Below are 72,089 nucleotides of genomic sequence, written 5' to 3' on the forward strand. Positions count from 1 at the left end.
TGCAAATCAACAACAAATAAAAAAATAAAACCACTATTTCACGAGTCCACAACAATAAAGAATCTTAATATTATTCTTTTCCTCTTTTAAGCAAACTCTTGAATATTGTTGTGAGGAATAATATTCCATTCTATAGCATTATGAATTCTAACATGGCCACATCATTTTAAAAACAGATAAATTGGTCAAGGAAATGGCCATGAAACAGCTGCAAGCTTTCTTCAGTGTTCTGAATGTGAGGCCCACCAGTGTTTGGGGAAGGCGACAGTTGGGCCCCCAAGCACTGTTGATCCAGTTGGCGGGATCTGCTATTGGAGGTTGAGCAGGGAAGGGGATTTTCGCAGGGAGGGGGATTTCCTTACCTTCTGCAGTGCCTCACCCCCCCCAAAACAATCTGAAATATGTTCTGGAGAACTGGATAAGCATCTAGAATTGATTTTGTACCCATGTGCTGGGGATTAGAGAGGGGGAGAGAAATGTCCATAATTGCCTTTGCTGCTTTGGCTCAAAAAAATTGAATCTAGCCTGCAAGGAACATGGTGCAGCTGCTGCTGCCACCTTGGCAGCAATAGCAGGTGTTGCATTCCTTGGAGCAGAGCTTTCCAAACTGTGTGTTGCAACACATTAATGTGTTGGCTGCAGCATGTAGGTATGCCATATGAACGTTCCTTGTGCTCCTCCCTGATCAGGAGTGTTCAGATCAAGAGATATGTTGTGTCCCCATACATTTCACTTTTACAATTTATGTACGTGTCCCTATCTCTTATAAGGGGTTAGTTAAACCTCCGGTTTGCTAGTAAAACTGAATTACTGTGTCGCGAAATGATGCATGTCTAAAAAGTGTGTCACCAGCATTAAAGTTTGGAAAGCTCTGCCTTGGAGGCTAAATCTGTTGCTCCTGTGGATCCTGATGCCTGAGGCAATCTCCTCACCTAACCTCATGGGTGTGAGGCCTTGCCTCTTAGCAGCTGTGCTCTCCTTATGTTGTCTCTTAGGTCAATCATATCTGAAGGGGTGGGGGTAGAGCTAATCCTTCTGTTCTTAAAAAATGATTCAATCTCTGGACTCTTCTGCTCAAAATATTCATCAACTGTGGCTTTTCCTTTATCACCTTACTAACTTTTTACACCATATACAGTGTGGGGAACCTGTTACGCTCCAGAAACAATTGAAGTCCCACTCTCTTCACTGTCTGCCAGTATGGGCAATGGTTAAGGATAATGGAGTATAATATCTGAAAGGCTGCAATTTCCCTCATCTCTAGTATATACTTTCAGTCAGTGCTTTTTTTTATTAAAAAAAATGTTTAGGGGTACTCTCATTTTCTTACTCATATTGAAATACTGCCCCTCAATGAGGCCAAACTTAGATCCACAAAACATTTAGGGGTATGTGTCCCCCTGCATTTCCCCAGAAAAAGCACTGCTTTCAGTGCCGACTTTAGGTGGAGCTCAACACAGAGATTTGTTCCATAAACTTGCTGGAGTCGGCTGAGTCTGGAGCCAAATCAGGCCTATTCAGAGGGGTCTGTGCATCTGACATCCCTGCAGGAAAGCCACTTGTGAAGCAGCAGCCCCTGGGATCAATGCCTCAATGCAACAGCAATGAGATTTATCATGCATGATGGAGGGTGTTCTTTTACAAGAGGCTTCCCTGCAGAAAAGTCACTTTGGAAGAAGCACCCCACAAAATTGATCCCACTCTGCTCACAGAGTGAGGGTAGCAGATGCAACATGTGCTTCTTTCTGCTCATCTTCCAGCCATACTGGTATGATGGTGATGATGAAAGCATGGGCCAAACTGACTGAGTCCTCTGGATTGAGCTAATGGCAAATATGGGACATGGGCTGTGTCCACCCATAGTATATACATCATTGTAATTTTGCTGATTCTTGTAGTGCATCCTCCTGCAAACTCTGGGTCGAAAATAGTGAGCACTTATCTACCACTCTTCAGTTTCCAAGATCAAATTGCAACCTTTTCTAAACTTTTTTCTTGTCCTTTTCAATCTAGCTCCATCTCTTTCTACGTGGTGTCACATTTAACAACAGTGCTGGAGACAATATTTTTTTTGACAAGAATGGGGAGTTAACAGCTGGGTTTGATGTTATCAACTGGGTCAAGTCCTCCAACCATTCTTATCATAGAGTAAGAGTTGGAATGATGGATCCCATGGCTCCCCAGGGTCAAAGGTTTACCATCAGTGAGAAGGTCATAACCTGGCCCAGATCATTTAACCAGGTAGGCACTGGCTGTTTGGATGGTCTACCACTATTTTATTAAGGGCTCTTACCTGGTATGCAAAGCTGATTTCATCTGACAGTGGTCGACCCTTGAAAAATACTGAATTTCATCTGTAAAAACAGTTATTAAGGCAAAAAACAACAACAACCCCAAAGACTTCTGTACTGTTTATGTATTGATCAATATATTCATTAGCAAGAGAATGGAGGAGGATTACCTGCATAGGCACCTCTTTTCCCTTCTTCTTGTAATTTGTGGAACTGCAGTCATTGGATGTTATTCAACTCAGTCATACTCGAAGCCAATTCATTGATATCAATAGTCTGGTTAGTCTGGATTATGTTCAGTGATTTCAGTGGATCTGCTCTTATTAGGAAGTGGAAAAGCAATATCTATAAATGAAAACACAGCTCTAAGTGAGGTCTTCTTTGGCGGGGTGGGATAGATGAACTATTTAAAACTGTCTTTTTCATCTTTGACAGAAGTCTTTGTTATTTGCAGGCATATCATTCCATTCTGAGGGGATGGACCATGCTTAATTTCAGAAGCATATCTACAGTTTATTTCCCCCTAAAGGGGCATCCTTTACCGTTTGAGAGAACGGAGCTTGATTGATTGGTTTTCCTTTCTGATATTCCTAAACTTATATAATTAGGATTCAAATGCATAGTGCACAGCAGCTGCAGTGTGCTACGCATTTCCTGGAGGTCAAATCTGCTGCCCCTTTGGATCCTGCCATCTGAAGCAGTGACCTTGTTTTGCCTCATGTATGCGATGACACTGCCCTTTTCCAAAGCACAGTGATTGAAAAAGCCATGATAAATGCATTACCACTCATTAGGAATTAGACCTGTCAGTCACAAAGAGTCTCCCCACCCTGAACCTGTCAGGTGTTCTTCAGAATCCCCCCTCACCACAATTGCTCGTTTTTTGGGAGAAGGGGGGTAGAAATTGTAGCAGGTTTGAGAACAAATGTTTCAGTTTTTGCAGACACAAGGTCTATGCAGAATCATTTTAGAGGCCTCTGCTTCACTTTGGGGTGCTTTGAAAAGATCCTACTTCAGTTCACAAACCCTTTATCTGTCCAAGGGGTTCCCTCAGTTCAGCATTGAGGTTACATGCAAAGTCAGGGCACAGCACTATTATAACAACATTCCCAACATGTCCAATATTAGCATGGTTGTAGAACACATTGAGTAACAGCCCCAAACTTCTTCACAAACAGTGTAAAGGCCCAGTACTTTCAAGTGTCTAAGATCATTATTCTCAAAATAGTCATTGTCCTCTTTCATTTATGGTTTAGGTTCAGCCTCGCTCTGTATGTAGTGAGAGCTGCTATCCTAGTTTTAGCAAGAAAGTGAAGGAAGGGGAACCGTTCTGCTGCTATGAATGCATCCCCTGTCCTGAAGGGAAGATTTCAGATAAGAAAGGTAAGAAATATACTCCAACATTCAATGAGTGCATCAGCTGTAAAACATACATATAAAGCAGTGATGAGGAATCTTTCTAGCCATGTGGACCAGTATTTAATCTCCTTCCACACTAGGGGGAGTTCTTATTAAGATCATAGCAGGGTATTAAAGGGATAATACAGTCAAACCTCAGTTCCCAAATGCCTCCGTTATCATACGTTTCAACTTGCAAATGCTGAAAAGTCCCCCCTGTCAGTATCTCAGCTCACAGTCAGAGGTAACTGGCCTCCCCCGGGCAAACCGAGTGAGATACTTGTTGACCTTTCCGTCTGCGTCTCCCGGCAGGCAAGGTCGTAAATCGGCGATTCTCCTCGTCAGACGTGAGAAGAACACACCCTCTGCTTCTCCCTCGGAGCATTCCCCCCCAGGGAGGGGAAATGAGACAGACAGGAGTCCTATTTACATGTCTTTTTTATTCCTGTCATTCAGCAGTACATAGAAACGTGACTGCACCCTCCAGACTCCAGCAGAAGAGTCTCAGCTCCACCCCTGCACTTCCAGCACAGGTCAGATGACACACTGAGCTAACATCCGGTGCTCAGTACAGAAAATAGACTCCCCCTTTTTCCCAACAGTACAGTTTGAGACAACAACATCCTGTTTTGCTTTCCAGCCACTTGCAGCTGGCTTTTGCATTGCTGCTTTTATCCAACACCCCCCTTTTTTTCTCCATTGACTTTCGACCGCCCTTGGATCCTCGGATGTCAAATATTTCAGAAGTCGAAGGGTCTTCCAGAACAGATTATGTTTGACAACCGAGGTTTGACTGTACTCACCTTGCACATTATGATCCTGACCATTCACATGAATGAAAGAAATCTTGCAATTTCAAATGACATGTGCAGCATCACATCTAGCTGAGGTCTTGGCTGTGGGAGGGTGTGAATTCTTCTTTGAAGCAAGTAACCTTGAGGCCATTCTCCCCAAATGACATTAACCTGCTCAATACCTGATACAGCAGGTGATGTCAGATAAGGGGCAGAATAAACTGTGTTGCCAGTGTACAATTGGGAACCTTAAAGTGGGGCTCACTGTTGCCAAAAAGCAGCTGGTTGGTGGTGAGAGTGAACTATCTGGGATCAGCTTGTGCTATGGAACGCCACATGGTGAAACCTGTAGCACAGCTGGTCCAAGCAAAAAGAGAAAGCTTATGTCAGGTCCTGTCAGCTGGTCGGCACTCACTTCAAGCTCTATGAGTCTGGCTGCAGTATAGGGGCTTGCATAAAGCTGAGCAGGGCTCTTTGCAAGCTTCTTCTTGTAAACAGCCCGAGCAAAGAGCCCTTTTCATTTTTCAAAGTTAAGATTAGCCTGCAAAAAAAGTTGACAATTTTGGGTATGAAAATTAATCACCATCTCTTCATCATAGTTATTTGATTGAATCAAAATATATTTAGGGAGTGGTGTTAACATAACTGTCCTGAACAAACCTAGACTGATGAAGACAAGTTAATGACATTTTAGTTCTTTATTAGGAAAGCACTCAGCTCCTAACGTGCAAAGGATTTACACACTACTTCCTGCTAACTAGCTGTCTAGGCAATCTACCTCTGCATACCTGTGCTCTGTCTCAGACAGTTAATACAACTGTGTGACCCCATCCCCTATGCTTCCTTCTTCTTCTTCATTAAATTTCTATACTGCCCTTCATTCCAGGATCACAGCACAGTTTACAATATAAAAACACAATAATATATTCCATAGTAACAAATGAAAACAAAACCCCACAGTTTAAAAGGTCATATATTGTTCAATTAGCAAACGCATGGGAGAGGAGGAATGTTTTTGCCTGGTGCTTAAAGATATGTAACAAAGGTGGCAGGGGAGCCTTCCTAGGGAGAGCATTTGACAAGCAGGGAACTGGCCTCCAGACCTATCACGGAGAAGGGCAGAAGGAATGCTGAACACATGACTTCACGATTTCCTACAGCCCTTCCTCTGTCTCCTTTTTTCCTGTGTCTGCCTGCCTGGTCTCTTCCTTATGACTCCCCTCTTCCTCCACCCCGGCAGCTGCCTTACAGGTGGAAGAGGACCCGACAAAACACTGTCTCCTTCCTCGGATGATCCTCTTCCTCACCAGCCTCCTCTGCCCCCTCAGACTCCTGTTTGTCGCTGACAATAACTCTATTCTTAATTCAGTCTGTAATTTGAAGAGAATATGTGGTATTTTACCCTATAATTATGGACCCTGTTACTTCTGTAGTACAGTTTCACCTGTTTCTTTTTCATTCACCTGTTTCTTTTCATTTTTCTTTTTTTCAGAATGGTTTCATATTTGTTTTTCTATTTATGTATGTATAGTGTTTCTTCTAAAATATTAAGTAGTTTAAGAATGCAATTGAATAAAATTAATATGTATATTCTAATATGTAGAAAAGTTCTGGCATGTTAAAAAGATATTCTCCCACAGATATGAATGACTGTCATGAATGCACAGATGAAAACCACCCAAACAAATATAAGGATTCTTGTGTTCCCAAGGATATAAGCTTCTTGTCTTATGAAGAACCTTTGGGAATCAGTTTAGCATCTTTGGCTCTTTCCTTTTCTTTGATTACGGCTATGGTGCTAGGATTGGTTTTGAGGCATCACAACACTCCCATTGTCAAAGCCAACAACCGGCAGCTCACCTACACTCTTCTCCTCTCCCTCCTCCTCTGCTTCCTTTCTGCATTGCTATTCATTGGACAGCCTCAGAAGGTGACATGTCTCCTCCGACAAGCAGCTTTTGGCATGATCTTCTCAGTGGCTGTTTCCTGTGTCCTAGCAAAAACCATCACAGTGGTTCTAGCTTTCATGGCCACCAAGCCAGGATCCCAGATGAGGAAGTGGGCGGGGAGAAAGCTGGACACTTTCATTGTTTTCCCCTGTTCCCTTATCCAAACAGTTATTTGTTCTATATGGTGGGCAACCACTCCACCATTCCCTGATGTTGACAATAATTCCACGCCTGAAGAAATTGTACTGGAATGCAATGAGGGGTCTGTGGCTATGTTCTACTGTGTCTTGGGCTATTTGGGCTTTCAGGCTATTATCAGTTTCATCGTTGCTTTCCTTGCTCGGAAGTTGCCAGACAGTTTCAACGAAGCCAAGTTTATCACATTCAGTTTGCTAGTGTTTTGTAGTGTTTGGTTGTCCTTTGTTCCAAGCTATGTGAGCTCCAAGGGAAAATACATGGTGGCTGTAGAGATATTTGCCATCTTAGCTTCCAGTGCTGGGTTGCTGGTTTGCATATTTTCTCCAAAGTGTTACATAATTATGTTGAAGCCTGAGCTGAACAGCAGGGAACAGTTGATGAAAAGAAAGACTTGAATGTTGTGCCCAAATAATGCACACTGCTAGGTATCATAGTCTGCAATCCATACGTGTGTGTCCATGACCCCTAAGGTTTGCGAACATTTCTCTCTCAATATAGAATATTTTCGTAGTTGTTGAAACACCATGTAATATAAAAACGGCTAACTTCCATCCCAGAAGTATACAGCAACACAGAAATGAGGGTCAGAGTAGGTTTAAATGGTAGAATGATGACTGCTTTTAAAACATTATGAGGAGTGAAGCAATGTTGCATTCTTGCTCCCATGGTTTTTACTGATATAGTATACACCCCCTCTTTAGTAATTAGGATCAGAATTTTCCCAGCCTTGATTAGATGATTTAGTGGTTTTCTTTATTCTCTGATTCTGTCTCAAAAATCTTTTGGAGATCTCATCCCAAGATCTCAGGGCAGTTCATAAGATGGTTCCTGGATCAGCAGGTTATAGAAGAAACTCTTTCATTTAGATACCTGGGTGTTCTCTTTGATGAAACCCTCCCTTGGAAGTGTCATATGGATGCAGTTAAAGTAAAGACACAGAAAACCATTGGGGCATTAATGAAGTTATGCTACAATAATGGAGGGCAGCTAATTGAACCTGCCTTAAAGATATTTGGCAGCATAATGTGTACCCAAATGTTCTATGGCATTGAAATCTGGGGCTCTGAGTAGAACTTCATTATGTATTGTTTTGGAAACAATGCAGAATAATTACTCTCTACCATCAGGAATAGCAGCAGGTAATCTGAGTGGCCAACAATCAAAGCAAGAGAGGGCTATGCTCTGTTAAAAGTATGTTAAAAATGCTACTATGCCTCTTGAGCTTTTTCCTGCTCTGTGCTATTATAAATAGATATATGTGATGGGGAGCAAAGGAATGGGAGGATTGCTATAAACCTTGAACAGTAGAGGAGGTGACAAAATTATTTGGTCTACTTCTCACAGTTGGCCAACATGCTCAAGCTTTCTAGTGAATTGAAATTCAACTCTCAGTTCAATTATTTATTTACTTTATTTCTTAATTTTCTATACCACCCTTCATTCGATGATCACAGGACAGTTTTCAGTATAATTATGCAATTCTCCAGATTTTTTGATACAGCTTCTATACAAAAAATGGGCTTCTCTAGTTGCACACCTCACCTCTGCCCACAGTGCACAGCAGCTAGGGCCCACATTGTCTTGCCAGCCCTTAGGGGAATTCCCCAGCTGGCAGAATCTAGGAATCTCCACCCAAATACTGTCTTCAGATGGGCCGGTAGGAGGCCCTGCTGAAGGGCAGAGCCTTGCCAGCCGGATGGGCATTAGCTGTTGGCCATGTCTGGTCAGTCAGCAATGCATAAAAGTTGGCTGCTCCTACCTTCTGCAGTACAGATATTTGACATATAAGATGCAGACAAAATGTGCATTTTATGGATGAATGTATTGAAAAATATTTTATAATTAAATGGTTCAGATTTTACATAAAACTGTGTATTAAAGACATTCAATTTAAATTGGATTTTTTTATGAAGCTGCTAAAAATATGTAAATACATAACAATGAGTTGGAATGGAACAATAACTGAGCAAGAGTGATTATTATTCAATTTCTAACCCATGCTTCATCAGCAACAAGTATGTTCCTGTTCTCTGTCGCATACCACAGTACTGTAATTTGTGATGACATTCTCTTTCTGTGGATAATTCTAAATAGAAATATTCCTGTCTTGGGTGGGAGAAAATGTTCACCTGTGAAAAACAAATTTTCTTCTGCAATTCCACAGGGAATCTTCAAACCTGGATCTGGTGATTGTCTTTCCTTTAATTATCAAAAGAGCTGTAATTATTTTGCTGCTTGTAAAAAACAAAACAAAACTGAGGTGTTTTAGTGACCACTTGCTAAATGAGTAGCAAATACTGTGAAATATAAATATACCTAATACCATTTAGAAATAAGAAAAGGAACAAAGAAGATTTATACTCCTGTCTTTAAGCCTATCAGTACACTGAATGAATGCTCAAATCAAATTGTGACCATAGAGACTCTTATACTGCAATCCTATACATGCCTACTCAGAGGTAAGCCGTATTGAGTTCAATGAGACCTACTCCCAAGAAAGTATGTATAGGATTGCAGCCTTAATATTCAGCTACAGATGCGGGGGGGGGGGGGGAGAGAATAAAAAAGTTTATCAAATGAAGATTTGTATTTGGATTCTAGGATGGTCCTATTAGTGCTGGTGGTGCTGGTTCTGCTTCCTCACATGGCATGCAAGGCTCATAATATTCAATGCAGGGTTCATTTTCCTCACCCTCCATTTGACAAGTATCATCAGTCAGGAGACCTCATCATTGGTGTTATTGCTTCCCAGAGCTTCATTGTCTCCAGTTCACTAACCTTCAGTACAGAACCTCCACCAGTATTATCTGATGAGCTTACGTAAGGATTTCTAAAAAAAAATTATTTAATTTTTTTATTTAAAAAACTAACACCCTGCTATTTTTTTTAATTCCACAAAACAGTATAGTAAAGGCAGTAAAACTGCATTATAAAACCAGTAAGAGGTAAAAACAGGAATTCTGAACTAACAGGATCCAATCTCATGGGTTGGGAAGAGCCTAGGCAGAATGATAACAAGACATCCGAAGCAACTAATAGATGGTGCCTTTTGTATGACAGATGATTTTTTTTGTATGATTGTTGTTGTTGTTGTTGTTTAGTCATTTAGTTGTGTCCGACTCTTCGTGACCCCATGGACCAGAGCACGACAGGCACTCCTGTCTTCCACTGCCTCCCACAGTTTGGTCAAACTCATGCTGGTAGCTTTGAGAACACTGTCCAACCATCTCATCCTCTGTCGTCCCCTTCTCCTTGTGCCCTCCATTTTTCCCAACATTAGGGTCTTTTCCAGGGAGTCTTCTCTTCTCATGAGGTGGCCAAAGTATTGGAGCCTCAGCTTCACAATCTGTCCTTCCAGTGAGCACTCAGGGCTGATTTTGTATAATACAGTGCCACAAGTAACCTATGGGACCTATGTGGTCTGAAAGGTCTGTTCGGGGGCACGCACTCCTTCAGGTAACCTGGTCCCCAGTTGGTCTGGGCTTATATGGTGGTTAAGTAGCTGATTGACAAGCTGTAGTAGTACCCTTGCTATTTTCCTTCCTTCATTCCCTTGTGTTACCCAAGTAATCACTTTGAGAGTTCCTGATCCGGAGACGTGACTTATTGGATTGGACAGAAGAAAATGTTGGTGCAATTGAGGGTGCTGCTGAAAAAGAGGTGTACTTTCTCCTGCTGTTTCTTGTTCATTTGTCCACCGCTTTCTGTGTCACATGAAGGGTATTCTGACATTACCTGGTACCTGGATACAAGTAATCCATGCAGGTATTAAAAATTACCATCCACAACTGTCTGCTGAAAAAGAGAGTGTTCTGCTCACATGTCCTCCTGCATTCTTTCCAACTGGCTTTGATCACAGTTTTCATTCTATTTTTACCTGTGGTTATTCTATGTCAGCATACATCTTCATCCCTGTCTTCACTCATGAATTTCTTTTCTTTTTTTCTTGACACAGTAGCACAGCAAATATTAAAACACAAAATACGCCTCCAAAACATTGGGTTGTGGCCAACTTGGTTATACTCAGAGTACGCTCATTGAAATCACTGGACTTAATTAACCGTGCCCATTCATTTTAATGGGTCTGTCCTAAGTATAATGTAACTCGATGCAACTCATACATTCTTAAGCATATCTGGGAATAATCAGGGCTTTTTTCCAGCCGAAACTCACCAGAACTCAGTTCTGACATCTCTCAAGTGGGCATCATTGCCAGTATAAGAGAACAAGGGAGGTGTTCATGGTGAGTTCCGGCAGCTCTTTTTCTAGAAAAATAGCACTGGGCATAATCAAACTCATTCTTCTTGGAACTTCCAAAGAGTATTTAGCGTTACAAAAAATACCAAAATAAAAAAATTCCTTCCAGTAGCACCTTAAAGACCAACTAAGTTAGTTCTTGGTATGAGCTTTCGTGTGCATGCACACTTCTTCAGATACACTGAAACAGAAGTTGCCAGATCCTTCTATATAGTGAGAAGGTGGGGAGGGGTGTTACTCAGAAGGGTGGTGGGAATGGGAGATAGGCAGATAGCTGAGAGAGCCTCTTGACGACTCTTAACGACTGTAATAGGTCTTACAGGAAAAGGCAAGGGGTGGGAAGGTGAGAAATGGTTTAGTTATGTATAGTGAGATAAGAATCCAATGTCTTTGTTCAGTCCAGGTCTTTTCATGGTTTTAAGTTTGGTAATGAGTTGTAATTCAGCAGCTTCTCTTTCCAGTCTATTTCTGAAATTCCTTTGTAGTAAAACAGCTACTTTGAGATCTTGTATAGAATGTCCTGGGAGATTGAAGTGTTCTCCTACTGGTTTCTCTGTTCTGTGATTCTTGATGTCAGATTTATGTCCGTTTATTCTTTGGCGTAAGGTTTGGCCTGTTTGTCCAATATAGAGAGCTGAAGGACACTGTTGGCATTTGATGGCATACACAATGTTAGACGATGAGCAATTAAATAGTCCCGAGATGGTATGTGTGATGTTGTTGGGGCCAGTAATGGTGTTGTCCGGGTGTATGTGGCAGCAAAGTTGGCATCTGGGTTTATTGCAGGCTCTGGTGCCAGTGTCTGTGTTAAGTCTGGTTGTAGTATTATTGTGGGTTAGGAGTTGTTTAAGATTGGGTGGCTGTCTGTAGGCAATGAAAGGTCTTCCTCCCAGAGCTTGAGAAAGAGAACTGTCATTGTCCAGGAGAGGTTGTAGATCTCTGATGATGCGTTGTACTGTTTTAACTTGGGAACTGTATGTGATGACTAGAGGTGTTCTGTTATTTTCTTTTTTGGGTCTGTCTTGCAGCAAGTTCTCTCTGGGTATCAGTCTGGCTCTGTTGATCTGTTGTCTAACTTCATCTGCTGGGTATTTTAGTTCTGAGAAGGTTTGCTGTAGATCCCTTAGGTGAGAGTCTCTGTCTGTAGAATTGGAACAGATGCGGCTGTAACGTAGTGCCTGGCTATATACAATGGACTGTTTGGTATGTTTGGGATGGTAGCTAGAGGCATGTAGATATGTTTGTCGGTCAGTTGGTTTGCGGTATAAGGTGGTGTCTATGCGCCCATCCTGTATTTTTATAGTAGTGTCCAAAAAATGTATTTCTTGCATAGATTGATTCATTGTAAGGTTGATTACAAAAAATACCAAGTGCATTCAGTTCCCACCCTGTGAAGAATTAGAAATTCACAACACAACTCTGTTTGTAGTGTAACCCTACCCATGTCTACTGAGAATCTCAAGTGTGTCTCACTGACAAGTACATGTGAATTCTATTTCAGCCTAAATACTGTATTTTGGATCATAACAACATCCTTTTAATATTTCTTCGATTTACTAAAGGTGTTTCTCATCAGCAGGACTCTCACACAAATGTACAGATGAAATGGATACTCACAATAGGTCCCTACAGGCCAGTACAATTTACTCCTAGCAGCAATAAATCTCCAAGCACTGAGGTGCAGGTTTCTGTAACCTTGATACCCACAACCTGTCTTTTAAGGGGGCCATCTGACAGCAAAAGACGTGCTCAATTTGTAGTTCATTTTGTTTCACATTTCACATTTCCTGTGAACTATGTTTTGTAGATACAGCAATGAGTTTCAATATCATCATTTCCATCTTTCCATCTATATCAGGGGTAGGCAAACTAAGGTGCATGGGCTGGATGTGGCCCAATCACCTTCTCAATCCAGCCCGCAGACGGTCTGGGAATCAGCATGTTTTTACATGAGTAGAATGTGTGCTTTTATTTAAAATGCATCTCTGGGTTATTTGTGGGGATTCATTTTTTTAAAAAAAATATAGTCTGGCCCACCACATGGTCTGAGGGACGGTGGACCGACCCCCAGGTGAAAAAGGTTGCTGACCCCTGGTCTATATGCATTGTTTTTAAGACATCCCCTTTTAACAGGTATAGTGATTTTTGTGACACTTCCTAATGTTATCTAGACTTTTTTCATTCTCAGTCACATTTCTGGGATTTTTTAAAAAATAGATACAGTGTATGTTACTTTATTCATTTGATAACAGAGTTAGTTCTGATTCATTTATCATTTTTGGTACCCTAGTAGCCATCCCTCAAAATATCAAGCAACACTTACTTATCTTCAAATGTAACTAAGAAATTATTGTGTAGAAATTGTTCAGCAGATGAGAGCCGCTGCCACCTTTCTTCATATTTTATTCTTGCTGTTTGGAAAGGAAATAACAAACCAAGAAAGGGTGGGCTGTTATGTTTTATTATTTAAATATTTATATATAAAAATTCATAGAATCATAGAATTTTAGAGTTGGAAGGGACCCCAAGGCTCATGTAGTCCAACCCCAGCAACGCAAGAATCTCAGAATATATACCACTATGTCATTGAAAAAATATATATCAAGTGATTCACAGCCATAAACATAAAACCATACAGTAAGAGCAAGATAAAATGTTCTTATGATGATCACTGATGTTGTTTAGTACTATCACCTCACTTCTTGAAGATGATGGCTAATTCTGTTTGGTAGTTTCACCTTTGTGTAGACCATGTTATGCTAAGGAATGCCTCCAGAAGTTGTGTAAATCCTATAATGAATAATAATACTGAAAGGAGATTATGCATAACACAGTTGTGATATTTGTGCAAAGCTTAGCAGAATATACCTCTTGTTCTAGTGTAGTGCCGAAGCATTACCAGCATATCCTAGCCTTGGCATTTGCAGTAAAGGAGATAAATGAAAACCTCCACCTCTTATCCAATGTTACCTTGGGCTTCCACATCTATGACAGCCATTTCACTGCAAAGTGGTCCTATCATGCCACAATGCTACATTTATCTGGACTGAATACATTTTCCCCCAACTACAAATGTGGCAATCAGGATAACTTGATATCAGTTATTGGTGGACTGGACTGTCAAATCTCTCTTCATGTGGCAACAATCTTGGATCTATATAAAGTTCCACAGGTAAGGTTTGTGTGTAGCATGAAATTTTGAACTTATTTCATACCTTCTTTATCGTCCCAGATTCCATTTCATTGTTGAGTGACATAATTGTGTAAAATGAAGGTAATGAGGTAGCTATGATATTTTCTGTGCCTGTCATGTCCAGACGAAGAGAAACAGCCATTATGGTTTGTTTATTTTGTGTTGGTTTGTTCATAAATGAGAAAAAGAAAAAGCTGAGCTGAGATTCATGAAAAAAATCTTCTGGGTACTCATGTAGTTCAAACAGAAGAATAGATCTACAGCATCTGGCCAATTTGGATAAGAGTGCAATTTAAGGTTTTTAATTCAAACTCTATTTTATTTGGTCATCTGTTATAAACACTCCTGTGGTGAGATAAGAAGGCCGGATTTAGGCTTGATGAGGCCCTAATCTTCTGAAGGTAATGGGGCCCTTTATATGCCCAGCTGTCCTTTGTCAACAACAAATTGTTGCTGGTTTTTGTGTTGAATATATGCTGTGTGGTAACTTATGGACCTAATAGGTATCTAAAGCCATTTGCACATAACAAAACACTGTTATTTTATTTGTTTTTTATCTTATATTTTAGAAATGTATATCCAGTTTTTTCCCCTTAAATTTTTTTTTGGGCCCCAAGAAAGTAGGGCCCTAAGCTATAGCTTGATTAGCTTATACATAAATCTGGCAGTGGAGCTACATGAGTCCTGAATCTAAAATGGACCACCTGTAGGAAGGTACCCAAATTTTCAAAAGTAGATCCTGATTTTAGCTGGATTGAGCAAAAAGCTCAGAATTTGAGTAACTTGAATACAAGTAAAATGCACTTTGTCAGGCCATAAGTCCCAGAGCTGCTGAGGTTGCAGAAATAACAAGAGGGGCTCCTCTGCCAATTTTTCAGAGCCCTCTTGTCAGTCTTAACACTCAAGAGGAAACTATAGGGAAGGAGGCAGTCTTTCATGTATTAGAGATACAGTGGTACCTCGGGTTAAGTACTCAATTCGTGCCGGAGGTCCGTTCTTAACCTGAAACTGTTCTTAACCTGAAGCACCACTTTATCTAATGGGGCCTCCTGCTGCTGCCGCGCCACCACAGCACGATTTCTGTTCTCATCCTGAAGCAAAGTTCTTAACCTGAAGCCCTATTTCTGGGTTAGTGGAGTCTGTAACCTGAAGCGTATGTAACCCGAGGTACCACTGTATAACTTATTTGTGGCTTTAATGCTCAGAAATGACAACATGCAAACATGCTTACATTATATTTACATTCTTTTCTTCTGACTGCTTGTGTTGCATTGGGTTTAAAACATTGCGTGATTAAAGGGAAAAAAGTACTCCCCAATGCAGTTATTCCCTCAGCCAGTTCTCCCCAGCTTCCTGATGCAAGGTGGACATAAAATTTGATCAGTATCAGAACTGTCTTTATAGCATGGAAATAACAATATTCACTTGCTGGCAGCTTGCATTATTTTGTGCTGAATGCTGGACACTTGAAACTTCACAATAAATGTTGTTGTTACTATTATTATCATCACCTCCCCCTCCATTCCACATCTCTCCATTTAGCTAATATATGGCCCAGCTCCAGTGATGCATGACAAAGTCCCAGGCCTTTTGTTCTACCAGCTGGTCCCTGAGGAAGCCCTTCAGTATGAAGGGATTCTCTCTTTGCTTCTGCATTTCAGGTGGACGTGGATTGGGATAATTGTGATGGATAATGACAGTGGAGAAAGATTTCTGCAAAGTGTGCTTCCAGTGTTGTCCCAGAGAGGCATCTGTTTTGCCTTCATAGAGAGATGCCCCATGTTATCCTTTGTCACTGAAATGGGAAGCATGATGGAAGATGGGGCAAGAATACATGATAAAATCATGCACTCTCAAACAAATGTATTGGTGGCTTCTGGAGAATCTTACTCTGTTATGTATTTGAGATGGTTGCCATATCTGTCACACCTACAACATGACTCCAACAAACCAAAAGGCAAAGTATGGATAATGACGGCCCAGATGGAGCTTGTCTCATTGGTCTATCAAAGGACTTGGGATACACAGATACTCCATGGTGCTCTGTCCTTCACATTTCACTCCAATAATCTATCAGGATTTAAAACCTTCCTTGAGAGCAGAAGCCCTTCCAGCATAAAAGGAGACAGTTTTATCAGGCACTTCTGGGAACAGGCCTTTGACTGTGTATTCCCAAATATCTTGGTTGACAAGGTGCAAGGGAACATTTGCACAGGGGATGAAAAGCTGGAGAACCTTCCTGGAACTTATTTTGAAATGAGCATGACTGGCCACAGCTACAGTATCTATAATGCTGTCTATGTCATGGCACATGCTCTACAAACTGTATCTTTATCTAGTCTTAAAAAGAGGGCAATGGTGGATGGAGGAAGATGGACAGTTCAGACTAAAGACTTGTGGCAGGTAATGGGCTAATATTTCATCAAACATTGTATTATATCCTGTGTGTTGAGAAAGATCTCAAAGATCTTCATATTTACATTTCCCTACCTCTTACCATCAGGTGGAAAATAGTTCCATATTTTCTGCCTTTATCTGTGAACATTGATGTGTTCCTCCACTCAGAAACTACCCATGCCATCATTGAACTGATGGTGTTGAATTTAGTCTAAATGATCCCACTGTAGAATGTTCTAAACTCTTGCCTTTTCTTAAAGGCGTTTATAAAATTAATCCCAAAGCAAGATTCAGATATAACTTCTGGTCTTGGAGGTTTTATCCAGAAATATCAAGGCTGACAAAGAGGGGAGGAATCAGAATTTAAAAAAAATGAGCACAAATTGAAAGCTTTTGCTGATGATTTGGTTATTACAGCAGAGGATCCAAAGAATTCTCTCCCTAGAGTATTAGAAATGTTTTAGAAATTTGGACAGGTGGCAGGATTTGAACTCAACAAAAATAAAACTAAATTGTTAGTTAAAAATCTTAAAGAAAGAGTAAAGAAGGAGCTATCAGAATCTATAGATATAGAAATCCACAAAAAGGTAAAATACTTAGGAATATGGTTGACAACAAAGAACCTCAGTATTTACAAAGATAATTATGAAAAAGTCTGGAATGAAATAAAAAGGAATCTAGAAAAATGGAATAGGATGACTCTTTCCCTCTTAGGAAGAATTGCAACACTTAAAATGAATGTACTACCAAAAATGTTGTTCCTATTTCAGACAGTACCAATAATAAGTAATAATGTTTGCTTCAAGAAATAGCAAAAAGATATTTCAAAATTTATCTGGAGTGGGAAAAGGCCAAGGATAAAACATAAAATACTTATAGATTTAAAAGAAAGAAGAGGCTTTTCCCTTCCAGATTTTAAAATTTACAATGAAGCAGCATGTCTTACTTGGATTCGGGATTGGATAAATTTGGGGGGGGGGGAGAGAATAGAGTTGGAAGGACACGATAACAGATTTGGTTGGCAAGCATACCTGTGGTATGGGAAAGCTAAAGTACACAGAGGATTCCATAATCATATAATAAGAAAATCATTAATAAAGGTATGGGAAAAATACAAAGAATTACTGGAACCCAAAACTCTGTGGTGGTTATCACCCATTGAAGCACTATCAGTTAAAACATCAACAATGAAAGAAACATGGCTAACATACAGAGACTTATTAATAGAACAACAAGGAAAGTTAAAATTGAAAGACTATGACGAGATAAAAGAAAACCTTCAGTGTTGGTTGCAACATAGACAATTAAATGAAATTTTAAAAGAAGACAATAAGAAAGGATTTACTTATACGGTTTCTAAATTCCAAAAGGATATTATAGATGATAATTCCAAACTATTAAAGAAGGTGTATAATATATTGTTGGAATGGGAAACTAAATATGAAGAAGTCAAATCAGTAATGATTAAGTGGGCACAGGATGTAGGCCATAATATATAGTCTGAGAATTGGATAAGATTTTGGAAAGTGAATTTGAAATTTAAAGATTGCATATGGTTGAAGGAGAATTACCGGTACATGAAAATGATGTACAGATGGTATATCACACCAGTAAAATTGGCAAAAATGTATAAAACAAAACAAAAGAACTGTTGGAAGTGTAAAGATGGGGAAGGTACTTTTTATCATATGTGGTGGGATTGCAAGATTATTTTTTAAAAATGGGAAATGATATACAATGAAATGAAATAAATGTTTAAAATAACATTTGTTAAAAAACCAGAAGCTTTTCTGTTAGGTATTTTAGGACAAGAGCTGCCGAAAGAAAAAAGAACATTATGTATGCTACAACAGCAGCAAGAATTCTAATAGCACAAAATTGGAAGAGTGGAGTACCATGTAAAGAACAATGGCAAGAAAAACTGATGAACTACGCAGAGTTAGCAAAGTTAACGGACAAACTGCAAGAAAAGGACAATAGGGACTTTGAAAAAGAATGGGAACCTTTTACAATATATTTGCAGAAACAAAAAATAATGGGCTCGTTGGCAGGATTTAAATAAACATTTACAACTTTATTTAAACAAAACAAGAAATATAACAATGTGATAACATAGTATTATATACAAACAGCAGAATGTATCATCTGATGTAATAAACCAGAAATGGAAGCTGAGGAAAGTCAATAGGGAGGGGGTGAATTGAAAAAGGAATGTTTCTTATTGATATTGGAAATTTGTTTTGAAAATATGAAATCAATAAAAAATTAACAAAAAAAATCACTCTTGCCTTTTCTTTCTATTGTAGCTTCATCACTTTTTGAGAAGCATTTCGTTTAACAACAGTGCTGGGGACATGATTTCTTTTGACAAGAATGGGGTGCTTGTTGCTGGATTTGATATTATCAACTGGATTATTTTCTCCAACCAATCCTTTCAGGGGATGAAGGTTGGGACAGTGGATCCCCAGGGTTCTTCTGACCAACTATTCAACATCAATGAAGATGCTGTGACATGGCATACCTGGTTTAACCAGGTAGAATCTAATTGTATGCAATTTGGATTGACTTCCAGGTTTAATGAGCACTGACACTGTGTTCTGATATGTAAAATGATTTTTAGTGGACAATGAATGACTGCTCTAAAATAGAGTGTGTTAATTGAGAAGGTTAAAAAACCCCACAGGAATATATAAAATTGCCATATTAAATTATCTTCCAAAGGTACTTTCCTCTTGATATTATTGACTGAGGAATTTTAATCAATTCTTAGCATGCTATATAAGAACTTTTTCAAAGGAAAGAAAATATATGTTTCTTCAGAAACACACAATTTTTACACTATATTGCAGATATATGTATAATGCAGTGTCATCTCCTTAATCTGAATGCAATAGTTAGTTCTCTATATTGAACCCATTCATATAGTACTACAGTGGTGCCTCGCAAGACGAAAAGAATCCGTTCTGTGATTCTCTTCGTCTAGCGGTTTTTTCGTCTTGCGAAGCAAGCCCATTGAAGGATTAGCGGATTAGCGCTATTAGCGCTATTAGCGGATTTTAGTGTCTTATCTACTGATCGGATCAGCTGATAAGCGGCTTAGCGGCTTAGAAAAAGGGGAGGGGGAAGGGGGAAAAAACCAGCAGGAACTCGCAAGACATTGTCATCTTGCGAAGCAAGCCCATAGGAAATTCGTTTTGTGAAGCACCTCCAAAACGGAAAACTCTTTCGTCTAGCGAGTTTTCCATCTTGCGAGGCATTCATCTTGCGGGGCACCACTGTATTGCAGAATGGGTTGCAGGTGGATTTTTCTATAGCCCCACCTGATACTACCGTGGCAACATTGGAAAGACCCAGAAATAAATGGATTCAACCAATCACATGTATTCTACCCATCTAACTTGCATTTTCCTTTCCCACTTAAGTGACAATCAGGTTAGAGACACCCAGGTTACCTTCTGCCTTCCTATCAGAAAATAACAACAGTTCATAATTTACGGTAGACAGGAAACAAGGCAAATATTGCCAACATGATGATGTAGAAAAATGTGGGAAAACATAACTATAGTAACATTTTAAAAGACCCCAGTATAAGGATTCCAATCTCCCCATTCTCACTCTGTTCTTTTTGTTTTATGGATTCAGCACAAAATATTTATTATTGTACTGATTATTGCTATACTGTATCCTTCATGTCTTAGGTAAGGCCCATTTCTGTGTGCAGTGAAAGCTGCAATCCTGGCTCTAGCAAGAAAGTGAAGGAGGGGGAGTCATTTTGCTGCTATGATTGCATCCCATGTCCTCAAGGGAAGATTTCAGACCAGAAAGGTAAGAAATGAATTACCGGTATATAGAACTATCATTTATATTGCTTCAAAGAATTGTTCTTGAATATACTGTTTATATTGCTTGTGGTACAGTACCACTCCCAACCAAAATGGAGGCACCATAGCCACACCCTTAGCTCCCCTAAAAAAGAAGACTCAGTAGTATTTTCCCAGGGGAGGAGTGGGCAATGACCTACTGGTCTACATGAGCCAATACTGAGAGGGAGTTTGCCACAAAATATTAGGTAGTTGTTCCCATGGGTGCCTCACTTCACCCCCAATTCTTGCATCCTTCCTTCCTCGGCAATATGTACTGTTCAGATTTTGTGAGAGGAAGTCAATAACTTTTCATTTCAGACATGAATGATTGCTACAAATGCATGGAGCAAAGCTATCCAAACAAAGAACAGGATTTCTGTCTTCACAAGATTGTCATCTTCTTGTCTTATGAAGAACCTTTGGGGATAGGCTTGGCCTGTTGTGCTCTTTCCTTTGCTTTGACCACCGCTCTGGTGCTAGGGACATTTATGAAGCACCACAACACTCCCATTGTCAAAGCAAATAACAGGGACCTCACCTACACTCTCCTCACCTCCCTTCTACTCTGCTTCCTTTGTGTTTTGCTATTCATTGGACAGCCTAAGAAGGTGGTGTGTCTTCGACAGATTGCTTTTGGCATCATCTTCTCAGTGGCTGTTTCTTGTGTGCTGGCAAAAACCATCACTGTGGTTCTGGCTTTCATGGCCAACAAACCAGGATCAAGGATGCAGAAGTGGGTGGGGAAGAAGTTGGCCAGCACCATTGTTTTCTCCTGCTCCTTTATTCAAGCAGCCATTTGTACTGTGTGGCTGGCTACTACTCCCCCTTTCCCAGACATTGACACAAAATCACTTACTGAAGAAATTGTACTAGAATGTAATGAAGGATCTGTACCTATGTTTTATTGTGTCTTGGGCTACATGGGCTTGCTGGCCACTATCAGTTTCACTGTAGCTTTCCTGGCCAGGAAGTTACCTGACAGTTTCAATGAAGCCAAGTTCATCACTTTCAGCATGTTGGTCTTCTGCAGTGTTTGGGTGTCATTTATTCCAGCCTATCTGAGCTCCAAGGGAAAATACATGGTTGCTGTGGAGAGTTTTTCTATTTTAGCCTCCAGTGCAGGGCTGTTGGGTTGCATATTTTTCCCAAAATGTTACATTCTTTTGTTGAGGCCAGAGCTGAACAAGAGGGAACAGCTAACAAGAAGGGGTTACTGAAACATTTATCTACCTGCGTGTTTTGCTATAGTCTGTGTGCTGGATATTTGAATGTAAAAAAAACCACAGAACTGTTATGTGAGCTTCCCTTGCAGCTCCTACATAGATCTTCCTTATAGTTAGAAGAAAAGAGAATCATCTGTAGTGGAGAGGAATGACCGCTCCCCGCCTAAAATGGGGGGCGCCCTTTGCGTGGGCGCGTGCAGCCCCTAGATCTGGAGCGGCCCCAACAGCATAGGCTTGGCTTTGCCTTCCCTCAGGTGTGATACCTGGAGGTCTCCGCCTACCTCAGTCAGTTGTCCAATCCCACCTGGGGGAAGCGTTGCCAAGGAGACCAGGCCAGGTAGGGGAGGGATTACCTGCCCACACAATAGAGGGAGGATCTTACCTAGGAATCCTCACTTGGCTCCAGAGCTTCTCCCACCCTACCCACCCTCAGTTAATGTCTTATTTTGCAGGTTAACTTTTCTTCACAGGTATGCGGGCGCTGCTACGTTAAGGTCGCTGTTAAAGGGCCGGAAAGGAATTTCCCTGCATTGGCAGGTTTCGCCTTTCCCGTAGCAAAACGTCACAACTTTGGCGGTATCAGGCCTTGGGCGGAATCCTTTTGTCCATCTTCCTCTTGCAGCGGCGATACCAGGGTTCCCCGTTAAAGGGGTTTTCTGAAGGGAGGCTTTGGCCGTACACCGAAAGGTCGTCATTGCTCTCTCCTGCGGCGGCGGCGTTACGGGGGCGGCCATCTCTGCTTGAACATATGTTCTCCAGAGCCGGCCCATCCCCCCCCCCCACACACTGGATAACCCTGATGCTCCCTAGGTCCCCGGCTGGGGACCAGGGAGGGAGAACGCCCAATGCCTGAGCCAAGGTCTACCCACATTTGAAATTTAATAAAGTTGTGGCCAATTTAATCCCATAGCACGTTGTCTTGAGTCGTTATTCCACATGACGGGGGGACCGTGCAGGATCTGGGGACTCCGCCTGCCCACGCAATGGAACAAAATTTTGCTTAAAAGCAAACTGACTTGCAACGTATCTCATTTTGCCCTCTGGTTCCCCTTTAGCTACTCTTCTGTTCATATGTTTATAATTTGGTTTAGCTGCGGATATACAACTCCTCTTGGAAGTTCGTTTATACATGAATGGCAGAACATCACCCTCTGGATTATAACCATAAAACATATCATGATCACACAAGGAAATAGGCAAGGCACATGTTTGCTCAAATTGGACTACTTTTGTTTGATTGAAGTTAACAGGTCTGCAGTAGATGACAATTGTGTGGAATGTTAACTACTCATGAGCTAAATTTGTAATGCAAATGATTTTCCCAGTTTGTTTTGATGCCATTTGGATGATTGCATAAAAGAGTTATCATCTGCACATGTATTTGTCTTGGAAGATAACATTTTTTGCTTGGTAATCATTTTAATATTTTCAATAAACTTTATTTTTTTAAAAAACAACAACCCCTACTTATAACAAATTGTGAATGTACCCACTTTGACAAGGGTGTTGGGTTGTGTTTCATCTACCCATTGCCTTAAGTCTCTACCTCTCAGGTGAGGATTAAGGCCTTCCTGCTTCACCCCTTCACAGGGCCCCACAACTTCCCATGTTCCCTAATACAATGTATTTCTGTGTGCATTTTTCATGAATAAATGCATTTTAATACACACTTCTGTTTAATATATGCAAATGTTATTTTGTTGGAGAACTATATTTCATGAAAATTTCCAAGGATTGCAAAATTTTTTTGCTTTGAGAACTGCAAATTAGGAAGGCTAATATTAAAATTTTTCTTCCACCCCTACCCTCACAGTCAGGTCTCACACCATGTGTTTTTCTCTCTTTTCTCAACTAGCTCATTTTGATGTTCCCTTTATTCTTGCCCTCCCCTCCTTGCTAATATATTTGTCCATCCCTTCTTGCTGCCTGCTGGTACACATAGTATCCCACATTATCCAACTAAGTGAGATAGATGATATAGATATAGATATAGATAGATATAGATATAGATATAGATATAGATATAGATATAGATATAGATATAGATATAGATATAGATATAGATATAGATATAGATATAGATATAGATATAGATATAGATATAGATATAGATAGAAACACACACACACACACACACACACACACACACACACACTTTCTTTTGCTGCTGTAGATCATTGTTCTGTATTTCTGGGGCCCATTTCATTTTTTATGGATGACATACAGTCCATGGGTCTGTTCTCTCTTGTTTCTGCATTAAAATGATAGGAAAATAGACAAAAATAGCATTTATGTGTGTGTTTGTGTGTGTGTGTCCAAATACCCATTCTTTAAAGTATTTTGAAAGGTTTCTAAAAGGCAGATAAATTCATTAGGTCATTCAGGAAGTAAACAAAAAACAAACCCTAATGGAAAACTATCCTGTGAGCTGCTCATAAGATCACAATTCCTTGGCAGAAAAGTGAACAAAGGAAAATTTCTGCCCAGGTGTGACAAACATGATTTTCTGAAATCTTCTGTAATTCCACAGGGAAAACTTCAACGATGACTTTTTAATTATTTTCCTTTGTTCTTATAAAGTAGACTGTAATTAACTCTGACACATGTTAAACCACTTGTAATTATTAGTGCTGGAGACTGCAATGGATGTTACATATGTGTCATGTTAAAAAATATGTCTCGGGACCAGTGCTATTTTTCTAAAAAAAAGAGGTGCTGGAACTTATCCTGAACACCTCCCTTGTTCTTTTATAATGGCAACAGTGCCCACATGGTGAGTTCTGGCTGGAAAAAAATCCTGATCAGGAATAACAGTATTTATTCTTCAGGTTTCAGGTGTACTGCAGACAGACAAGTATTCAGATCAGCCATTGAAATGATGGAGTTGTCAGTGGAAACACGATAAAGTAAGTCTAGTGAAGGTTTGTTGTTACAATCAGGATGGTGACCTTTGTGATGTTGCTGCTGGCACAGCTTCCTCACATATGCAAGGCTCACATTGTGAAGTGTCATGTCCATGATCCACACCCTCCACTTCACAAGTATCACCAGTCAGGGGAGCTCATTCTTGGTGGCATAGCTTCTCACAATTTCATCGTCTCCAAAGAATTATCCTTCACTGAAGAACCCCCACCAGCATTGGTTGAAGAACTTATGTAAGGAATTTTCCTTCATTTATTCAATCTGTCTTAGATCTGCATTTCATTTTGATGACTTATGGGTTAGGACTGTGGAAAAAGCTTCAGGTCTGAGGAAGGTTGTTCCAGGGGCAGGCACCTTGTTTTCTAGAGAAAAGAAGCACACGCTCTATGGACCTAATTAGATATGCTAGGGATGTTTTGTGTCTTATTTCAACCAGGCACCTGTAACCAACGAAGCTTTTATCTCTGTCTCCTGCTATCTATGCAGGTGAGTCTGATGGTCATGCACACCTGGTATATTATTTAAAAGCTAATTACCAGTTATACAACCATTTCAATTGGAAGACCACAAGTAGGAGATGAGCACAATAGAACAGTAGGAATCAGTCTGGCCCCTGTGAGCACAGGGTACTGGAAAATATAGACCTGTGGTCTGATTCAGAAATGCTTTTCTTAACCTGCTATACTTTTGGAACATCCTGCTCATGATTCCCAGCTACTGGTTATATATTTATCATTGTAAAAAGTCATTGATCACCCTATACTTCATGAATGTTTCTGATTCCATCTCACAGATGGCAAAATCTCGGGTTAAAGCCCAATTTCTGCTCCCCTCCTTCTTTAAAAATACAGCAGGTGTTACTTTTCTCATCTTTATTTATTTATTCATAATTTTGGTACCCTAATTGCCATCTTTCAAAATATCAAGGAAGAGTTGCTTTTTTCCGATGTGACTAAGAAAGTATTATGTAGAAATTGTTCACATTATCTTCCTTCAAATCTGATTCCTGATGATAAGCAAGCAAACAAACAAAAAGCTCATTTTCTCCTTGTTTTGTGTGATTTCATTGTTTTCTACATCTCTGATTTGTTCAGAAAATCTTCATAAGGCACTCTGTACAAAAGGCATTTAATTTAGAGTAAGAATATAACTGGAATAAATGAATATTTGTTAGAGTTAAATACTAAATAGCACCTCTTATTGTGTTTAGATTATATGTTTTTATATAACAATTTAAATTTTGAAGGTCATTACCAAGAAAATGTCATTTTGAAGAAAAGTCAGGCTGTGCAATTTTTTTTATTTAGTTATAAAAATGTTTATATACCACTGTGCCATAAAAATATACATCAAAGTAGGTTACAGCTATAAAACATAAAACTGTACAATAAAGGCTAGCATACAGTTCTGAAGATGAACACTGATGCTGTTTAGTTCTGTCATCTCTGCACATATAGGTATAGGCAATATCATTTCCTGAAGATTATCACTCTGGTAGCTTCACCTTTGTGTAGACAATGTTATGCCAAAGATTACATCAAGGAATGTATTGTGCTGACACCTGCCATCTTGGGAGACAGTGGAAGAGTGTGCCATGAAGAAAGAAGTTGTGTAAATACTAAAATATATAACAATATTTAAAGAAGCTTACACGTAACATAGTTGTATTTTTTAGAAGCTTAACAGAATGTAATTCTTGTTCTAGTGTAGTGCCGAAGCATTACCAACACATCCTAGCCTTGGCATTCGCAGTCAAGGAGATCAATGAAAACCTCCACCTCTTACCCAATGTTACCTTGGGCTTCCACATCTATGACAGCTATTTCAATGGAAAGTGGACCTATCATGCCACAATGCTCCTGATATCTACACTAAACAGATTTTCCCCCAACTACAAATGTGGCAGTCAGGATGACCTGATAGCAGTTATTGGTGGGTTGGACTCTCCAGTCTCTCTTCATGTGGCAACAATCTTGGATCAATATAAAATTCCACAGGTAGTGTGTGTGTGAAACATGCAGTTTTGAACATCTTTCATACCTGCTTTATCCTTCCAGATTCCATTTCATTGTTTATTGACATAAATGTGTAAAATGAAGGTAATGAGGTAGACGTGATCTTTACTGTACCTTTCATGTCCAGATCAGGAGAAACACCCATTAGGGTTTATTCGTTTTGTGTTTGGTTGTTCATAAATGGGAATCCATAAAAGGCTGAGCTGAGATTCATGAAAATATTCTTCTGGGTACTTGTGCAGATTAAACAGAAGAACAGAAGATCTACAGCATCTAGCTAAATTTGGATGAGTGAAATTCAGTGTTTTAATTCATTCTCCTTTTTGCCATCTGTTATACACATTATTGTGCCAGGATAGGAGGGGAGCCATATATGTATGTTGAAGTTCTTATTCTAGACTGGACCACATGTAGGAAGGTGACCCATTTTCAAAAGTATGTAGATCCTGATTTTCATTGAACTGAGCAAGAAGCTCCATACTTGAGTAACTTGAATACAGGTAAAGCTAGGTGGTGAGAAATGTGTGCTGTTTAAAGTACTTATACATTATTTAGGTATTGTGTTTATTACTATTTATTTATTTATTTATTTCCACTTATTAATCTTTTTCTATGAAACATCTCAAAGTCATCTAACAATAAAAATATTCAACAATCAAATCATGTATACAAGTTCAACATATAAAAAGGAAACTAAAATCATTACATGCATAAAAACAATTTAAAACCCAACATGGATAAAGATAGGGATAAACATCTCCACTTAAAAGACTGATTGAAAATGGAAAATTTCCAGTAGGTGCCAAACAGATAACAGTGATGCCACCTATCTGATATGTAATGGGAAGAAGCTAGGTCATGAAAATACAGATATCAGGTGTCAAAAGCCAGGGTAAAATGATGTGTCTTCAGCTCTCAGTGTAAACTACATACTGAATTTGCCAGGTGCACCTCTGTGGGGAGGGAGACTCACAACTTAGGGGCTACCAAAGAGAATGTCCTTTCCCATGCCACCAGTCCCAGGTTTTTGAGATGGTAGAACAAGCAAGATGGACCACACTGCCAATCTTAATACCCAAGTGGGACTGTAGGGAAGGAGGCAGTCTTTATAATATTTGGGGTCTAAGACATTTATGGCTTTAAATATTAGCTTGAGCACCTTAAATAGAACCAAGAAATGAATGGGCAATAAGCAAACAAACTTAATTTATATTGACAATTGTGTTGTATTGTGTTTAAAACAAGTTTTTGGTTAAAGGTGTGAGACAAGGACTCTGCAGTGCAGTTGTTCCCTCAGCCAGTTCTCCCCAGCTTCCCTCTGCAAGGTGGACATAAGCTAGCCACCATTTGATCAGTATAAGGCCCCTCTTTGCAGCATGAAAATAACAACATTCACTTGCTTGCCAGGTTGTTGTAATTTCTGCTTGAATAGTGTATGTGCTGAACTTTGGACATTCATATTTCTCAATATTGTTGTTACTATTATCATCACACACCCCTCCATTCCATATCTCTCTTTAGTTAATATATGGCCCAGCTCCAGTGAGGCATGACAAAGCCTCAGGCCTTTTGTTCTACCAGCTGGTCCCTGAAGAAGCCCTTCAGTATGAAGGGATTCTCTCTTTGCTTCTGCATTTCTGGTGGAAGTGGATTGGGATAATTGTGATGGATAATGACAGTGGAGAAAGATTTCTGCAAAGTGTGCTTCCAGTATTCTCCCAGAATGGCATCTGTTTTGCCTTCATAGAGAGATTACCCATGTTATCCTTCGTCACTGAAATGGGAAGCATGATGGAAGATGGGGCAAGAATACATGATAAAATCATGTACTCTCAAACAAATGTATTGGTGGCTTCTGGAGAATCCTATACTTTGGTTTTTTTGAGATGGTTGCCATATTTGTCAAATCTAGATGTGTCTAAAAAACCTAAAGGCAAAGTATGGATAATGACAGCCCAGATGGAGCTTGTCTCATTTGTCTATCAGAGGACTTGGGAGACGCAAATGCTGCATGGTGCTCTGTCCTTCACATTTCACTCCAATAATCTATCAGGATTTAAAACTTTCCTTGAGAGCAGAAGCCCTTCCAGCACAAAAGGTGATGGTTTTATCAGGCACTTCTGGGAACAGGCCTTTGACTGTATATTCCAAAATACCACTGTTGACGAGGTGCAAGGGAACATTTGCACAGGGGATGAAAAGCTGGAGAGCCTTCCTGGAACTTATTTTGAAATGAGCATGACTGGCCACAGCTACAGTATCTATAATGCTGTCTATGTCATGGCACATACTCTACAAACTGTGTCTTCATCTCGACTTAAAAAGAGGGCAATGGTGGATAGAGGAAGATGGACAGTTCAGACTCAAGATTTGTGGCAGGTAATGGGTTGATATTTTATCCAACATTGTATTTTATCCTGTGTGTTAAGAAAGACCCCAAAGAACCTTTTTCATCTTGGCATTTACATCTCCCTTCCTCTTACCATGAAATGGAAAATAGTTTTTTCTGCCTTTATCTGTGGAGACTGATGCAATTTTGTTGATCTGTCTTCCTCCACTCAAAACCCACCCATGCCATCATTGAACTGATGGTATTGAATTTAGTCTGAAAGATACCACTAAAGAATGTTCTAAACTCTTGCCTTTTCTTTCCATTCTAGCTGCATCATTTTCTGAGAAGCATTTCATTTAACAACAGTGCTGGGGACATGATTTCTTTTGACAAGAATGGGGTGCTTGTTGCTGGATTTGATATTATCAACTGGATTATTTTCTCCAACCAATCCTTTCAGGGGATGAAGGTTGGGACAGTGGATACCCAGGTTTCTTCCGACCAACTATTCACCATCAATGAAGATGCTGTGACATGGCATACCTGGTTTAACCAGGTAGAATCTAATTGTATGGAATTTAGATTGACTTCCAGGTTTGACTGAGCACCGACACTGTGTTCTGATATGTAAAATGATTTTTAGTGGACAATGAATGACTGCTCGAAAAGAGAGTGTGTTAATTGAGAAGGTTAAAAAAACCCACAGAAATATATAAAATACTATATTAAATTATCTTCCAAAGGTTCTGCCCTTTTGATATTATTGACTGAGGAATTTCCATCAATTCTGCCTTGCTGTGAAAAAATAACAACAGTGAATAATTTAAAAGAAAACAGGAAAAAAGTCAACCATTTCCAATATGATGGTGTAGAAAAATGTGGGGAAACATCACTATAGTAACATTTAAAAAGGCCCCAGTATAAGGATTCCAAGCTCCTCATTCTCACTTTGTTCTTTTTGATTTATGGATTCAGCACAAAATATTTCTTGTACTGTATCCTTCATGACTTAGGTGAGGCCTATTTCTGTGTGCAGTGAAAGCTGCAATCCTGGCTCTAGCAAGAAAGTGAAGGAGGGGAAGTCATTTTGCTGCTATGACTGCATCCCATGTCCTCAAGGGAAGATTTCAGACCAGAAAGGTAAGAAATGAATGACTCAGCAGTATTTTCCCAGGGGAGGAGTGGGCAATGATAGACTGGTCTACATGAGGCAATACTGAGAGGGAGTTTGCCACAAAATATTAGGTAGTTGTTCCCATGGGTGCCTCACTTCACCCCCAATTCTTGCATCCTTCCTTCCTTGGCAATATGTACTGTTCAGATTTTGTGAGAGGAAGTCAATAACTTTTCATTTCAGACATGAATGATTGCTACAAATGCATGGAGCAAAGCTATCCAAACAAAGAACAGGATTTCTGTCTTCACAAGATTGTCATCTTCTTGTCTTATGAAGAACCTTTGGGGATAGGCTTGGCCTGTTGTGCTCTTTCCTTTGCTTTGACCACCGCTCTGGTGCTAGGGACATTTATGAAGCACCACAACACTCCCATTGTCAAAGCAAATAACAGGGACCTCACCTACACTCTCCTCACCTCCCTTCTACTCTGCTTCCTTTGTGTTTTGCTATTCATTGGACAGCCTAAGAAGGTGGTGTGTCTTCGACAGATTGCTTTTGGCATCATCTTCTCAGTGGCCGTTTCTTGTGTGCTGGCAAAAACCATCACTGTGGTTCTGGCTTTCATGGCCAACAAACCAGGATCAAGGATGCAGAAGTGGGTGGGGAAGAAGTTGGCTAGCACCATTGTTTTCTCCTGCTCCTTTATTCAAGCAGCCATTTGTACTGTGTGGCTGGCTACTACTCCCCCTTTCCCAGACATTGACACAAAATCACTTACTGAAGAAATTGTACTAGAATGTAATGAAGGATCTGTACCTATGTTTTATTGTGTCTTGGGCTACATGGGCTTGCTGGCCACTATCAGTTTCACTGTAGCTTTCCTGGCCAGGAAGTTACCTGACAGTTTCAATGAAGCCAAGTTCATCACTTTCAGCATGTTGGTCTTCTGCAGTGTTTGGGTGTCATTTATTCCAGCCTATCTGAGCTCCAAGGGAAAATACATGGTTGCTGTGGAGAGTTTTTCTATTTTAGCCTCCAGTGCAGGGCTGTTGGGTTGCATATTTTTCCCAAAATGTTACATTCTTTTGTTGAGGCCTGAGCTGAATAAGAGGGAACAGCTAATAAAAAGAGGTTATTGAAGCATTTAAGTATCTGCATGTTTGGCTATAGTTTTTGTGCTGGATATTTGAATGTTTCCAGAACAAATTATTATGAGAGTTTCTATTGAAACTGTTCTCCTACATAGCTCTTCCTCATAGTTTTATAATTGCTGTGTCTAGCATGGTGGTGGTTGCTTGCACTAAGATGTTCCCCACATCCCAAAACTTCTTGTTTCCACTGAGAAGAAAAGCATTTTTTCCCAGAATATTTGAGGTTAATCTCTTGCTCTCCCTATCTTCAAAGGAAGACCATAATAAGCAAAACTTACATCTTTGCTATCATTAATCACCTCATAATAATCTGCCAAAGAAGAGTTGGCAATCGAGAACAAGCCAGCCATCTTTCCCCCTGGAGGTCAGTATCCCACATTATCCGACTAAATAGCATTTGAAAAGTCTATTTCTTTTCATGCTGAAGACCATGGTTTTGTATTCCTGGGGTCTTTTTCATTTTTTATGGATGGAAATACACTCCATGCATTCGTTCTGTCCTATTTCCACATTATTTTGATTTTTAAAACACACACAGAATAGCATTTTTAATACACATATGCACATTTTAGAGTAACATTTTTTTAAAAAAAAATATCTTAAAAGAAAGACCAAAACTCCTTGCTGGGCTTTGGAATAATAGTAATATAAGCATGGTTGAATAGTGTTGAGCTGATTCCTTCTCTAAATATCTCCAGATAAAACATTTACTAACCACCATCTATGGAGCAGCAACTTTTACAGCCACAGAGACCCCAGAGATATTGAAGTAGTCAAACCACTTACATCTGTAATCAATAAAGTTGTGGTCTGTTTTAGCTCATTAACCTAAATACTCGTGTCAGTGTGTGTTTAGGGACAATAGGGAACTGCAGGGCATGGGCCCTTGGCACGCAAGACCACTCAACCTTCACGGTGGATGGTGTTACGGCTGGGCATCAGGACGCTTGTGGTGATCTGGCTCAGGGGCCTGCACCCTTGTGTCAACCCCCGGCTGTGTCACACCCGCATGGCCAATCAATGCTGGAGAAGGGCGTGGCCATGGGTGTTTTAAACTGTGGCATTGCCAGGGGGGATCCTTCTCTCACTTCCTCATTGGATTTCCCAACCCACCCGTCCTCTTTTTAAGCTTTGGTATGACACAATCTTGCTATGGACAAATGTTGGCCACCTTATTGCTGGGGCCGGAAGGAATTTTTCCACTTAGCGAATTAGCAGCTGCCATTTGGTTTTCGCCTACCACAAGTTTGTAAGGTTAGGCATTGAGTAAGCCTTTGTTTAACGGAGGGGAGGTTGTATCCTCCGCCTGCCCCACCTCTATAAGGACAATCTGTTAACAGGATCCAGGGGTGTGGATCTTGTCTGAAGCCCAGGTGTGGGCTACGGCCATGCCATGACCCCAACAGGGATCCCTTGTGGTGTCCCTATTTGGTGTAAGTCATAGTGAAGCAAGTGAAATTTTAAAAGGTACCCACTTAAATGAGACAAAGGATTGACAGACACAGCAAATTGGAGAAAAAAGAAGGTGAGGTTTATTGCTGAGCAATAATGGGCCCAGTTGGAATCCTTTCCAAAAGACTGGGACCCCAAAGAATTCAAGTTCAGGAGTTATATACCTGAGTGCATCACAGATAATGAGACAATCATGAGACAATCACGAATGCCAGCGAAAAATAACCAATAAGTGCGCTTTCTGCCATGCTCCTGGCAGTGCACAGAGTTCACTCCCAACTTCTGCTTTTCTGTACAGTAACGTACAGTCTGACCTTTTCTCTAGTTTGATGGAACAGGGAAACGAAACTTCAGGGGAGGAGATCTCCTGGTGCTAACTCCCCTATGCATCTGCTCATGTAAGGGGTTTTGTGGTTTGGCCTTCCTGTTTCGTGTACAGTTTTAGTCTGGATCTGAGGGGAAGATTTGTACCAGCGCCTTCTGATTTATGGCTTCCCCTTTTCTCTATGGTGTAAAATGTACTGGGGGAAAGGTCGGTGTCTGAACTTGCGGTTTCAAGCAGTTTTGCAGTTAGGCTAGGCAAAAGCTTTTCTTGATTCAAATGGATTATAAAAATCACTGTAGGCCCTGATTATGTGTAAGCATATGTGAATATATTGATAACTGATAACTGATTATATGAATAGCATAAGGGTAACCCTCCTCCTCTTGCTTTATTAGGGCTCCCCCTATTGGTAGCTCATCCTTAGCTGGACTCCCTGCAGACAGGTGGGAGTCAAGATACTGCCTGGCTTCACCCTAAGCCCAACCACTCCCATCTGTAACCAATAAAGTTGTGGCCTGTTTTAGCCTATTAACCTAAATATTCGCATCTCTGTGTTAATTAATCAATAGGCAATTGAGGGGCATGGGGTCTTGGCACGCAAATGCTCACTGCCAATATCTCCAGATAAAACACTTGCCAACCATCATCTATGGATCAGCAGCTTCTACAGCCTCAGAGACCCCAGAGATATTGAAGTAGCTGATTAATTCTTGTGCAACAAAAAAACCCAACCATCAACATATATAAATCTTTGTTACTAGCAAACCAATTTGATATACAGGTATTGAGGGAGGAATGGAACAAAGAATTAGAGATCTCTATTTTGACCACACAGTGGGCAACTGTTTTAAGTGCTATAACAAGGGCATCTCAGGACCTTAAATTGAGTCTCATACAACAAAAAATAACATTTAGAATATACTGGACCCCATTATGTTTGCCTAAAAAAGGGCTATCTAGGGTATCTAACTGTTAAAGATGCAATAGGTATAATGCTTCTCTAAAACATATGTTTTTTCATTGTCCTATACTGAGAGATTTTTGGCAGAAGGTAACTGAAACTATCAACAGAACCGTACGGAACAACCTTACATTTACAGAGCAAAATATCATTTTGAATTATATACCCAGCATATGAAACCTTACAAAAGGACAATATGAGTGGACTCTCCATGCTCTTACCACAGCAAAAAGACTGATACTGATGAATTGGAAAAATAAAAATGCGGCTCCCTTCTACAATTGGATGGAAGACTTTTACAAACTCAAAACATGTGAACAACTTGCATATAAACACAGACTTGCCATGTACAAACTCAATTATATTTGGAATCCATTCTTACAAACACTGTATAATAGGTTAAGATCTGGTGAAGTACAGTAACAACTTTGTAAAGTAAAAAAGAGAGAAATAAATAAAGACCAAAACTCAATTGGACCATTCAGGAAGGGCAAAAAACTAATGGGAAGCAGAGCTTTGAGCTGCACATCAGATCAAAATTACTAGGCAGAAAATGAAGCAAAGGAAAACTCATGTCCAGGTGTGACAAACATAATTTTTTGAAAGCTTCTGCAATTCCACAGGGGAAACTCCAACCTTGACTTTGCAATTATTTTCCTTTGTTATTATAAAGTAGACTGTAATTAATTCTGCCACATGCAAAATCACCTACAATTTTTAGTGGTGGAGACAGTGAAGTATTTTATATAAGTGCCATGTTCAAAATATGGCTCAGGACTAACAAAATCTTATTCTTCAGGTTTAAGGTTTATTTCAGACTGACAAGTATTCAATACCTGCCTTTGAAACTATGGACAATACATTATGGGAGGTGTCAGTGGAAACACAATATAATAAGTCTTGTGGAGATTTCTCCTTACACTCAGGATGGTGGCATTTGTGGTGTTGCTGCTGGCACTGCTTCCTGAAATGACATGCAAGACTCACATTGTGAAGTGTCATGTCCATGATCCACACCCTCCACTTCACAAGTATCACCAGTCAGGAGCCCTCATCCTTGGTGGCCTAGCTTCTCAGATCTTCATAATCTCCAAACAATTATCCTTCACTGAAGAACCTCCACCAGCATTGTTTGAAGAACTTATGTAAGGGATTTACCTACTTTTTGTGAACAGTCTAATACCGGCATCCTCATAATGGTGGCTTTGGGGTTTGACTGTTGAAGAAAGCTTCAGGGAAATAAAGGTATGGGGAAGGGTGTGCCAGGACCAGGGAGGAGGTTCCCTGTTCTCTAGAGCATGGACAAAGCATCATGACTCTGTGGGCCTAGGTAGATATGCTAGAGATGCCTTATTCCAACTAGGCAGCTGCTATCTATGCAGGTGAGTGTTGTATTTTTGCGCACATGGTAAATAATTTAACAGCTAATCTCCAATTTCAGTATCATCTCAGTGGGAAGCTGCTGAGGGTTTGAGACCCATCGACTACACTCACCTGGTTTAGCTGCAAAGAGATTTCCTGGGATGGGGTCACGTTGGCATGGTGACAGTTTCTAGGAGCCACAAATGAGAACTGAGGGCAGGGTGGGAGCCAAAGGTGGACAAACTATCCCTGAAGCAGCATGACCTGTTCCCCACCAGAGGTCTTACCACTCCCTTATCAGCCCATACACCCTACCATACTGAGAAGCACAGTACCTATTATTAAGTACAAATATACTTCCTTTCTGCTTAGGGCAATTTAGGCTAAGGGTTATGAAAAAAATTGGCAATACTACAATATATATAAAATGATGCATTGGTGATCATTTTACAAAACATGGGAAACGTGTGTGATGTGGAATGCAACTCTTGTTCTAGTGTAATAATTAATAATTACCATCACATCATGGCTTTGGCATTTGCCGTGAAAGAGATCAATGAAAACCCTCAGAATCTCAGTTTTAAATTGATATCAATTTCTCACTTTTCTTTTCTTTTCTTTTTTTAGGTCAAGCAATTTTGTTGAATTTTCTTTTGGCCAAAAATGGGTATCTGAGCTAAATCCATTCACCCCTCTAGGAAATACCGTATGTCGAGCATTTTTGTTGACCTTTCTTTTGGCCAATACAGGGATGGTGCTTTCAACTTTAGAAAAGCAATATGCAAAATTTGGCCTTTGGGTCAGTAAACTGAGCAGAGATGGTTACATCATCACTATCATCAACATCATCATCATGTATTTCATTACCTAGCATTCACTGTAAGGTCCCAGGGTGGGTTACAACATTTAAAAATATATATATTAAAAAAATCACAACACAACTTTAGAAAAGTAATATATGAAGTTTGGACTTTAATCTCCTAATGAAATATTCTGGTATGATGTGCTACTTTTCAAATATGTAATAACTTAAACACTGCCATTGAGTTCAATAAGGCTTACTCCCAACTGAGTGACTAAGGGATTGCCACCTTCTTGAAGCCCAGACTTTGTACAGTATTGAGGGATTCTATATTGATACACCTTAACAGAAATCCAGTAGATTCAGAGCTAATGAAGCGGCTGGGCCAAAGCCGAAAGGATGCTCAGTTGTGGATATGCCTGGAAGCGAAAGGAAAGTCCAATGCTGTAAAGAAAAATATTGCATAGGAACCTGGAATGTAAGAACCATGAACCTTGGTAAGTTGGATGTGGTCAAAAATGAGATGGCAAGAATAAATATTGACATCCTGGGTATCAGTGAACTAAAATGGACAGGAATGGGCGAATTCAGTTCGGATGACCATCATATCTACTACTGTGGGCAAGAATCCCGTAAAAGAAATGGAGTGGCCCTCGTAGTCAACAAAAGAGTGGCAAAAGCTGTACTGGGATGCAATCTCAATAATGATAGAATGATCTTGATACGAATCCAAGGCAGACCTTTTAACATCACAGTAATCCAAGTTTATGCACCAACCACTGGTGCTGAAGAAACTGAAATTGACCAATTCTATGAAGACTTACAACACCTTATAGAAATGACACCAAATTCTTCTCATTATAGGGGATTGGAATGCTAAAGTAGGGAGTCATGAGATAAAAGGAACAACTGGCAAGTTTGGCCTTGGAGTTCAAAATGAAGCAGGGCAAAGGCTAATAGAGTTCTGCCAAGAGAACAAGCTGGTCATCACAAACACTCTTTTCCAACAGCACAAGAGACGACTCTACACATGGACATCACCAGATGGGCAGCATCAAAATCAGATTGATTATATTCTCTGCAGCCAAAGATGGAGAAGCTCTATACAGTCAGCAAAAACAAGACCTGGAGCTGACTGTGGCTCAGCTCATCAGCTTCTTATAGCAAAATTCAAGCTTAAACTGAAGAAAGTAGGAAAAACCACTGGGCCGGTAAGATACAATCTAAGCCAAATCCCTTATGAATACACAGTGGAAGTGAGGAGCAGGTTTAAGGATTTAGATTTGGTGGACAGAGTGCCTGAAGAACTATGGATGGAGGCTCGTAACATTGTACAGGAGGCAGCAACTAAAACCATCCCAATGAAAAGGAAATGCAAGAAAGCAAAGTGGCTGTCCAACGAGGCCTTACAAATAGCAGGGGAGAGAAGGCAAGCAAAATGCAAGGGAGATAGTGAAAGATACAGGAAACTGAATGCAGATTTCAAAAAAAATAGCAAGGAGAGACAAGGAGGCCTTCTTAAACGAGTGATGCAAAGAAATAGAGGAAAACAATAGAATGGGAAAAACCAGAGATCTGTTCAAGAAAATTGGAGATATGAAAGGAACATTTCGTACAAAGATTTCCATAATAAAAGACAAAAGTGGAAAGGACCTAACAGAAGCAGAAGACATCAAGAAGAGGTAGCAAGAATACACAGAGGAACTATACCAGAAAGAAATGGATGCCTCGTATACCCCAGATAGTGTGGTTGCTGACCTTGAGCCAGACATCCTGGAGAGTGAAGTAAAATGGGCCTTAGAAAGCACTGCTAATAACAAAGCCAGTGGGAGTGATGATATTCCAGCTGAACTATTTAAAGTTTTAAAAGATGATGCTGTTAAGGTGCTACATTCAATATGCCAGCAAATTTGGAAAACTCAGCAGTGGCCAGAGGATTGGAGAAGATCAGTCTACATCCCAATCCCAAAGAAGGGCAGTGCCAAAGAATGCTCCAACTACCACACAATTGCACTCATTTCACACGCTAGCAAGGTTATGCTTAAAATTCTACAAGGCAGGCTTAAGCAGTATGTGGACCCAGTGGCGTAGCGTGGGGGGTGCCAGGGGTGCCGGCCGCACCGGGCGCAACATCTGGGGGGGGGCGCGAGTCCAGAGGGCCCAGCCGCGTTGTGCCCTCGGCCCGCCCCTATTGTCAGAGGCTCAGCGTGGAAGTGTTAACAAAGTTTCAGAGGGGGGAGCGAGTGGGGGAGACGCGGGGAGGGGAGGGGGTCCCCGCTTCTCCGGCCGCCTTGCAGAAGCGGCCACCGCCCGGCGGTATGCCCCCCCCCAATATTTTTTATAAGTCGGCGCCCCTGCAGCCAAGCCGAGGAGGCGGGTGCGTTTGTTGCGTTTGGAAAAGTTACCGAGCGTGACTGTGTCTGTCGTCGCTCTATTGAGAGTGCGGCGACTTGCGTTGTAGGATCTGCAAAACAATAAGGAAAAGAGACTCCCACATCCTCGCCGGAGACTGTGATACACACAGCTCTCAAAATGCAGTAAAATAAAAGTCCCTGCTCTGCACAGGAATGTAGCACTTTGCGAACAAACCAGAAACCTGGTGCCTCGATCCTATGTATGCCGGCCTGGGAGTAAAACTCACTGGAGGTACATCTAAGCAAACGTAGATGTGTGGTATCCGAAGTCAGTTGATGGTTCCTTGTTTGCCAGAAAACTGCCCTTGCCTCCCTGGCCCGGGCTACCTTCCAGTACAAGTTTTGCAGTAATAGTAAAAGGGGAAAGGCGGGGAGCTTAAATGTAACATTGCAATATCTGTTACCTCCTGAAATAATTACTGATTGCTTAAGAAGAATAAGCTACGTGTGCTTAGGAGACGTTGCAGAGTGGCTAGTGATTGCAAGGAATAACAACGAATTAAAGGGGAATTTTAGAAAGAGGGGGCGGAGTAGTTGGTGCAGAGCAAAAGGAAAAGCTAGCCGGTGTGTTCGCGTGTGCAAAAGAATGGAGGTATAAAGCGTGCGGGGGGGGGGGGGGGAGAGGCGAGAATAAAAAAGAAATAAGGAAACTGAAGGAGAAGGCGGAGGGAATGACAAAAATGTTGAGTGTTGATTTATTGCAGAAAGCCGCTGGTCATTTCCATATATTGAAATGCGCCCAAGCGGCCAGCGAGGCAATTTCCTTTGAAGAGCCGCTGCCGCTACAACCGCCTCCGTGCCTGGCCTAGGCTGTCCCCACGTGACATCTCCCCCCTTCTCCTTTCTTCCAGCATCTTTGCACTTGTGGGCAGAGGAAGACGAGTAGCATCTTATATATGTGATTGAAGCAGTATTGTAAAGGCAGGCTCTGGGCTTTGGGGAGGAAGAGGACTGAGTGGCGGGGACAGGTGGGCTCGTGAATAACAGCCCACCCACCCCCCCCGTCTTCTTGTTCCACCTTTTTTCTCCATCTACCCCTGCTCGGGTGTCTTTGTGCCTTTCAATGGGCTGCGCAAACAAGTCAAGCGATTGACTGGTGTGTTTTCCAGGCGAGGCTGGTTTCTTCCGGAGGAAGCCCCACCGACATCCCGGGGATTTGCTCCCCGAGTGAGTGGGCGCATACAGCTTCTCTAGGAGGTCAGTGGGGCTTCCTACCCTGCCAGCTGAGTAAGGTTCCCATTCGTTAAATATGCTGAGAATCGGCCTGCACTGCAACCCAGCGTGAGGTTAGTTGAGAGGAGAACCTCACTGGCCTCGTTGGGAGTTACTCCCGAGTAAACGGTTCAAATCCCCACAACGGGGTGAGCTCCCGTTGCTCAGTCCCTGCTCCTGCCGACCTAGCATTTCGAAAGCACATCAAAGTGCAAGTAGATAAATAGGTACCGCTCCAGCGGGAAGGTAAACGGCGCTTCTGTGCGCTGCTCTGGTTCGCCAGAAGCGGCTTAGTCCTGCTGGCCACATGACCCGGAAGCTGTATGCCGGTTCCCTCGGCCAATAAAGTGAAATGAGCGCCACAACCCCAGAGTCGGTCACGACTGGACTACAACTGGTCAGGGGTCCCTTTACCTTTACCTTTAAACATGCCAAGGCTGCTGCAGGCTGTTTTAATCTGAGTCGCAGGGGCGTAGCCCATAGCTGTCAACTTTTCCCTTTTCTTACAAGGAATCCTATTCGGAATAAGGGAATTTCCCTTAAAAAAAGGGAAACGTTGACAGCTATGGCATAGCCGCGTGTAAACGGATCGAGAGCCGTTTCTTTGCGAAATTTATCAATTGAATCCCAAACTTCTACACCTTTACTTAGAGAAGCCCCACCGCATTCCACGGTTGGGTCTTAAACACATCTACACACATCTACACTCTCGCACTTCCCTGATAGTTGGATGTTGTGGGCCTTTATGAATGCGTGGATGTGATATAAATTTATTGTGAATTATTCTGACAGTGGAAAGTACAACTCTTCATGTCCCTAAAAAGCCACCTTCCTTTCACTTAAATAACAGTTTTTGTTTTAGGCTCAACAGTGGCGTAGCATGGGGGGTGCAGGAGGGTCCGGCTGCACCAGGCGCAACATCTGGGGGTTAGGGTTAGGGGGCGCAAATCCACGGGTTAGGGGGCGCAAATTACTTGCCTTGCCCCGGGTGCTGACAACCCACGCTACGCCACTGTGTGGACCGAGAACTCCCAGAAGTGCAAGCTGGATTTCAAAGGGGCAGAGGAACCAGAGACCAAATTGCAAACATGCACTGGATTATGGAGAAAGCTAGAGAGTTCCAGAAAGACATCTACCTCTGCTTCATTGACTATGCAAAAGCCTTTGACTGTGTTGACCACAGCAAACTATGGCAAGTTCTTAAAGAAATGGGAGTGCCTGATCACCTCATCTGTCTCCTGAGAAATCTCTATGTGGGACAAGAAGCTACAGTTAGAACTGGATATGGAACAACAGGTTGGTTCAAAATTGGAAAAGGAGTATGGCAAGGCTGTATATTGTCTCCCTGCTTATTTAACTTATATGCAGAATTCATCATGCGAAAGGCTGGCCTGGATGAATCCCAAGCCGGAATTAAGATCGCCGGAAGAAATATCAACAACCTCAGGTATACAGATGACACACCCTTGATGGCAGAAAGTGAGGAGGAATTAAAGAACCTTTTATTGAGGGTGAAAGAGGAGAGCGCAAAACATGGTCTGAAGCTCAACATCAAAAAAACGAAGATCATGGCCACTGGTCCCATCACCTCCTGGCAAATAGAAGGGGAAGAAATGGAGGCAGTGAGAGATTTTACTTTCTTGGGCTCCATGATCAGTGCAAATGGTGACAGCAGCCACGAAATTAAAAGACGCATGCTGCTTGGGAGAAAGGCGGTGGAAAATCTAGACAGCGTCTTAAAAAGCAGAGACATCACCTTGCCAACAAAGGTCCATATAGTTAAAGCCATGGTTTTCCCAGTAGTGATGTATGGAAGTGAGAGCTGGACCATAAAGAAGGCTGATCGCCGAATAATTGATGCTTTTGAATTATGGTGCTGGAGGAGACTCTTGAGAGTCCTATGGACTGCAAGAAGATCAAACGTATCCATTCTTAAGGAAATCAGCCCTGAGTGCTCACTGGAAGGACAGATCGTGAAGCTGAGGCTCCAATACTTTGGCCACCTCATGAGAAGAGAAGACTCCCTGGAAAAGACCCTGATGTTGTGAAAGATTGAGGGCACAAGAAGAAGGGGACGACAGAGGACGAGATAGTTGGACAGTGTTCTCGAAGCTACAAACATGAGTCTGACCAAACTGCGGGAGGCAGTGGAAGACAGGAGTGCCTGGCGTGCTCTGGTCCTTGGGGTCACAAAGAGTCAGACACGACTAAACGACTAAAGAACAACAACGTGTTCAGTCTTCTGCTGACTTTGATGTGCAGACCTAGAAATCTCCACAATCACCATACTGCAACTAATATTTCTATGAGAAGAAAGGGGTTGGTTGCTATGAAGATTAATGTCATGTTTGTGAGATCAAGCCAGACATTTTCCACTTGCTGATTGAAGGTCCTGCAAGTTCAAACTAAACTTATTCACATTTTTTTTAAAAAAAACCAACACAAAACAAAACACTATTTCTGTATTCCGCAGCATATAAGCATCTTATTCTAAGTAGTATGGCCACAGCCCTAGTAACATACTAAGGAAATGTCTTTCCCAGAAGCATTTGAGTCTAGTTTCAAAGGACTCAGCAGTTGGGTTTTTGAAGGCAACTGAGTTGCTGATTGGAGGATAGACATGTATTTGTTATAGGTAAGTGAAGCTTCCCTACACCCCACCCTGACTGATGATTCCTCCCACCAATGGTTTGTCCTCATTTGTAATCAATGAGAGGACATTTGATATCTCCCAGAATGAGTTAATGAAGTTCAGTATGAATATTCAGTGTGGTCCTCCTAAGACATGTTCATGTGTGTAATGGCTTGGGTCTCTCCCACAGAAGCAAGACAACTCCGGAAGTAGTTATCTCAGATTTATTGCTTAAACACATAAATCACTGCGGAGCTCAGTCCTCAGTAGTCTTCTCCCAAGTTTGCTGTTGGCATGTCTGAGCTCCGCCTCTTCCTCCCCCAGCAACGAAACCCCCACTTTCGTTTTCTTTCTTTTTCCCACTTCTCGCATATTCTCGCGAGCCTACGCGTTTTTGGACAGGCTATTTCCGGTGCCCCTGCTTCTGAGCCCGAATTTGAACTGGCAGTTTGTGTTTTCCCCCTTGGACTCCCCCCTCCTGCTCTTTGTACTCAGAGATTAGTTTTCTACTGCAGCTTGGCTGCCCTTTCCCCCTTTTCACATTCCAGGCTTAACTCCTCTCCTTGGCTCTCAGCGTGCTCAGCCTCTGAAAGCTGTGTTTCATCTCTGACTATGTGTTTTCTAACTCCAAAACATGGTGTTGTACATCTGATTATTTACTCTCATTTCAGTACTCAACTCATTAGGGGAGATATGTTCAGATGTGACAAACTAGCTCCCTTCTGCTATTCCACAGTGAAAACCTGACATCAAAAAATGACAATAATTAGTTTGTCTGCCTCTCAAACTCCCTGTCGAATTTGAATAAGAAAGAAATTGAAAGATGCCATTTACTAAATATAACAATGAGAGTTTAGAACTACTGCTTTCCACCAGAAATATTTATTATTCAGGGCAGCATGCCTCTTTACAGACTGAATGAACATACATATTAGCCTTTGAAGCTATAGACACTCTAAGAAGGGAGTTGACAATGGAGATAGTGTAATGTCCCTCAAGTGAAGATTTGTCCTTGCACTCAGGATGCTGATATTTCTGGTGATGCTTCTTGTACTGCCACCTCACACGACATGCAAAGCTCACATTGTGAAGTGTCATGTCCATGATCCACACCCTCCACTTCACAAGTATCACCAGTCAGGAGACCTCATCCTTGGTGGCATAGCTTCTCACGGCTACATCATCTCCAATGCCTTAACCTTCACTGAAGAACCTCCACAGGTACTGCCTGAAGAGTTCATGTAAGGGAATCCCTTCTTTGTTCATTTGAATAGTCCACCCTATAGCTTAAACCTTACATCTGTGTCTTACTGTGTCTTGTTTCCTTTTGAATTTTTTTTTTTTACTTTCAAAAAAGAATAGAGCTAAACAGGTAATTTCTCAATTGCCCAGCCCATAGAAGGACAAGCTGTTGAATTTTTTTTAGAGGATACATAAATCAGATGAATGCATTGTCTGAACGCAGGATTATAGAGATATCACCCATCAGTGCTCCATAATCTTAGAAAAATGGATGGATGGTGGGGATGTTGCATAGGTCCCCGAACATATTAAATGAATGGACTCCACATGGGGGGGGGGGATCCAAACAGTCAATATGAGTTTTTGCAAGTGTGATATGATAAGAATACATATTTGGTCTCATATTCATGTCCTCTCCGCTCCCCCAACCCACCCACCCACTACACAATTTATTGTTTTGGCTATTGACCTCTGATACTTCCATCATTAGGTGAAGTGTTGATTAATGGCCCAGAATGGTTGGCTACCAAAACCTAAACATTGTAATTTCCCTTTAAACATATCTTATGTGAAAAGAATATTGGGTTGAAAAAATGAATGTCCAACGTAAAATTATAGTTATGAATACAACCTGTTCAATTTTTATTTTCAAAAATGCTAAGCTATTACATTTAATTTTATTTTAATCCATAGAAAAGCAAGGCTTCTAGCTTCAACTTTAGAAAGGCAGTACTGAAAATGATGAATGTAATTTTCCAATGTCTTTTTTTGTGCTGTTTCAGGCTCCAAAAGAGTTGGTCAAAGGAGCTGTTTATCCTTATACAAAAAGTGGATGTAAGAATATCGGGTTTAAAGATAAATATGCAAATTAAATTACGGTTTTGATACCAATTACTTTTATTTTGAAGTCAAACAATTTTATTGAACTTTCTTTTGGGCAGAAATGAGTATCAGACCTAAATCCATTCTCACTTCTGGTAAAGATGTCAAGCATTTAGGTTGGATTTTAGCCAATACAGGGATGGTGCTTTAAACTTTAGAAAAGCAATATGCAAAGTTTCAGCTTTGTGTCTATAAAATGAGCAGGGTGGTTTCATCATCATCATCAATTTTATTTCTTACCTGTACTTCATCATAAGGTCCAAAGGTGGGTTGCAATATTATTATTATTATTTTAAAAAATACAATCCATAACCACAACTTTAGAAAAACAATTTGCAAATATGGACTTGAATGTAATAATACTATATCCTGCCCTTGTGCGCTACATTTCAAATAATGGTTTACAGCACATCCAACAGTGAAACTGAGTAAAATAAGACTTATTCCCAGATGTGTGACTGTAGGTTTAAAAGCTTATTTGAGGCCAGACGTAGACTCAGTATCACATTGAGTAAAGCTATGTTGTTGTACCTTTAACAGAACGCCTCTGATTATTATGTGAAAATTTTCTGGGTCATGAGTAATTTGAAACTACGGTACCTTCTGCATCAAATTGGTAATTGGCAAAGGATAAGCCACCAGAGTGCAAGGGGCAACCTAGTCAGATGGGCAAATATTATTACTACTACTACTGCATTGGTGAAAAATCAGTAATTATAATTTACACAATGTAGGCTATCTTTCTGATGCATATTGCAATTCTCATTCCAGCGTAGTGCCTAAGAATTACCAGCACATCCTTGCCTTGGCATTTGCAGTAAAGGAGATCAATGGCAACCCTCAGATCTTATCCAATACAACCTTGGGCTTCCACATCTTTGACAGCTATTTCATTGCAAGGGGGACTTATCATGCCACAATGCTCCTTACATCCAGCCCAGACAGATTCGTCCCCAACTACAAATGTGACACTCAGAATGATTTGATAGCCGTCATTGGAGGACTTGACCCCCTAACCTCTCTTCATGCAGCAACAGTCTTGGATATCTACAAAATTCCACAGGTATATCAGTCTCTGTGCTGAGTACAATGGGTTTAAGGGGGTTTTCCCTTAATGTTTGTATGGCCAACCATATTTCACTTTGTGGCTTAAAGGTTAAAATATGGAAAGTGGTGTTGTGAAGAAAAGCATAACCTTAAATACAAAATCCTGATTCTGTTTATACAAAAAAAGAAAAACAAAAGAACATTCTCTCACACACAAACATGCATGAGGTTCTTTTACCTTTTCTTACCTTTATGTGTTTCGTTATCTGAGCTTATAGAGAATTCAGGATCAGCTTGAATGAAGCCAGTCACTCCCCAAGAGATGTTTAGATGCATTAACTCAGAGCAGAGAATAAGGTGATTTAACAGAGTTCCAGCTTTGTTAATCTTCATAGAAGATAATTATTGAGAAATATATTAAATCAGCCACAAATCTTTGGGCAGATATATATGAAAGACACCACGGACACAAAGGTCATTGCCTCAGAAACTTATAATATGATGTTTGATTTTATGATGGAGGTCGGGTGAGAATTGAAAATGGTATGGGAGGCAGATCTTGGAGTGCACTTCTCAGAAGGGGAGTGGAAAGTTATGGAGCATTGTCCCCATCTAAGGAACATTTTATTAATAATTAGGGAGACTATGCTAAAATTATCAAACAAGTAGCATTGAATGCCTACTAGTTTGCACCACTTAAATTTGATGTTCTGTCCATTATCTTTGCAGAGATGCAGGCAGGAGGGTGCCTATATGAAGGGAATGCATATATTTAAAGGATTTGAGGTGCATTAGAAAAGGATCAGTATAGATCCTGCATGAATCTCCCTGATCCAGAAAAATACTGTTAATGCCATTTGGGCAGTGATGACCATCCCAAATGGCATTAACACTCTTCTGCAAATACAAGCAGATGTTATAACAAAATCTGGAAAATGAAAAAATAATAATGACACAGTAAAGTAGGATGTCGGGGTTGAAACACAGTGAGACTGTTTTTCTGAAACAAGACATCCTCTTTCATCTCCATTATCAATATTCATATTTACACTGCTCCGGCTCCAGCTCTTAGAGTTCAATTTGAGGGCATCAATTCATAACAAAGTAGAACACAAGAAACACGTTTCATTTTTTAAAAGAATATTTTTCATTCGTTAATTGAACCATAGGAACCCAACTCCATGAGCAATGATAATTTATTTATTTATTATTTTTTAAAAAAACACTTGATGGTAAAGAATATCATAAAAACACTTAAGAGAAGAGAAAATTTAAAAAATCAAGAAAAGAATCACCATCATAGCTTAAAACATATAAAAGTTAAAATACATCAGCAAATTAAAATTACCTCAGCTTTCTAAGTATCTGAGTGGGCTAATCTAAACAAAAAAACCCAGTGATTATAAAGAGGACAGTGAAGCCAACCATTTGATTTAAACAAGCAGGGAGTTACAAAGTGTAGACACTACCAAACTAACCAATCAAGTTCCTCTTATAAATGCAGAAAATATATTATGAAGCACCAGTGGGAGTGCCAAGTATGCCAATCATAGCGGTCAAGTAAGCAATTGTAGGGTAAGGTAGTTCTCATAGTTCTGCATTTTGGATGACTGTGCTGGTGTACATTTAAAAACATTGAAGAAAAACTGACTGAATATCTCCATTAAAGAATTCCTATTTGTTCTGTTCCTTTTCTACACCCTCCTCCTTTTAGCTCACATATGGTCCTGCTCCCATCATGCATGATAAAACTCCAGGCCTCTCCTTCTACCAAATGGTCCCCCAGGAAGCCCTTCAGTATGAGGGGATTCTCTCCTTACTTCTGCATTTCAGGTGGACATGGATTGGGCTCCTTACGATGGAACTTGAGAATGGAGAACAATTTGTGCAAACAGTGGTTCCAATGTTTTCCTCTAGTGGTATCTGTTTTGCCTTCATAGAAAGAATCCCCAAAGTATCTTTCATCACCGAAGCTAAAGACTTGGTACAAGAGCTTGCAAAAATACATGATAAAATAATGGGTAGCAAAGCCAATGTGATGGTTCTCTATGGAGAATCTTACTCAATGATATTTCTTAGATGGTTTCCATATTTATCAGAAGAAGAAGAGATGGGGGAGGATGCAAGAGGTAAAGTGTGGATAATGACAGCCCAGGTGGAGCTGACTTCTGTAGTTTATCAAAGGACTTGGGATACACAAATAATCCATGGGGCTCTGTCTTTCACAATTCACTCTAATGCTCTACCAGAATTTCACAAATTTCTTGAACACATAAGTCCCTCCACCACAAATGGTGATTATTTCATCAAGGACTTCTGGCAACAAGCCTTTGCTTGTGTCTTCCCTAGTACAGTCACAGATGTTATGGATCCGAATATTTGCACTGGAGAGGAGAACCTGGAAATGCTTCCTACACCTTTTTTTGAAATGAGCATGACGGGCCATAGCTACTGTATATACAATGCTGTTTATGCCATGGCCCATGCTGTCCATGCCATGTTCTCATCCAGACTCAATTTAAGATTACTGGAAGACAATATGAAGCTGTCATCTCAGGTTTATCAGCTGTGGCAGGTAATGTGGCCAGATTTCCCTTGAGACTGAGTGCCGTAAAGGTAAAGGGACCCCTGACCTTTAGGTCCAGTCGTGACCGACTCTGGGGTTGCGGCACTCATTTCACTGTTTGCCATAAATTGATTTTAAAATAGTTCAGTAAATTATCTCTCTGAAGGTTCTGGTCCTTGTGAAATGCAGTTAGCATTGTCTTCATCTGTAAAACTGACATGAACCTCTCTTTTCTCTCTTTTCAAAATCTAGTTTCATCATTTCCTCAGAGGAGTGTCATTTAATAATAGTGCGGGAGACACAGTTTCCTTCAACCAGAAGGGGGAGTTGGAAGCTGGGCTTGATGTTATTAACTGGATTGCTTCACAAAACCAATCCTTTCATAAAGTTGAAGTTGGGAGAATGGATCCCCAGACATCTTCGGGGGAAATGTTCACCATCCATGAGGATGCTATAACATGGCACAAGTGGTTTAATCAGGTACAATCAAATTGTTGGTATTTTGAGTCCTGATTGTAAACACAGTTTCACTGGACAATGATGTTCTTGGATGTTACACTTCATGAAATTCCTCTTCAGAAGGTCTTTGATCTTATGTATTGATAAGTTGTTGGGTGAACAAAGAATATGCCTTCTTTTGCATTGAAGATGTGTAAAATATTCATTATTGATTGAAATGTATAGTTAGTCTGCACTTATTTGGTATCCAGGGAAGTGGCATTTGGTTCCCAGCATGGCTGTGACATGATCCCAGGGCCATGTTTTCCTTCCTGCGCAGCTAGTGGTTGGATGCACATCCCCTCCCCCCGGCTGTACTGGCAGGAAGTGGGTTGCTTGATACCACATACATATTAAGGACCTTGGCCGAAACCTACCTATTTCTCTAATCATTTTTTTTGGGGGGGCTAGTTCAACCTAATACCCACGCCCTGTATCTTATCACTAATTTACCTCTCACCTGGCCTTAGGTATCATGCACATGGGAATGCAAACATGCACACTAATTTCAGTGAGTACGCTCAGAATACTGCACCACTGAATATTACCCAAAATATCAAATTCCCTTCATAGGACCAAGCTATATGTCACTTTTAAGCATTTTCTTTGTGCAATGATTTCTGTCAGCTGCTTGAAGTCTGCGGAGTGAGAGTCAGGGAAGTGAGCAATCTAGCTAGCATCACCAGACAGGAGTCCTATTCCCTCTCAACAAGTGGAAAACTTTATTTCCTGCTTGCCTGTAACAAAACAGCCCTTAAGACTTTGTAATTCACTGATCCAGTAACCTCACTATTCTGGGGACTTTGACTGTTGAGGGGAGGCTACAGTGTCAGGTAATGGGCAAAGGAGGAATGGTGGAATCCATCTTCCCATCTTGGCTCTTCTAGGGAGGAAGAAGAGGTAGATGGCATATACTGTATTTACAACAGGCATTTGAGGGAGGTCACAGCTTAGAGACAGATGAGGGGGGAAAGTTGGGAAATCATGGGAGAGCTGGGCCAACACTTGGCTGACACCTTGTCATTAGAAATCATATCAGACCCTCCATCTCCCAGAACCTGGTGAGCCTTAAAAGTATGAGAGCAAGGAGCTCAAAGACAGAGGGCACTTAGGAGCACCTGTAGAGGAGGTGATTATATTGATGGATGGGGAAGTTGGAAACATAAAAAGTGAGGGCGGAGATTCACTTGAGACAACACCATTATCCAAGAGGTTGGGTTCTATAGCCTCTCTCTGAAAAGTCTGAAATAAAGAAAGGACTGTAGGAAACTTTTCCTTGTCTTTATACTTTCCTGGGTAACCATTCGGGAGCCGACGACAGCATCCTGACACCATACCATCACAATAGCATGTTTCTTTAAAAATATTTATTCCTATAATTGATTGAATATTGATTGAATATTGAATATTGGCAATGAGACCAGAGTTAAATAATTCAAATGGAACAAAATGGACATGACCACACTCCTTGACTGTGGCATTGCCACTATCGTAAGGCACAATTAGAACATTGTTTCAGCTGCTGGATACAGGGGAGCCGTAAACTGTTATTTCCTGCAATGCAGCTAATATAAATGACCAGTCTTCTGTTTATGAAAACAGCCTTCAGCATTAAATGCCCACCCTCTCCTCATCCTCCTCACTGTCCCACTTTGAGAAAGGGAACATGGTTCCTTCCTCACAATGAGTGCATTCTGGACAAGGTCAGCCTGCATCACCACATTTATGTGGTGCCTAAAGGTTCAGTTTGAAATAAGATAATTTAAAATTAGCCATCCCCATAATGACTCCAAGATCTATATTCTCCTTTTTCCTTCATGGATTAGGCAAGGCCTATTTCTCTATGCAGTGAGCAGTGCAGTCCTGGTTCAAGCAAGAAAGCAAAAGAAGGGGAGCCATTTTGTTGCTATGATTGTATCCCCTGTCCAGAAGGGAAGATTTCAGACCAGAAGGGTAAGCAATAATGTGTTTAGAAATAGGAGGGAGATTATGTGATATTTAATCACAACAGGGCTATAGATTCAAATTGTATAATCAGCTGCTCTTGAGGCATGTTTGTGAGATTAAACCACATATTTTCCATTTCAGATATGAGTGATTGTTCCACATGTTCAGAACAAACATATCCAAATAAAAACCAAGATTTGTGCATTCCCAAGGAAATAAGCTTCTTGTCTTTTGAAGAACCAGTGGGGCTAAGTTTAGCCCTTTCTGCTCTTTCCTGTTCTTTGGTCACCATTCTAGTCCTCTTCACATTTATGAAGAACCACAAGACTCCTATTGTTAAAGCCAACAACCGGCAGCTCACCTACATTCTCCTCCTCTCCCTCCTGCTCTGCTTCCTTTCTGCACTGCTATTCATTGGACAGCCTCAGAAGGTGACGTGTCTCCTCCGTCAAACTGCTTTTGGCATCGTCTTCTCAGTGGCTGTTTCTTGTGTGCTGGCAAAAACCCTCACTGTGGTTCTGGCTTTCATGGCCACCAAGCCAGGATCCAGAATGAGGAAATGGGTGGGAAAGAGGCTGGCCAATTCCATTGTACTTTCTTGCTCCCTTATACAAGGAGGCATTTGCATTGTGTGGCTGGCAATCTCTCCTCCGTTGCCAGAGGCTGATATAGATTCAGTGGCTGGACAAATTATACTCAGATGTAATGAGGGGTCTGTGACAATGTTTTACTGTGTCCTTGGCTATATTGGCTTCCTGGCCATTGCCAGCTTCACTTTGGCCTTCCTTGCCAGGAAGTTACCCGACACATTCAATGAAGCCAAGTTTATCACTTTTAGCATGTTAGTGTTTTGCAGTGTGTGGTTATCCTTTGTTCCAACCTACTTGAGCACTAAGGGGAAATACGTGGTAGCTGTGGAGATCTTTTCTATCTTAGCCTCCAGTGCTGGATTGTTGGTCTGCATCTTTTCCCCCAAATGCTACATTATTTTGTTGAAGCCTGAATTGAACAAAAGAGAACAGCTAATACGAAGAACCAACTGAAGAATTAAATGATTTTGTCTTCCTATCTGGTTATTAAATTACAATTATGCTAATTATAAACTGACTCTTCATTTCACAAGAGTTTAGACTTTTTATTCTACAGGAGACTTTGTTAACATATTAGGGCTCAGATGGTTAAGAGCCAAATGATGCCATAACTCTATCATTTAGAGCAATTAAGCATTTTTGTTTTTCTCAAACTCTGAAGTCAGGGCTGCAAGGCTAAACCTTTACCTGGGGGTAAGTAATGTTCAATTCATTAGGATATTTACATGTGAGCCGAATGAATCTGGGCTATTTCATTTTAATACTGCAGCTTCTAGGGTAACCAAAACGGTCTCCCATTCCAAGGCCGCAACATGAAGGTGAATAGGAAGGCCTATGTTGTTCCTCCCCCTCTCCTTATAGCCCCATAACATAGTCTCAATATGCTTAGTAACTGTCTGAGGCATAGCTCCCTATGCATGCAAGGAAACCAGTGCTATCAATGGAAAGGAATCAGCTGCTCTTCTCTTTAAGGCATCCAAACACACCAAGAGAGAAGACAAAACAGACCCCTCTTCATCAGAGAAGGAAACAAGTATAGGGGAATGTTGCTTGCTAAACACAGATTTCCCTTTTTGCTTTGCTCCTTCTTTATTATTCTGAGGAGTCACAGCAGAAAGTCAACTGCAGATGCTAGGGAACAGAATATAAACAGAGTGGCAGAGAGCCCTGTCAAGCCAACTACTCCCAAAATTGTCAAGTCCTCAAAGTATCAAAAAGAAAAGGCGGCACAAAAAGCTGAAAACATATTGCAAGCTTTAAATTGCCAACAATACCTCCCAAAATATCAGATCAAAATCAGAGATGCTAGCCTCAATTCACTAAAATGGCTACAGACAAGCATGGGCTAAACAAGCTCACCCTTCGAGGCCACCTTAAGATACCTCCTTCTTAAATTACAGCTGTCTAAAGTCTTCTACTAAAGTAATGGACCTTCCCATTCACAGTAATAAAACACAATTTTCAGAGGTGCGCAGAAGTTCTGAATGTGGCTACTGTGCCCCTAAAGGATCAGGTGAATGACCTGGGGATCATTTTGGACTCACAGCTGTCTATGAAGGTGCATGTTAATTCTACACCCAGGACCACTGTCTACCAGCTCCATCTGATACACTGGCTGAGACTCTACCTCTCTAAGCCACTGTCTCACCAGAGAGGAATATGTTCTGGTTACTCCCACTTGGACTATTGCAGTGTGCTGTATGTGGACTACATGTGAAGGTAACACAGAAACTAAAACTAATCCATAAGGTGGAAGCTAGACTGGTGACTGGGAGCAGCCACCTGGACCATGTAACATCGATCCTAAAAGATGTACATTGGTCCCCATTAGGTTTCTGACCACAATTCAATGTGCCTCTACCCCCATCGCTCAGCCCAGACATGGAACTTCAGTTCTGAGGGCCTTCTGGTGGCTCCCTCACTGTTAGAAGTGAAGTTGCAAGGAACCAGGCAAAGGGCTCAGCAGCTGGGTTTCTGAAAGCAGTTGACCTGCCGATTGGAGAAGCTTATCTTTGTTAAAGGTAAATGACACCACCCCACACCCCACTGTGACTTATAATTCCTCCCGCCAGCGGTTTCCTCCCATTTCCAATCTAGGAGAGGAAATTTGAGATCTCCCAGAATAAACTAATAAAGTTCTGTGTGAAACTTCAGTGTGGTCCTCCTAAGACATGTCCATGTGTTTTCCAACTCCAGACAATGGTGATCTTCATCAGATGATTTGCTCTTTTAGATGCCTGACTAATTGGGGAGGAAATATGTTCAGATGTGACAAACTAGCTCCCTTCTGCTATTCCACAGTGAAACCCTGTCATTGCAAAAATGGCAATAATTAATTCTGCTGCCTATCAAACTCCCTGTGGAATCTGAATAGGAAAGAATTTGAAACATGGTATTTAGTAAATATACCAATTAGAGTTTAGAGCTACTCCTAGAGATTAACAATATATATTATTCGTGGTTCAGGCTTCTTTACAAGCTGAATGAGCATTTATATTTTCCTTTCAAACTATAAACACTCTAATAAGGGAGTTGACAGTGGACATAGTGTAATATCCCTTGAGTGGGGATTTTTCCTTGCACTCAGGATGCTGATATTTCTGGTGATGCTTTTTGTACTGCCACCTCACACAACATGCAAGGCTCACATTGTGAAGTGTCATGTTCATGATCCACACCTTCCACTTCACAAGTATCACCAGTCAGGAGACCTCATCCTTGGTGGCATAGCTTCTCACAGCTACATCGTCTCTAATGCCTTAGCCTTCTCTGAAGATGCCCCACAGGTATTGCCCGAAGAGCTGGTGTAAGGACTTCTTCCTTTGTCCCTTTGTTTAGTCAGCCCCAGAACTCAAATCTGGCAGCTGTGCCTTACCGATTTTTTCTTCTGTATTTTCTGCTATATTTTTTTTTTAAAAAAAGAGAATAGAAACATTAAAACAGGTAATTTCCCAAATGCCCAGCTGTAGAAGGAGAAGCAGTTGAGAAAATTTTGAGGATACATAAATGAGATGAATTCATTGTCTGAATGAATGAGAACAGAGACCTCATCTACCAGTGTTCCACAATCTTAGGAAAATGGATGAGGATGTTGCATAGGTCACCAAATGTATTAAATGAATGGACTTCACATTAGGGAAAAAAATCAAATAGTTTTGCCTTTCCTTTGGTCAATTTGTTGTTGAGTATTGTTTTGTTTTGTTGCAAGGGCAATATGCAAAATGCTAAGTTTAATTATTGTGATCATAGAAAAATAATAACAATAATCTCATATTCACATCCTCTCCATCTTCTCCACTTGCACTAGATAATTTATTGTTTTGGTTATTGACCACTAATACTTCTATTATTAGGTGAAATGCTGATTAATGGCTCAGAATAGTTTGCTACCCCCCCCAAAAAACCTTGTTATTTTCCTTTAAGAATCTCTTATGGGAAAAGGCTATTGACTTTAAAAATGCATGCTCTACATAAGATTACTGTCATGAATACAACCTATTCATTATTATGTTTAAAAATGCCAGGCAATGGAGTTTAATTTTATTTTGGCCCATAGAAAAGCAAGGCTGGTGGCTTCAACATTAGAAAAGCAATACTGAAAATGATTAATGTAATTTTCCAATTTCTTTGTTAGTTGGAGTACTCAAAAAGAGCTAACCATTTATCCCTATACATTAAGTAAATGTTAGAATCGCATGTTTAAAGTTAAATATGCTATTTACATAATACATTTTATTTTTTTCAAGTCAAATATATTTGATGAACATTCCTTTGGCCAAAAATGAGTATGAGAACTGAATCCATTCTCACTTTTGGGAAAGATGTCAAGCATTATGTTGAATATTCTTTTGGCTAATACAGGGATTGTGTTTCTAGTTTAGAAAAGCAAGATAGAAAATTTCAGATTTTGGCCAATTAAAAAGCAGGATTACTGGTTTCAACATTATTATTATTATTACTAATAGTAGTAGTAGTATTACATTGGTTAAAATGTTGTAATTCTAATCTTACACAATGTAAGATATCTTTCTGATGCAGATTGCAATTCTTATTCCAGAATGGTGCCTAAGAATTACCAGCACATCCTTGCCTTGGCATTTGCAGTAAAGGAGATCAATGGCAACCCTCAGATGTTACCTAATACCACTTTGGGCTTCCACATCTTTGACAGCTATTTCATTGCAAGGGGGACTTATCATGCCACACTGCTCCTTACGTCCAGCCCAGACAGATTCGTCCCCAACTACAAATGTGACACTCAGATTGATTTGATAGGTGTCATTGGGGGACTTGACCCCCTAACCTCTCTTTATGCAGCAACAGTTTTGGATATCTACAAAATTCCACAGGTATAACAGTCTCTGTGCTGAGCACTATGGGTTTAAGAGGGTTTTCACTTAATGTTTGTATGGCCAACCATGTTTCACTTTATGGTTTAGATCCTAAAAAAAATCCTGAATTTATTAATACAATTAAGAAAAACAAAACAGCATACTTTTTCATTCCTCTAGTTTTTTCATCATCTGAGCTTATAGAAAATTGAGAATAAGCTTGAATGTAAGCTTGTTAAGCTTCATAGAAGACAATTATTGAGAAATATATGAAATCAGCCACAAATCTTTTGGGCAAGAATATACAAGTGACACCAGGGAAGCAAAGGTCATTGATCTCCTTTATCAAGAGTCATATATCATATACAGTCCTCCAGCTCCAGCTCTCAGAGTTCCATTTGAGAGCGTCCATTCATAACTGAAATAGAACACAATCTTTATAAATATTTTACAATCATTAATTAAAGATTAGGAACCAAACTCCATAAGCCATGACAATTTGTTTACTTATTATTACTTAAAACCACTTGAATGCAAATGAAACCTCAAAAGCAGTTAAGAGAAGAAGAAAAAAGAGGGAGGGAGTTTCAAAGTGAAGGCACTGCCAAACTAACCAATCTTCTTACAAACGCAGACCAGATATTATAGCGGTCACATAGGGACATATGGGATAAAGTAGTTCTCGTAGTTTTGCAGTTTTCTTTATTGTGCTGCTCTACATTTTTAAATGTTGCAGAAAAACTCACTGGATATATCCATTAAAGCATTCCTATTCATTCCGTTCCTTTTCTGCACCCTCCTCCACGTAGCTCACATATGGTCCTGCTCCCATCATGCATGATAAAACTCCAGGACTCTCCTTCTACCAAATGGTCCCCCAGGAAGCCCTTCAGTATGAGGGGATTCTCTCCTTACTTCTGCATTTCAAGTGGATATGGATTGGGCTCCTTACGATGGAACTTGAGAATGGAGAACAATTTGTGCAAACAGTGGTTCCAATGTTTTCCTCTAGTGGTATCTGTTTTGCCTTCATAGAAAGAATCCCCAAAGTATCTTTCATCGCTGAACTAAAAGACTTGTTACAAGAGGTTGCGAAAATACGTGATAAAATAATGGGTAGGAAAGCCAACGTGATAGTCTTCTATGGAGAATCTTACTCAATGATATTTCTTAGATGGTTTCCATATTTATCAGAAGAAGAAGAGATAGGAGAGGATGCAAGAGGTAAAGTGTGGATAATGACAGCCCAGATGGAGCTGACTTCTGCAGTTTTTCAAAAGACTTGGGATACACAAATAATCCATGGGGCTCTGTCTTTCACAATTCACTCTAATGCTCTACCAGAATTTCACAAATTTCTGGAACACATAAGTCCCTCCACCACAAATGGTGATTATTTCATCAAGGACTTCTGGCAACAAGCCTTTGCTTGTGTCTTCCCTAGTACAGTCACAGATGTTATGGATCCGAATATTTGCACTGGAGAGGAGAACCTGGAAATGCTTCCTACACCTTTTTTTGAAATGAGCATGACGGGCCATAGCTACTGTATATACAATGCTGTTTATGCCATGGCCCATGCTGTCCATGCCATGTTCTCATCCAGACTCAATTCAAGATTACTGGAAGACAATATGAAGCTGACATCTCAGGTTTATCAGCTATGGCAGGTAATGTGGCCAGATTTCCCTTGAGACTGTGTGCCATAAAGGTAAAGGTAAAGGGACCCCTGACCATTAGGTCCAGTCGTGACTGACTCTGGAGTTGCGGCGCTCATTTCGCTGTGTGCCATAAATTGGTGTTAAAATAGTTCAGTAAATTATCTCTCTGACGGTTCTGGTCCTTCTGGAATAGAGTTAGCATTGTGTTCATCTGTAAAACTGACATGAACATCTCTTTTCTCTCTTTTCAAAATCTAGTTTCATCATTTCCTCAGGGGTGTGTCGTTTAATAATAGTGCGGGAGACACATTTTTCTTCAACCAGAAGGGGGAGTTGGAAGCTGGGCTTGATATTATCAATTGGATTGCTTCGCAAAACCAATCCTTTCATAAAGTTGAAGTTGGGAGAATGGATCCCCAGACATCTTTGGGGAAAATGTTCACCATCCATGAGGATGCTATAACATGGCACAAGTGGTTTAATCAGGTACAATCAAATTGTCGGTATTTTGAGTCCTGATTGTAAACACAGTTTCACTGGACAATGTATGTCCTTGGATGTTTACACTTCATGAAATTCCTCTTCAGGAGGTCTTTGATTTTATGTATCGATAAGTTGTTGGGTGAACAAAGAATATGCCTTTTTTGCATTGAAGATGTGTAAAATATTCATTATTGATTGAAATGTATAGTTAGTCTGCACTTATTTGGTATCCAAGGAAGTGGCATTTGGTTCCCAGCATGGCTGTGACATGATCCCAGGGCCATGTTTTCCATCCTGCGCAGCTGGTGGTTGGATGCACATCCCCTCCCCCTGGCTGTACTGGCAGGAAGTGGGTTGCTTGATACCACATACATATCAAATACTTTGGCCAAAACCTACCTATTTCTCTAATCAATTTTTTTTTTTTTGGCCTAGTTCAACCTAATACCCATGCCCTGTATCTTATCACTTATTTACCCCTCACCTGGCCTCAGGTATCATGCACATGGGAATGCAAACACGCACACTAATTTCAGTGAGTATGTTCAGAATACTGCACCACTGAATATTACCCAAAATATCAAATTCCCTTCATAGGACCAAGCTATATGTCACTTTTAAGCATTTTCTTTATGCAATGATTTCTGTCAGCTGCTTGAAGTCTGCGGAGTGAGAGTCAGGGAAGTGAGCAATCTAGCTAGCATCACCAGACAGGAGTCCTATTCCCTCTCACCAAGTGGAAAACTTTATTTCCTGCTTGCCTGTAACAAAACAACCCTTAAGACTTTGTAATTCACTGATCCACTATTCTGGGGACTTTGACTGATGAGGGGAGGCTACAGTGTCAGGTAATGGGCAAAGGAGGAATGGTGGAATCCATCTCCCCATCCTGGCTCTTCTAGGGAGGAAGAAGAGGTAGATGCCATATACTGTATTTACAACAGGCATTTGAGGGAGGTCACAGCTCAGAGACAGATGAGGGGGGAAAGTTGGGAAATCATGGGAGAGCTGGACCAACACTTGGCTGACACCTTGTCATTAGAAATCATATCAGACCCTCCATCTCCCAGAACCTGGTGAGCCTTAAAAGTATGAGAGCAAGGAGGTCAAAAACAGAGGGCACTTAGGAGCACCTGTAGAGGAAGTGATTATATTGATGGATGGGGAAGTTGGAAAGAGAAAAAGTAAGGGTGGAAATTCACTCGGGACAACATCGTTCGCCAAGAGGCTAGGTTCTATAGCTTCTCTCTGAAAAGTCTGAAATAAAAAAAGGACTGTAAGAAACCTTTCCTTGTCTTTATACTTTCCTGGGTAACCATTCGGGAGCCGACGACAGCATCCTGACACCATACCATCACAATAGCATGTTTCTTTAAAAATATTTATTCCTATAATTGATTGAATATTGATTGAATATTGAATATTGGCAATGAGACCAGAGTTAAATAATTCAAATGGAACAAAATGGACATGACCACACTCCTTGACTGTGGCATTGCCACTATCGTAAGGCACAATTAGAACATTGTTTCAGCTGCTGAATACAGGGGAGCCGTAAACTGTTATTTCCTGCAATGCAGCTAATATAAATGACCAGTCTTCTGTTTATGAAAACAGCCTTCTGCATTCAATGCCCACCCTCTCCTCATCCTCCTCACTGTCTCACTTTGAGAAAGGGCACATGGTTTCTTCCTCACAATGAGTGCATTCTGGACAAGGTCAGCCTGCATCACCACTTTTATGTGGTGACTAAAGGTTCAGTTTGAAATAAGATAATTTAAAATTAGCCATCCCCATAATGACTCCATAATTCTCTTTTTTCCTTCATGGATTAGGCAAGGCCTATTTCTCTATGCAGTGAGCAGTGCGGCCCTGGTTCAAGCAAGAAAGCAAAAGAAGGGGAGCCATTTTGTTGCTATGATTGCATCCCCTGTCCAGAAGGGAAGATTTCAGACCAAAAGGGTAAGCAATAATGTCTTTAGAAATAGGAGGGAGTTTATGTGATATTTAATCACAACAGGGCTATACATTCAAAATGTATAATCTGCTGCTCTTGAGATAAAAGACATGTTTTTAGGAAAAACATTAAAATGATATGCATTGAAATTAAACTAGGGGGATACGAGGAAGTCACCTAACAATGTTAAGAGGATTAGTTTCAATAAGGTTATGCTTTATGTTTGTCTGTTTATTTGTTAGTGTGTTTTTAATTTTGTGAAAATCAATAATTTTTTTTTTTTAAAAAAGAGGGATTAATGGCATGTTTGTGAGATTAAACCATGTATTTTCCATTTCAAATATGAGTGATTGTTCCACATGTTCAGAACAAACATATCCAAATAAAAACCATGATTTATGTATTCCCAAGGAAATAAGCTTCTTGTCTTTTGAAGAACCTGTGGGGCTCAGTTTAGCCCTTTCTGCTCTTTCCTGTTCTTTGGTCACCGTTCTAGTCCTCTTAACATTTGTGAAGAACCACAACACTCCCATTGTCAAAGCCAACAACCGGCAGCTCACTTACACTCTCCTCCTCTCCCTCCTGCTCTGCTTCCTTTCTGCACTGCTATTCATTGGACAGCCTCAGAAGGTGACCTGTCTCCTCCGACAAACTGCTTTTGGCATCATCTTCTCAGTGGCTGTTTCTTGTGTGCTGGCAAAAACCCTCACTGTGGTTCTGGCTTTCATGGCCACCAAGCCAGGATCCAGAATGAGGAAATGGGTGGGAAAGAGGCTGGCCAATTCCATTGTACTTTCTTGCTCCCTTATACAAGGAAGCATTTGCATTGTGTGGCTGGTAATCTCTCCCCCGTTGCCAGAGGCTGATGTACACTCAATGGCTGAAGAAATAATACTTGGATGTAACGAGGGGACTGTGATTATGTTTTACTGTGTCCTTGGCTATATTGGCTTCCTGGCCATTGCCAGCTTCACTTTGGCCTTCCTTGCCAGGAAGTTACCCGACACGTTCAATGAAGCCAAGTTTATCACTTTTAGCATGTTAGTGTTTTGCAGTGTGTGGTTATCCTTTGTTCCAACCTACTTGAGCACCAAGGGGAAATACATGGTAGCTGTGGAGATCTTTTCTATCTTAGCCTCCAGTGCTGGATTGTTGGTCTGCATCTTTTCTCCCAAATGCTACATTATTTTGTTGAAGCCTGAACTGAACAAAAGGGAACAGCTAATACGAAGAACCAACTGAAGAATTAAATGATTTTGTGCGTTGAGGTCCCCAAGACACCCCCCCCAAAGAAAAACACAATTGACACTTAATTTTTGTTTAAGGTTTTTGGCATAATTTTGGCCACAACTTTATTCAAATTACAGCAATGTGAGTGGTTCCTTGGGCATTGGTAGCACTAACTGACCCCGCATGGGGACAGCTCTGACATTCGCACCCCCCGCGAAGTCAGCAAGGGTAAATCACCTGGGGAGAGAGACGGGACTGGGAATCATGCCTCACCTCTCCCCAGAATGCTCCCAGGGGCTTGCGTGGCCCTAGCCCCTTGCCAGGGGGTTTTGGACAAAAGCATGGGGACCTCCTGGGTTCCTTTAATGGAAAACCCTTGAAGCAGCAGCAGCATTTTGGAGGGGCAGGCACAGCCGAATCCATACCCCTCCACCACCAGCAGCATTTTGGAGGGGCAGGCACAACCAACCCTTACCCCTCCACCAACCAATTCCAAGACCAATGCCTAACCACAAACCTTACAAGTTGTGGCGATTTGCTACGCAGTAGGCAAAAACCAAGTGGCACACACTAATCAGCCAAATGGACACAATTCCTACCAGGCCCCTGCCCCAAAGCAGACGATCCGATGACAGGCATAGCAAGGTCAAGCAAACAGCCTAAAATTAGTGAAGGGAGGGCGGGTGATCCGAAGTAAGCAGCGAAAAGAGGAAGTTCCTCGCTGTGAGCATTGTATTTAACAAATAGGGCTGTCAATCAACAAATGGTAACATCTAGATTTCCCTATTAACAGCCCGCCCCTGCTTAAAGGATGGCCAAACTATTTGCCTAGTAACAGTGAGGTGTCTTGTCAGCCCCACCCGCAACCTGTGCTCTCCATGAGGGAGAACACACTTTGTCTTCCTATCTGGTTATTAAATTACAATTATGCTAATTATAAACTGACTCTTCATTTCACAAGAGTTTAGACTTTTTATTCTACAGGAGACTTTGTTAACATATTAGGGCTCAGATGGTTAAGAGCCAAATGATGCCATAACTCTATCATTTAGAGCAATTAAGCATTTTTGTTTTTCTCAAACTCTGAAGTCAGGGCTGCAAGGCTAAACCTTTACCTGGGGGTAAGTAATGTTCAATTCATTAGGATATTTACATGTGAGCCGAATGAATCTGGGCTATTTCATTTTAATACTGCAGCTTCTAGGGTAACCAAAACGGTCTCCCATTCCAAGGTCGCAACATGAAGGTGAATAGGAAGGCCTATGTTGTTCCTCCCCCTCTCCTTATAGCCCCATAACATAGTCTCAATATGCTTAGTAACTGTCTGAGGCATAGCTCCCTATGCACGCAAGGAAACCAGTGCTATCAATGGAAAGGAATCAGCTGCTCTTCTCTTTAAGGCATCCAAACACACCAAGAGAGAAGACAAAACAGACCCCTCTTCATCAGAGAAGGAAACAAGTATAGGGGAATGTTGCTTGCTAAACACAGATTTCCCTTTTTGCTTTGCTCCTTCTTTATTATTCTGAGGAGTCATAGCAGAAAGTCAACTGCAGATGCTAGGGAACAGAATATAAACAGAGTGGCAGGGAGCCCTGTCAAGCCAACTACTCCCAAAATTGTCAAGTCCTCAAAGTATCAAAAAGAAAAGGCGGCACAAAAAGCTGAAAACATATTGCAAGCTTTAAATTGCCAACAATACCTCCCAAAATATCAGATCAAAATCAGAGATGCTAGCCTCAATTCACTAAAATGGCTACAGACAAGCATGGGCTAAACAAGCTCACCCTTCGAGGCCACCTTAAGATACCTCCTTCTTAAATTACAGCTGTCTAAAGTCTTCTACTAAAGTAATGGACCTTCCCATTCACAGTAATAAAACACAATTTTCAGAGGTGCGCAGAAGTTCTGAATGTGGCTACTGTGCCCCTAAAGGATCAGGTGAATGACCTGGGGATCATTTTGGACTCACAGCTGTCTATGAAGGTGCAGGTTAATTCTACACCCAGGACCACTGTCTACCAGCTCCATCTGATACACTGGCTGAGACTCTACCTCTCTAAGCCACTGTCTCGCCAGAGAGGAATATGTTCTGGTTACTCCCACTTGGACTATTGCAGTGTGCTGTATGTGGACTACATGTGAAGGTAACACAGAAACTAAAACTAATCCATAAGGTGGAAGCTAGACTGGTGACTGGGAGCAGCCACCTGGACCATGTAACATCGATCCTAAAAGATGTACATTGGTCCCCATTAGGTTTCTGACCACAATTCAATGTGCCTCTACCCCCATTGCTCAGCTCAGACATGGAACTCCAGTTCTGAGGGCCTTCTGGTGGCTCCTTCACTGTTAGAAGTGAAGTTGCAAGGAACCAGGCAAAGGGCTCAGCAGCTGGGTTTCTGAAAGCAGTTGACCTGCCGATTGGAGAAGCTTATCTTTGTTAAAGGTAAATGACACCACCCCACACCCCACTGTGACTTATAATTCCTCCTGCCAGCGGTTTCCTCCCATTTCCAATCTAGGAGAGGACATTTGAGATCTCCCAGAATAAGCTAATAAAGTTCTGTGTGAAACTTCAGTGTGGTCCTCCTAAGACATGTCCATGTGTTTTCCAACTCCAGACAATGGTGACCTTCATCAGATGACTTGCTCTTTTAGATTCCTGACTAATTGGGGAGGAAATATGTTCAGATGTGACAAACTAGCTCCCTTCTGCTATTCCACAGTGAAACCCTGTCATTGCAAAAATGGCAATAATTAATTCTGCTGCCTATCAAACTCCCTGTGGAATCTGAATAGGAAAGAATCTGACACATGGTATTTAGTAAATATAGCAATTAGAGTTTAGAGCTACTCCTAGAGATTAACAATATATATTATTCAGGGTTCAGGCTTCTTTACAAGCTGAATGAGCATTTATATTTGCCTTTCAAACTATAGACACTCTAATAAGGGAGTTGCCAGTGGACATAGTGTAATATCCCTTGAGTGGGGATTTTTCCTTGCACTCAGGATGCTGATATTTCTGGTGATGCTTTTTGTACTGGCACCTCACACAACATGCAAGGCTCACATTGTTAAGTGTCATGTTCATGATCCACACCCTCCACTTCACAAGTATCACAAGTCAGGAGACCTCATCCTTGGTGGCATAGCTTCTCACAGCTACACCATCTCTAATGCCTTAGCCTTCGCTGAAGATCCCCCACAGGTATTGCCCGAAGAGCTGGTGTAAGGACTTCTTCCTTTGTCCCTTTGTTTAGTCAGCCCCAGAACTCAAATCTGGCAGCTGTGCCTTACTGATTTTTTCTTCTGTATTTTCTGCTATTTTCAAAAAAAAAAAAGAAAGAAAGAAAGAAAGAAAAAGAATAGAAACATTAAAACAGGTACTTTCCCAAATGCCCAGCTGTAGAAGGAGAAGCAGTTGAGAAAATTTTGAGGATACATAAATGAGATGAATTCATTGTCTGAATGAATGAGAGCAGAGACCTCATCTGCCAGTGTTCCACAATCTTAGGAAAACGGATGAGGATGTTGCATAGGTCACTAAATGTATTAAATGAATGGACTTCACATTAGGGGAAAAATCAAATAGTTTTGCCTTTCCTTTGGTCAATTTGTTGTTGATTATTGTTTTGTTTTGTTGCAAGGGCAATATGCAAAATGCTAAGTTTAATTATTGTGATCATAGAAAAATAATAACAATGAAATTAATTGTATACTGAATGGGTTAAAGCTTCCTGTTCCCCATAACAATAAAATAAGGAAGACTATAATAATGATTAATTGATTTAATCAACATATAAGCCTGAATATTCTAACTGCATATCTATTAATTTTAAAAACCATTGTACACCTTATTCTGCAAATGAAACTAAATCCTAGGTCATAAATTTTATTCTTTTTTTTACCTTCATATATTCCTGATAATGGTACTGATTGATCTCATATTCACATCCTCTCCATCTTCTCCACTTGCACTAGATAATTTATTGTTCTGGTTATTGACCACTAATACTTCTATTATTAGGTGAAATGCTGATTAATGGCTCAGAATGGTTTGCTACCCAAAAAAAACACCTTGTTATTTTCCTTTAAGAATCTCTTATGGTAAAAGACTATTGACTTTAAAAATGCATGCTCTACATAAGATTACTGTCATGAATACAACCTATTCATTATTACGTTTAAAAATGCCAGGCAATGGAGTTTAATTTTATTTTGCCCCATAGAAAAGCAAGGCTGGGGGCTTCAACATTAGAAAAGCAATACTGAAAATGATTAATGTAATTTTCCAATTTCTTTGTTAGTTGGAGTACTCAAAAAGAGCTAACCATTTATCCCTATACATTAAGTAAATGTTAGAATCGCATGTTTAAAGTTAAATATGCTATTTACATAATACATTTTATTTTTTTCAAGTCAAATATTTTTGATGAACATTCCTTTGGCCAAAAATGAGTATGAGAATTGAATCCTTTTGGGAAAGACGTCAAGCATTATGTTGAATATTCTTTTGGCTGATACAGGGATTGTGTTTCTACTTTAGAAAAGCAAGATACAAAATTTCAGATTTTGGCCAATGAAAAAGCAGGATTGCTGATTTTAACATTATTATTATTATTAGTAATAATAGTAGTAGTAGTATTACATTGGTTAAAATGCTGTAATTCTAATCTTACACAATGTAAGATATCTTTCTGATGCAGATTGCAATTCTTATTCTAGCATGGTGCCTAAGAATTACCAGCACATCCTGGCCTTGGCATTTGCAGTAAAGGAGATCAATGGCAACCCTCAGATATTACCTAATACCACTTTGGGCTTCCACATCTTTGACAGCTATTTCATTGCAAGGGGGACTTATCATGCCACACTGCTCCTTACGTCCAGCCCAGACAGATTCGTCCCCAACTACAAATGTGACACTCAGATTCATTTGATAGGTGTCATTGGGGGACTTGACCCCCTAACCTCTCTTTATGCAGCAACAGTTTTGGATATCTACAAAATTCCACAGGTATAACAGTCTCTGTGCTGAGCACTATGGGTTTAAGAGGGTTTTCCCTTAATGTTTGTATGGCCAACCATGTTTCACTTTATGGTTTAGATGCTAAAAAAAATCCTGAATTTATTAATACAATTAAGAAAAACAAAACAACATACTTTTTCATTCCTCTAGTTTTTTCATCATCTGAGTTTATAGAAAATTGAGAATAAGCTTGAATGTAAGCTTGCTAAGCTTCATAGAAGACAATTATTGAGAAATATATGAAATCAGCCACAAATCTTTTGGGCAAGAATGTACAAATGACACCAGGGAAGCAAAGGTCATTCATCTCCTTTATCAATATTCATATATACAGTCCTCAAGCTCCAGCTCTCTCAATTCCATTTGAGAGTGTCCATTCATAACTGAAATAGAACACAATCTTTATAAATATTTTACAATCATTAATTGAAGATTAGGAACCAAACTCCATAAGCCATGACAATTTGTTTACTTATTATTACTTAAAACCACTTGAATGCAAATGAAACCTCAAAAGCAGTTAAGAGAAGAAGAAAAAAGAAAAAAAACCACAACCAAACCTTAAAACATATAAAGTTTAGAATACTGCAACAATATAAATTTACCTCAGCTTTCTAAGCAACTGAGTGGGCTAATTTAAACAAAAATGTTTTTAGCAGCAATTTCAAAGACCACAGTGAAGCCAACTGCTTGATCTAAAACAGGCAGGGAGTTTCAAGGTGAAGGCACTGCCAAACTAACCAATCTTCTTACAAACGCAGACCAGATATTATAGCGGTCACATAGGGACATGTGGGATAAGGCAGTTCTCTTGGTTTTGCAATTTTGTTTATTGTGCTGCTCTACATTTTTAAATGTTGCAGAAAAACTCACTGGATATATCCATTAAAGCATTCCTATTCATTCTGTTCCTTTTCTGCACCCTCCTCCACGTAGCTCACATATGGTCCTGCTCCCATCATGCATGATAAAACTCCAGGCCTCTCCTTCTACCAAATGGTCCCCCAGGAAGCCCTTCAGTATGAGGGGATTCTCTCCTTACTTCTGCATTTCAAGTGGATATGGATTGGGCTCCTTACGATGGAACTTGAGAATGGAGAACAATTTGTGCAAACAGTGGTTCCAATGTTTTCCGCTAGTGGTATCTGTTTTGCCTTCATAGAAAGAATCCCCAAAGTATCTTTCATCACTGAACTAAAAGACTTGTTACAAGAGGGTGCGAAAATACGTGATAAAATAATGGGTAGCAAAGCCAATGTGATGGTTCTCTATGGAGAATCTTACTCAGTGATGTTTCTTAGATGGTTTCCATATTTATCAGAAGAAGAAGAGATGGGGGAGGATGCAAGAGGTAAAGTTTGGATAATGACAGCCCAGATGGAGCTGACTTCTGCAGTTTTTCAAAAGACTTGGGATACACAAATAATCCATGGGGCTCTGTCTTTCACAATTCACTCTAATGCTTTCCCAGAATTTCACAAATTTCTTGAACACATAAGTCCCTCCACCACAGATGGTGATTTTTTCATCAAGGACTTCTGGCAACAAGCCTTTGCTTGTGTCTTCCCTAGTACAGTCACAGATGTTATGGAACCGAATATTTGCACTGGAGAGGAGAACCTGGAAATGCTTCCTACACCTTTTTTTGAAATGAGGATGACGGGCCATAGCTACTGTATATACAATGCTGTTTATGCCATGGCCCATGCTGTCCATGCCATGTTCTCATCCAGACTCAATTTAAGATTACTGGAAGACAATATGAAGCTGTCATCTCAGGTTTATCAGCTGTGGCAGGTAATGTGGCCAGATTTCCCTTGAGACTGAGTGCCGTAAAGATAAAGGGACCCCTGACCTTTAGGTCCAGTCGTGACCGACTCTGGAGTTGCGGCGCTCATTTCGCTGTGTGCCATAAATTGGTGTTAAAATAGTTCAGTAAATTATCTCTCTGATGGTTCTGGTCCTTCTGGAATAGAGTTAGCATTGTCTTCATCTGTAAAACTGACATGAACATCTCTATTCTCTCTTTTCAAAATCTAGTTTCATCATTTCCTCAGGGGTGTGTCATTTAATAATAGTGCGGGAGACACATTTTTCTTCAACCAGAAGGGGGAGTTGGAAGCTGGGCTTGATATTATTAATTGGATTGCTTCACAAAACCAATCCTTTCATAAAGTTGAAGTTGGGAGAATGGATCCCCAGACATCTTCGGGGAAAATGTTCACCATCCATGAGGATGCTATAACATGGCACAATTGGTTTAATCAGGTACAATCAAATTGTCGGTATTTTGAGTCCTGATTGTAAACACAGTGTCACTGGACAATGATGTCCTTGGATGTTACACTTCATGAAATTCCTCTTCAGGAGGTCTTTGATTTTATGTATTGATAAGTTGTTGGGTGAACAAAGAATATGCCTTTTTTTGCATTGAAGATGTGTAAAATATTCATTATTGATTGAAATGTATAGTTAGTCTGCACTTATTTGGTATCCAAGGATGTGGCATTTGGTTCATAGCATGGCTGTGACATGATCCCAGGGCCATGTTTTCCTTCCTGCGCAGCTAGTGGTTGGATGCACATCCCCTCCCCCCGGCTGTACTGGCAGGAAGTGGGTTGCTTGATACCACATACATATCAAATACTTTGGCCGAAACCTACCTATTTCTCTAATCATTTTTTTTTTTGGCCTAGTTCTACCTAATACCCATGCCCTGTATCTTATCACTTATTTACCCCTCACCTGGCCTCAGGTATCACGCACATGGGAATGCTAACACGCACACTAATTTCAGTGAGTACGCTCAGAATACTTCATCATTGAATATTACCCAAAATATCAAATTCCCTTTATAGGACCAAGCTATATGTCACTTTTAAGCATTTTGTTTATGCAATGATTTCTGTCAGCTGCTTGAGGTCTGCGGAGTGAGAGTCAGGGAGGTGAACAATCTAGCTAGCATCACCAGACAGGAGTCCTATTCCCTCTCAACAAGTGGAAAACTTTATTTCCTGCTTGCCTGTAACAAAACAGCCCTTAAGACTTTGTAATTCACTGATCCAGTAACCTCACTATTCTGGGGACTTTGACTGTTGAGGGGAGGCTACAGTGTCAGGTAATGGGCAAAGGAGGAATGGTGGAATCCATCTCCCCATCCTGGCTCTTCTAGGGAGGAAGAAGAGGTAGATGGCATATACTGTATTTACAATAGGCATTTGAGGGAGGTCACAGCTCAGAGACAGATGAGGTGGGAATGTTGGGAAATCATGGGAGAGCTGGACCAACACTTGGCTGACACCTTGTCATTAGAAATCATATCAGACCCTCCATCTCCCAGAACCTGGTGAGCCTTAAAAGTATGAGAGCAAGGAGCTCAAAGACAGAGGGCACTTAGGAGCACCTGTAGAGGAGGTGATTATGTTGATGGATGGGGAAGTTGGAAACAGAAAAAGTGAGGGTGGAGATTCACTCGGGACAACACCGTTATCCAAGAGGCAGGGTTCTATAGCCTCTCTCTGAAAAGTCTGAAATAAAAAAAAGGACTGTAAGAAACCTTTCCTTGTCTTTATACTTTCCTGGGTAACCATTCGGGAGCCGACGACAGCATCCTGACACCATACCATCACAATAGCATGTTTCTTTAAAAATATTTATTCCTATAATTGATTGAATATTGATTGAATATTGAATATTGGCAATGAGACCGGAGTTAAATAATTCAAATAGAACAAAATGGACATGACCACGCTCCTTAACTGTGGCATTGCCACTATCGTAAGGCACAATTAGATCATTGTTTCAGCTGCTGGATACAGGGGAGCCGTAAATTGTTATTTCCTGCAATGCAGCTAATATAAATAACCAGCCTTCTGTTTATGAAAACAGCCTTCTGCATTCAATGCCCACCCTCTCCTCATACTCCTCACTGTCTCACTTTGAGAAAGGGCACATGGTTCCTTCCTCACAATGAGTGCATTCTGGACAAGGTCAGCCTGTATCACAACTTTTATGTGGTGACTAAAGGTTCAGTTTAAAATAATTTAAAATTAGCCATCCCCATAATGACTCAAAGGTCAATATTCACTTTTTTCCTTCATGGATTAGGCAAGGCCTATTTCTCTATGCAGTGAGCAGTGCAGTCCTGGTTCAAGCAAGAAAGCAAAAGAAGGGGAGCCATTTTGTTGCTATGATTGCATCCCCTGTCCAGAAGGGAAGATTTCAGACCAGAAGGGTAAGCAGTAATGTGTTTAGAAATAGGAGGGAGATTATGTGATATTTAATCACAACAGGGCTATAGATTCAAATTGCATAAACGGCTTGAGATTAATGGCATGTTTTTTGGAAAACTGTTAAAATGATATGCATTGAAATTCAACTAGGGGGATACGAGGAAGTCACTTAACAATGTTAAGAAGATTAGTTTCAATAAGGTTAAGATTTATGTTTGTCTGTTTATTTGTTAGTGCGTTTTTAATTTTGTGAAAATCAATAAAAAATTTTGAAAAAAGAGAGATTAATGGCATGTTTGTGAGATTAAACCATGTATTTTCCATTTCAGATATGAGTGATTGTTCCACATGTTCAGAACAAACATATCCAAATAAAAACCAAGATTGGTGTATTCCCAAGGAAATAAGCTTCTTGTCTTTTGAAGAACCAGTGGGGCTAAGTTTAGCCCTATCTGCTCTTTCCTGTTCTTTGGTCACCATTCTAGTCCTCTTCACATTTATGAAGAACCACAACACTCCCATTGTCAAAGCCAACAACTGGCAGCTCACCTACATTCTCCTCCTCTCCCTCCTGCTCTGCTTCCTTTCTGCACTGCTATTCATTGGACAGCCTCAGATGGTGACCTGTCTCCTCCGTCAAACTGCTTTTGGCATCGTCTTCTCAGTGGCTGTTTCTTGTGTGCTGGCAAAAACCCTCACTGTGGTTCTGGCTTTCATGGCCACCAAGCCAGGATCCAGAATGAGGAAATGGGTGGGAAAGAGGCTGGCCAATTCCATTGTACTTTCTTGCTCCCTTATACAAGGAGGCATTTGCATTGTGTGGCTGGCAATCTCTCCTCCATTGCCAGAGGCTGATATAGATTCAGTGGCTGGACAAATTATACTCAGATGTAATGAGGGGTCTGTGACAATGTTTTACTGTGTCCTTGGCTATATTGGCTTCCTGGCCATTGCCAGCTTCACTTTGGCCTTCCTTGCCAGGAAGTTACCCGACACATTCAATGAAGCCAAGTTTATCACTTTTAGCATGTTAGTGTTTTGCAGTGTGTGGTTGTCCTTTGTTCCAACCTACTTGAGCACCAAGGGGAAATACATGGTAGCTGTGGAGATCTTTTCTATCTTAGCCTCCAGTGCTGGATTGTTGGTCTGCATCTTTTCCCCCAAATGCTACATTATTTTGTTGAAGCCTGAATTGAACAAAAGGGAACAGCTAATACGAAGAACTAATTGAATTTCTTTAATTAGTGAACCAGAGTCATGTTTATTATAAATTACCTCTTCATTTCATAAGAATTTAGGGTTGATTTTTCTTCTACAGTGGATGCTACTAAAAAGTCAGCTCTCTCTAATAAACATTGTTCCCCGTCCCAAAAACACTAAAGTCAGGGCTGCAATGCTAACCCTTTATCAGGAAGTAATTCTCACTCCATTCTTTGGGATACTGACATAGAATCACAGAATTGTGGAGTTGGAAGGGACCCTCCACAGTGCAGGAATTTGCAAACATGTGAGTAGACATGGGTAGAAGTACCGGTACTAAAAAAACAAATTTATTGTGGGGATGAAGCTGGTCTTTTACATTTCAGTATGTCCATATTTGTTTGTTTTTTGCTCATGAATCTGTTTTCCATAGTATCATAGAATTTCATAGAATCATAGATTTGGAATAGACCACAAGGGCCATCGAGTCCAACCCCCTGCCAAGCAGGAAACACCATCAGAGCACTCCTGACATATGGTTGTCAAGCCTCTGCTTAAAGACCTCCAAAGGAGGAGACTCCACCACACTCCTTGGCAGCAAATTCCACTGTCGAACAGCTCTTACTGTCAGGAAGTTCTTCCTAATGTTTAGGTGGAATCTTCTTTCTTGTAGTTTGGATCCATTGCTCCGTGTCCGCTTCTTTGGAGCAGCAGAAAACAACCTTTCTCCCTCCTCTATGTGACATCCTTTTATATATTTGAACATGGCTATCACATCACCCCTTAACCTCCTCTTCTCCAGGCTAAACATGCCCAGCTCCCTTAGCCGTTCCTCATAAGGCATCGTTTCCAGGCCTTTGACCATTTTGGTTGCCCTTCCCTGGACATGTTCCAGTTTGTCAGTGTCCTTCTTGAATTGTGGTACCCA

General features: G+C 40.7%; 2 protein-coding genes across 2 annotated transcripts; both read left to right on the top strand.

Moving 5' to 3' along the window:
* Nucleotides 1-15,646: 15,646 nt before the first annotated feature.
* Nucleotides 15,647-21,557, top strand: LOC308570673 (vomeronasal type-2 receptor 26-like; the record flags this gene model as incomplete). The annotated part of the gene is made up of 4 exons (XM_081165588.1): nucleotides 15,647-16,483; nucleotides 18,784-19,011; nucleotides 20,176-20,302; nucleotides 20,659-21,557. The coding sequence occupies 4 exons, from the start codon at nucleotides 15,647-15,649 to the stop codon at nucleotides 21,555-21,557; spliced, it is 2,091 nt and encodes a 696-aa protein (XP_081021714.1).
* A 2,946-nt stretch (nucleotides 21,558-24,503) lies between these two features.
* On the top strand, nucleotides 24,504-31,088 carry LOC308570674 (vomeronasal type-2 receptor 26-like; the record flags this gene model as incomplete). Its single annotated transcript, XM_081165589.1, has 6 exons — nucleotides 24,504-24,718; nucleotides 26,191-26,482; nucleotides 28,022-28,879; nucleotides 29,161-29,388; nucleotides 29,846-29,972; nucleotides 30,190-31,088. The coding sequence occupies 6 exons, from the start codon at nucleotides 24,504-24,506 to the stop codon at nucleotides 31,086-31,088; spliced, it is 2,619 nt and encodes an 872-aa protein (XP_081021715.1).
* Between the last annotated feature and the right edge of the window lie 41,001 nt (nucleotides 31,089-72,089).

Source organism: Podarcis bocagei (genome assembly GCF_964188305.1).
Source record: "Podarcis bocagei genome assembly, chromosome: 13".
NCBI lineage: Eukaryota > Metazoa > Chordata > Lepidosauria > Squamata > Lacertidae > Podarcis > Podarcis bocagei.